The sequence below is a fragment of the Phyllobates terribilis genome, unplaced genomic scaffold (genome assembly GCF_046119375.1).
Source record: "Phyllobates terribilis strain yellow unplaced genomic scaffold, ASM4611937v1 Scaffold_8__6_contigs__length_399053987, whole genome shotgun sequence".
NCBI classification, from domain to species: domain Eukaryota; kingdom Metazoa; phylum Chordata; class Amphibia; order Anura; family Dendrobatidae; genus Phyllobates; species Phyllobates terribilis.
Window position 1 is genome coordinate 175,810,865 of NW_027362768.1, and position 57,035 is coordinate 175,867,899.

The window sequence follows — 57,035 nt, forward strand, 5'->3', positions numbered from 1 at the left end:
CCCTGTACACAGCCCCATCCTGCAGTATATCTCTCCTCTCAGGCCCCTATATAAAGCCCCATCCTGCAGTACATCTACTGGAGCTTACTGCAGTACAATATGGCATAATGCATAGGTGCACTTTTATTTATAGCTCTGCAGTTATCCAGAATCTACAACTCCCAACAGGAAGTCACGGGGTCATGCTGAGAGTTGTAGTTTTTTCTTAAGGGCCAGAAACAATTGCTCATAGCAACCCAATCGGCTTCCAGCTTTAATGTTAAGAAAATGAAAGCAGTGAGCTTATTGGTTACTAAGGGCAACAGCTGCCAACAACCAATCAGATTCTAGCTTTGTTATGAAAATGAAAGCAGTGAGATTATTGGTTGCTAAGGGCAACAGCAGCCAACAACCAATCAGATTGTAGCTTTAATGTTATGAAAATGAAAGCAGTGAGCTGATTGGTTGCTGTGGGTAACAGCAATACTCTCACGTCTACACATGCAGGAGGTGTGCGGACGTGATCCCGAGCAGTGGGCGGTGAGACGCCGCTCATTGGGCGGTGAGGAGGGCCGGGCTGCCCCGCACTGACAGCTCACACACCGGGCTCTGGTTGTCACTGGCTCCGGTCCCTCCCCGTGCACGGAGCGGCCTGTACATACACACTGAGGTCTCCAGGCTCCGGCGCTGCCTCGTCCTTCCAGGCACAATGGTGAACATTCAGGTGGTGAAGACCAAGGCTTACCCGGACCAGAAGCCGGGCACCAGCGGCCTCCGGAAGCGGGTCACCGTGTTCCAGAACAGCCCGAACTACGCTCAGAACTTCATCCAGAGCATCATCTCCTGCACCGAGCCCGGGGAGCGGCCGGACGGGGCGCTGGTGGTCGGGGGCGACGGCCGCTTCTACAACGCCGAGGCGATTCAGCTCATCATCCAGATCGCTGCTGCCAACGGGGTGAGTGGTCTGCAGAGAAGAGGGGGCGCGATGTGCTGCAGAAAGGGGGGGGGGGGGCGCGATGTGCTGCAGAAAAAGAGGAGGGGGGAACGATGTGCTGCAGAAAAAGAGAAGGGGGGAACGATGTGCTGCAGAAAGAGAGGAGGGGGGAGTGATGTGCTGCAGAAAGAGAGGAGGGGGGAGCGATGTGCTGCAGAAAAAGAGGAGGGGGGAGCGATGTGCTGCAGAAAAAGAGGAGGGGGGAGCGATGTGCTGCAGAAAAAGAGGAGGGGGGAGCGATGTGCTGCAGAAAGAGAGGAGGGGGGAGCGATGTGCTGCAGAAAGAGAGGAGGGGGGAGCGATGTGCTGCAGAAAGAGAGGAGGGGGGAGCGATGTGCTGCAGAAAGAGAGGAGGGGGGAGCGATGTGCTGCAGAAAGAGGAGGGGGGAGCGATGTGCTGCAGAAAGAGAGGAGGGGGGAGCGACGTGCTGCAGAAAGAGAGGAGGGGGGAGCGACGTGCTGCAGAAAGAGAGGAGGGGGGAGCGACGTGCTGCAGAAAGAGAGGAGGGGGGAGCGACGTGCTGCAGAAAGAGAGGAGGGGGGAGCGACGTGCTGCAGAAAGAGAGGAGGGGGGAGCGACGTGCTGCAGAAAGAGAGGAGGGGGGAGCGACGTGCTGCAGAAAGAGAGGAGGGGGGAGCGACGTGCTGCAGAAAGAGAGGAGGGGGGAGCGACGTGCTGCAGAAAGAGAGGAGGGGGGAGCGACGTGCTGCAGAAAGAGAGGAGGGGGGAGCGACGTGCTGCAGAAAGAGAGGAGGGGGGAGCGACGTGCTGCAGAAAGAGAGGAGGGGGGAGCGACGTGCTGCAGAAAGAGAGGAGGGGGGAGCGACGTGCTGCAGAAAGAGAGGAGGGGGGAGCGACGTGCTGCAGAAAGAGAGGAGGGGGGAGCGACGTGCTGCAGAAAGAGAGGAGGGGGGAGCGACGTGCTGCAGAAAGAGAGGAGGGGGGAGCGACGTGCTGCAGAAAGAGAGGAGGGGGGAGCGACGTGCTGCAGAAAGAGAGGAGGGGGGAGCGACGTGCTGCAGAAAGAGAGGAGGGGGGAGCGACGTGCTGCAGAAAGAGAGGAGGGGGGAGCGACGTGCTGCAGAAAGAGAGGAGGGGGGAGCGACGTGCTGCAGAAAGAGAGGAGGGGGGAGCGACGTGCTGCAGAAAGAGAGGAGGGGGGAGCGACGTGCTGCAGAAAGAGAGGAGGGGGGAGCGACGTGCTGCAGAAAGAGAGGAGGGGGGAGCGACGTGCTGCAGAAAGAGAGGAGGGGGGAGCGACGTGCTGCAGAAAGAGAGGAGGGGGGAGCGACGTGCTGCAGAAAGAGAGGAGGGGGGAGCGACGTGCTGCAGAAAGAGAGGAGGGGGGGCGCGACGTGCTGCAGAAAGAGAGGAGGGGGGGCGCGACGTGCTGCAGAAAGAGAGGAGGGGGGCGCGACGTGCTGCAGAAAGAGAGGAGGGGGGGCGCGACGTGCTGCAGAAAGAGAGGAGGGGGGGCGCGACGTGCTGCAGAAAGAGAGGAGGGGGGGCGCGACGTGCTGCAGAAAGAGAGGAGGGGGGGCGCGACGTGCTGCAGAAAGAGAGGAGGGGGGGCGCGACGTGCTGCAGAAAGAGAGGAGGGGGGGCGCGACGTGCTGCAGAAAGAGAGGAGGGGGGGCGCGACGTGCTGCAGAAAGAGAGGAGGGGGGGCGCGACGTGCTGCAGAAAGAGAGGAGGGGGGGCGCGACGTGCTGCAGAAAGAGAGGAGGGGGGGCGCGACGTGCTGCAGAAAGAGAGGAGGGGGGGCGCGACGTGCTGCAGAAAGAGAGGAGGGGGGGCGCGACGTGCTGCAGAAAGAGAGGAGGGGGGGCGCGACGTGCTGCAGAAAGAGAGGAGGGGGGGCGCGACGTGCTGCAGAAAGAGAGGAGGGGGGGCGCGACGTGCTGCAGAAAGAGGAGGGGGGGCGCGACGTGCTGCAGAAAGAGAGGAGGGGGGGCGCGACGTGCTGCAGAAAGAGAGGAGGGGGGGCGCGACGTGCTGCAGAAACGGACACAGGGGGGGGAGTGACATGCTGCATGTATACCATTAAAACGTGTAATGGGATACAGAGTCCTTCAGGCTCAGTGACATCAGGGGCGCAATGTGCTGCAGGTCAGCGGACACTGTATAGGCCATTGCCGGTCTATATTTGCTTCATTGCTGAGACCTGTAGTTCTCTGCATCCCTCCTGCCTGATGACTTTGGATCTGTCGCTGTATCTGCCCCTCCCGTCTTTACTGTACAGATCATTAAACCCTGGGAGGACAAACCACGGAGCCCATAGAGGAGCATCTGCTGCAGGGAACAGCTGACTCCTCACAGCAGCCACACAACATGATCTTGGTGTCACCTTGTGGACGGCATCATGTGACCTTTGACATTTAAAGTGACCTTGCAGGAATCCAGGCTGGAGTGTGCGCTTACAGCCGCCTGTGATTGTATGTCAGTGATAACCTCAGGCCCTTTAAATAGAAACCGCATGGGTGAGAAATGAATGAAACAAAGGCTGGAAGATAGAAATCGATCAGCTGTAACATTAAAACACCTAATATTGTGTAGGCTTCTCCTCCCTGAACCCATCAAGGTGTGGACGCCAGAAGCCCCCTCCCCTGAAGGTGTCCTGCGGCAGCAGATCCTGGTAAGACCCGGGCGTTGCTCGGTGCGGCCTCCATGGATCGGACTTCTTTTTCCAGCACATCCCTAATCGATAGGACTGGGGTCTGGAGATTTGGAGACAAGTCATCGATGCCCAGAGAGGTGCAGCATGCAAGGGGTTCTTGGTCTGTACAGTCTTTAGGTGGTACGTGTCACATCCACATGATGCCAGGGCCAATAATGTACCCTGTATAGACCAGAGCTAAGCAGCCATATTGACCTGGACCTCCTTGTTGGTGGGTGTCGGACCCTCACTTATCTGATATTGCAGACCTCATCAGTATCAAAGTCCTGGATAATCCCTTTCAGGCTGTGTGCCCACTATGCGTTTTTCAAGCGTTTTTGCTGCGAAATTTCTGCAGCGAAAACGCTTAAAAAAAACGCTTGGTAATACGTGCCCCATGGCCCCCGATGATAATCCGCATGTGCTGTGCACATGCTGCGGAAATTTCCGCTGCGGATTATCATTGCGGAAAAATCCGCAGCATGTCCATTAATTTTGTGGACACGCCGCGTAATTGCCGCCATTGACTTGCATTGAATCGCTTAATATCAGCATGACTACATGTGCACGTGCGGATATGAAGCGATTCAATGTGCGGGTGATACCCGGGTCTGGAGAAGAGGAGACTCATCCAGAACCGGGTACCATAGAACCAGTAAAGAAAAGAATTTAAAATAAAATAAAAAATATACATTATACTCCCCTTCCGATGGCCCCCGGTGTCCTGTATGATGCGTCCGGTCTATTGGGCAGCTCGTGATGGTCTAAAAGGACCTTTCATGAAGTCATTTAGTCATGTGACAGGTCACGCGACCGCATGTCTATTAATCAGGATGGGCGCCAGGGATGTCAGCTAGCAGGGCACTGGTCCGGTGGCCATGGACTATCGACGTGGGATCCCCAAGAGGCTGTTTTGGGCTGGAGACAGGGGTTGCATTAAGAAAAGAAGTCAAAACCTATAATTAATGTACAAGATAGTACATTTTTTGATTGAAAATGATAGAATAATGCAGTCAGCTTAATAAATCTGCAGTGACTGGAAAATGGACATAACAAAAAGGTAAATGGAGCCGGACTCCGGGCGGTTTGGGTTTCATTGATTTCAGTATAGTCCCCTATGCCAGGGGGCCTCATAGCCTTTCCCCATAAGCATAGTCTGTACAGCCACATAGTAACGATGTAGCAAGATTTCACCACAATGTAACAATGTGCAGTTGATGTCAGCGGGTGGGGATGTGACCGGCACTCGGGGAACTTCCTCCGTCCAGTAATGCACTTATTATATGGCCCCTATAACGGCTCTTCAGGATTATAGTCAATGTCCTTTTGCACACCAGCGATTCTCCACATGGTCCAATAACCTGAAATTAAGGAGGTTTAAGATCAACTTGTTCTGTCCCGTTTCCTGGATCAGAATAGTGTGAGCAATAGACGGCAGCTGTGATTGGCCTGATTTATCATACGGCCTGATAATGGCCGATCACAGGTTCATGAGCTGCAGACGCGAGGTGTCCTCACGCGTTTTGGTGCAAATGACGCAGCTGATTTCTAATGTGAACATTCTTTTGTACCCATTTTAGTTGGTCAGAAATGTGATGTCGGATCTTCAGATGTGCTGAAAATGTTCCTTGAGCTCAGTTCACCCTTGTACATCTGCATGACCCACACGGCCATATATCCTCTCATATGAGAGAATCGGGCCGATTATTCTAATGACACTCGGATCAAACTCTGATCAGAGTTTCATCAGTCTCAGTTTATTGTGATCCGATTAATCGCAGCACAGGTACGGAGAACTTAATATCTCCATTGTTTATGTCCTCCTATGTTTGACTGCACTCAGATGACATCCGAGTGCAGTCCAATGTTTTACACGCACCTATAGACTTGAATGGGTGTGTGATCTGATTTGCCATTCGCAGCTTGCTGTGACTTTTTCTCGTGTTGCATCGGCATTAGAAAAAAGTTTCAGATCTGCACTAACGTTGGTCCGAGTTCTATGCGATAAAACCTCACACTGTTCTCATCTGATGAATACGCTCTGTGAGAGGACGCTGGGGCTACACCGCGACTTGTCACTTGGATGAAATGTTTCTGAGAAGTTTCGCTCTATACATTTGTGTCGTGAACGTCGCTCACATGTTGCTTGTCCCTTGCATTGAAGTTTATGGCGAGTGAGCCGGGTGTGACCTGCAACCAGCGTCAAAATGTCTGACACACTTGGAAACACTTGTGACTCTGGGTTATGTCGCAGATCGCCGTGCGACACTATAAGACATCGCCACATCCAATGTCGCTACGATTTCAGTGTCATGCAACATGTCGCCGTGTCACCTAGACTTCACGTCAAAGAGGAGCACAATATGTCTGGACAGGGGCTTCTGATGTGCCGCCCCGTATACCCCCTGCTCGGTGCCTCTGTCTGGCACGAGGCCTCGGATTGTCCTCTGTTCGTTTTTGAAAAGAAACTTTCCTGAATGTCTCTGACGTCTCTTCCAAGAGGAGCGAGGAGCCGCGTCTACTGACCGTGCAGACTCCTACAGGAGGCCGCGCACAGACACTGCTATAAGAACCATCGGGGGTCTGACTGCTGGGATTATGGGGGTGTCTGGACCCGTTTTCTTCAGAGAGGTGGACATTTTTTAAGGGTATGTTCACGCGTAGCATTTTCTCTTTTACATGAAAACTCTGGCTTTGGTCAGAAAACCGCAGCACAAATTGCAAATTTTTGGTGATAACCCGTTTTGATCTCAATGGAGAGAAACGGCAGTAAAATCACTGGAGGAATTGACATGCCGAGTTTTAAAAGACAAAAAAAAACAAACAAATGAAAAACAAGTCAGAAACAGCAAGGGAAAAAAATGCAGCGTATTCCCATTGAGTGTATTGTATCTCCCACATAAAAAAAAAAAAATGCACTGTATGAATGAGCATTTTGGAAATCCTCTTCCTCCTTCTGCCGTTTAAAATTCTACGTTGTTTTTTTTTTTTTTTTTTTTTTTTGCATGAAAAAAATGCATCAAAAATGCTGTGTGTGAATAATCCCTAATGCCGACTGAGAGACCCGAGACAGGAAGCCTCTGGTCCCAGGATCTGTTCTCTCTATGGTTTATGCTACTGATCAGCTGATTGGATGGACTCGGCTTGAATGACAGCTGTCATCTCCTGTCTTGTAAGGCCGTAGTCCAGTGTTAGCAAATTCCTGTAAGTATTTTACAGTGGTAGTGTACAGGGCTACCCCAGAGGATGGCCAGGACTGATATATTGATGACCCTTCCCCAGCACAGGTCCTTCATATCAGGTGGGTGTCCAGCACTTGGCACCTGCACTGATCAGCTGTTTTCATTTCCCACTGTGGCGGGAATAGTCTGAACAGCACAGCTCCGTACACTGCTAGTGGCCATTGTCAGGTACTGCAGCTCAGATGTGTATGCTTCAATAAGAGCTGAGCTGCAGTACCTGAGAACAGCCACTAGCAGTGTATGGCACTGTGGAGTCCTGGCTCTGTGCACTGCACATCTGTCCTTGGTGGGATCTAGTATCAGCTGATTGGTGGTGGTGATAGTATGGGACCCCCACTGATCTGATATTGATGACCTGTCCTAAATGTAGGTCATTAATATATAATTCCTAGACAACCATTTTAAAGAGTTATTCTCTTCTTCTGTCTGTAGGGGCGCACCTCTCTGCTTCATGGGGGCGGTGTGCTCTCCATGATTGACATGTCACACCAGGCAGCATTGGAGAAGCACATCATTGATCCGGCTAGCCTCAGAGCAGCGCTGGCCAGCTTTGTAGCAACGAGTTTGCAAGCCTAGGAAACCGACCACTGCTGATAGACTGCAGAGGTGGTCAGTAACCAATGCAAAAAGCTGTAACCTGTAGAATTAAAAATCCCTCCGTTCTTGAGAACAGAATAGATTTTTAATAAGAGGTTAATTGAAAGCTGCTTGTTTTTACAAGAACTTTTTGCAATCTTCCTAATTTCTGAAGTCGAGACGACCCCTTTTATCTGACAGCAGGAAATGTTCTAAGATATTTCAGCGTTTCTTGCTCTGTCGACTGTTGCGGTGACGTGCCGTATATCCAGGTGACTGCTGGAGCCAATCCCCATTGTGTACAGCGCCTCGTAAGCGATGTGGCCTGTGGATGTAGACCAGCTGGGAAGTTGCTGAATCGAGCGGTGGTAGCAGTTTGGCATTTGTACAAGTGTCGCTGCCGCACCTTCATGTTCAGCTGGTGATTCACCGGGTGTGAACGCTTCACATGAATGGTTATAGAAAAAGTCCTACTCCGGGCCATGAAGACCCAGAGGATCGACGCCCTATCTTTCCATCGCTATCTGATCGTTGGCCGTAATGTGGCCACATTGTAGGGTCTATTCTGTCGCTTCCTCACTCTGACTTGATTACAACAGGGCAGAACCTCTGCAGAACCTCTTGCTTTCCTGGAATTACAGCCGTGTTTCGGGTATATGAACCAGGCGTTTCAGTAATGGAAGGAGTCCGGTTAATGAACCACTCTTTCCATTCTGGATAATAGAAGGAGGAGGAAATTGGGGGATCCCTGGGTGGGTAGTGAATATAAACTGGGAGTGTCCTAAAAGAGGCACCTTCCCCTATAATGCCACGGGTCGGCCCGTTTGTGTGCTCCGTACCATAACCTCTACATTGGCCCTCGTACTAATGGTTTAAAGGGGTTATCCATTTTTACGAAATAATTGTGCAACGGAGAGGGTAAGATTTTAACTTTATTATTATTTATTATTATAACGCCATTTATTCCATGGCGCTTTACATGTGAGAAAGGGGTATATATAGCAAAAACAATTACAATAATCTTGAACAAAACGTGACGACGACTGGTACAGGAGGAGAGAGGACCCTGCCCGCGAGGGCTCACAGTCTACAGGGGATGGGCGAGGATACAGTAGGTGAGGGTAGAGCTGGTCGTGCCGTGGTATGGTGGAGCGAGGGGTATGTACCGGGAGACTAGGTCACAGATGTATGGGGGAGACAGGTTGTGAATGGCTTTGTATGCCATGGTTAGGGTTTTGAACTGGAGTCTCTGGGCAATGGGGAGCCAGTGAAGAGATTAAACAGAGAGGAGAGGCTGGGGAATAGCGGGGGGACAGGTGGATTAGTCGGACAGCAGAGTTTAGGATAGATTGGAGGAGTGCGAGAGTGTTAGCAGGAAGGCCACAGAGCAGGAGGTTACAGTAGTCGAGGCGGGAGATGATGAGGGCGTGCACTAGTGTTTTTGCAGATTCGTGGTTGAGGAATGTGCGGATCCTGGAGATATTTTTGAGTTGGAGTCGGCAGGAAGTGGAAAGAGCTTGGATATGTGGTTTGAAGGTGAGATCAGAGTCCAGGGTTACACCGACGCAGCGAGCTTGTGGGACTGAGGAAAGTGGGCAGCCATTGACGTTGATAGATAGGTCAGTTGGGGGGGTTGGATGAGAGGGTGGAAAGATGATGAATTCTGTTTTATCCATGTTAAGTTTTTGAAATCTAGCAGAGAAGGATGAGATAGCGGACAGACATTGTGGGATTTTGGTTAGTAGGGAGGAGATATCTGGTCCGGAGAGGTAGATCTGTGTGTCGTCAGCATAGAGGTGATAATGAAAGCCGTGAGACTCTATGAGCTGTCGCAGGCCTAAGGTGTACATGGAGAAGAGCAGGGGTCCTAGAACTGAACCTTGGGGGACACCAACAGATAGGGGGCGAGATGAGGAGGTGGTGCGTGAGTGGGAGACACTGAATGTCCGGTCTGTTAGGTGTGAGGAGATTCAGGATAGAGCCAAGTCTGTGATGCCAAGAGATGAGAGAATCTGTAGTAAGAGGGAATGGTCCACTATGTCAAAGGCAGATGATAGGTCTAGGAGGAGGAGGACAGAGTAGTGTCGCTTGGATTTGGCGGTTAGTAGGTCTTTGGTGACTTTGGTCAGGGCAGTTTCAGTCGAGTGATGCGGTTTGAGGCGGTCGAAGAGGGAACACGAGGAGAGGTGGGAGGACAGTTCAAGGTGGACGTGTTGTTCCAGTAGTTTTGAGGCATAGGGGATATGGGGCGATGGCTAGTCAGAGAGGATGGGTCAAGGGAGGGCTTGCTGATTGTTGGCATTCTGATCCCAATATCTCGGCTCTGCCAGCCAGGAGCCGGGCCCTGCAGAGCGCGGCCTTGATCGGATCGCATGCTTCTCTGACGGCCCCATATGCAGGGAATGGACCCGAGGTCGAGCATGGGCACCTCCGCTCCATTCAATGGGGCTCCGCAGAGCCTGATTCCTGGGTTACAGAGCCCCATTCTCGGGATCTCGGGGGTCCATGGATAGAAGATAACTTACTATTTTAGTCTAACCCTTTAATATAACCTATTAAATCCCCCATTACAGCGCTTACGCTCCCTACTGTTCTTTATGGCTTAAGTTGTGATGTTTCATCTTATAAATGTGACCGCTGCAGCCAATCACTGACCTTGGCAGTCTTGTACAATCTATCTTGATATCACTTCTGAGCATTGTGATTGGCTGCAGCGGTCACGTGTTGTAGATGTGACTTCATCACTGTAACCCTACGTACGGCATGGCATAGAAGCGGCGCTGGAGCAACAGGGGCCTCAGTAGGAAAGTAGCAGTTCTGTATTTTCACTATTTACCGGTCTGCTCCCAATTTTTAATTTTGGTAAGAAAAACAAAGGACCCCTTTAACGTGGCCCTTTCACAGATGTTGGCAGATGAAAAATGGACAACCCCTTTAAATGGCCCTCCTGTCACAGAAGTTGGCAGGCCCAAGTTTATTGGCAAGTTCTGCAGTTCCTCTATATCCCGCGTCCCGATTCTTCAGCATTTTTACAATTTCCGGTTGCTTTTCGTGAATAGAAACATTCAGCGGTTACAGCCGTGCAGACCAACATGGAGAACGTTGTATCCATTATGGTCGGAACAGTCCAGACTGATGCATTGTAGCAAACTATCAGGAAAGGAAAGAGATTTGTGCCCTGTGTAGGTAGGATTGTCAAGGCTGGATACACTGTCACAAACCCTCAGCTGTGAGACATATTAGCTGTGTACTGTGTATAAGTCTCTGAATCTAAAAAAAAAAAAAAAGTTTGTGTTTCCTGACAGCAAGCAGAGATCCTGAGAATCGTGAAAAATTGAAACACAAAGTTTGTTAGAAAGTTTCAGAACGTATTATATAATGATTAAAGGGGATTTCTGCAGCTTTAAAAGTGATGGTCGAACCTTTGATATTCGCTCAGTTTGGGGGGCACAGTACGAGCTAGCTTCCAACTATGGAGCTGCGCCTAGTATGTCACTGCAGAGCATCTCATACATTTCCTGCAGACGTGCCATAAATGTATAGCAGATGCAGACCCCATCAATGTAGGGGGTCCCAGTGGTGGGGTCTGTATCTGCCATAAGTGTGCGAATGGGACTGGGATGCAATTCTGGGTATTACAACTAGCAAATATATGGAGCAATGTCCCCAGTAAATAATTGGGGACAGGCCGGTTAAAGGGTTATTCTCAAAGTCACTTCTCCCCTATATATCAGGGATCTACCATAAATGTGCCAATGGGCTGAGCTGCAATTTTGGGCACGGCTGCAACCAAATCTATGAAGGGGACAGGGCTCTTGGCGCAGCGTCGTGGCATCTTTAAACAGCAGATGGGGGGATGCTAGGAGTCGGTCCCCTCACCATCTGTAGGGGCAGGCAATCACCACTTTAACATTATTTTTTTTTATTTTTGTAAACCATCCATAAAGCCTTGCAGCATTTTCTATTTTACATCTGACGTGGTGACAATGTGCACTGCTTCAGCTCTTTCGGGTGACCTTGCTCATGACGTTAATAATTGTGGCCGGACTTGGTCGATCCCATTACCTTTCTGAAAATATCCTAATTTATCTAGACATCGAATTCTCCTGCATAGAAGAAAAAATGTTGGCAGACGGTAAACTAAACTAGTCTTTCTGCTGACTATACCAGTGACCAGCGGGGGGCCCTCTCTCCACAGACCTATTAGTCCCCCTCCATGTTTCTAAAGGGGGACATAAGTTTGTAAGCTAAAGCCCCTGATTGTCTGCGGTAATACTGGACATAAGAGCAGAGGTGACGGCTAGTTCTGGCCTTGGGTATAAAACGCCACGTCCTGATCAAAGGTTGCAGAGGTTTTACAAACAAATGTCCATCTGTCTTTCTATTTCCACAGTGACCGTACAATCATCTACATGGCCCATAGCCGTGTCTAGCACATGAGCGTACATTTATATGGTAGGAAAATACAAAACTAGCAATTCCTAAGTATCTATCCAATTGCGCAACATGAGGGAAATTGTATTATAGGAGTTACCGAAGACCGCGAAGGAATAAAATAGCAGATAAATGACTCCTCCCTGGTAGAGCTCCCCGCTCCTCCAGTCATTGTGTGCTGTCTGTTTGACTGCTGCAGCCAATCACTGGGCTCAACGATGTTCTGCAGCGTCACAGGGGACACCCGCTGAGCCCTCAACCTGCAGCGTCACAGGGGACACCCACTGAGCGCTCGGCCTGCAGCGTCACAGGGAACGCCCACTGAGCGCTCAGCCGGCCTGCAGCGTCACAGGGAACACCCACTGAGTGCTTAGCCTGCAGCGTCACAGGGAAGACCCGCTGGGCGCTCGGCCTGCAGCTTGTCATCTAGTTGTGTCATAGAAAACAGCAGAGCAGATATTTACCAACAGATTTTATCTTTAATCTTATCCAACCCTCTTTAACACCCTCCTGAATTATCATGTGCATGTATGAGGTAGGAAGGGTCTCCTTGCTTCACCTCAATGTATTTAAGGTGATGTGAACAAGCGCTGAAGGCCAGCAGTGATTGACAACTGCCCTCCAGCGCTAATGTCCGGCATCGGAGACCATTCTGAGCCCATCGTGATTTATGCAGAACATTGCTGAAAAACCAACTGTCGGCTCCCATTGTTGTCCCAGCATTGCAGTTACCAGGGCTGGTTGTGGCCTGAGTATAAGAAGGCTCTCCAGAGCTGTCTAGTGTAAGCTTGTTTTAGGGCGTACCTTTAATATATCTAATAGACCTATGTGGATTTTACATACCCAGCCTCCAATATAATGTCCTATATAGTGAGACTAGACAAAATGCGCTTGCAAAAAAGGATGTGTGAAAAAATTGCATTTATAGTAATGATTTTGTGGTAAAAAATATTTACATTTCAGGTGTACAGGTGACACGTGGAATAACGTTACTTTAATAATAGTTTCATTGATGTAATTCCTCACTGCCACCACTAGGGGGACTATTTGTTGAAAAACTATAAGGTGCTAAAAACTCTTTATGCCCTGGGAGACTTACTATTATATTTATTATTATTGTTTGTTAAATTATTTTTCGTGGTAGATATTTGCAGAGGATTGTCTCAGAATTGAGATTTTGAAAAAGTTGATAAAATTGTGGGGATTTTCAGCGATCTGATTTAGAGATCTATAAAGCAGCTGAAATCTCTTACAAGCCGTCCGTAGCCTGTGGCTTGTTATAGTGAATGTACAAGGCACAGGTAGCCTCCCGGCATATAAATCTACTACTTGACTCTCCGGAGTGGTGAATGGCCCTAGATTTGATTGTTTTTGTGGCTCCCTCTTGTGGCGCTCCTGGGCGGTGCGCTCCTATTTACAGTCACTAATGGGCAGATTCTTGTTCCTGTGACCTTAATGAAATTAGAAAGGATTAGGTTACCGGACTTGGGAACTAAATACCAGACCGTGTCCACCTATCCCCAACTTGTGGACTGAGCAAAGGTCAGCGAGGAGGGAAGAGAAACAGGTGTTGGGGTCGGGTCCGGTTACATAGGAGCTTCTTTGGCCACAGACGTTACCTCCGACAAATTCCGGGCGGAAAAGGATTCTGGGCAGATAACTCAATTTATAATGTGCATAAATATATGAGAGAGCAAAATGAAGGAGAGGAGCGCATTTCTCCTGGTTATAATGGCACGAGCACTGGAAGCTGCAGTATCACATAGTGTGCATATGTCCCAATGCATCGTCTGCAGGAAAGACGCTAGAGAGCAGGATGTCACCTGGGATCCCTGCGGGAGAGAGACGCTAGAGAGCAGGACGTCACCTGGGATCCCTGCGGGGGAGAGACGCCTAGAGAGCGGGGCGTCACCCGGGATCCCTGCGGGGGAGAGACGCCTAGAGAGCGGGGCGTCACCCGGGATCCCTGCGGGGGAGAGACGCCTAGAGAGCGGGGCGTCACCCGGGATCCCTGCGGGGGAGAGACGCCTAGAGAGCGGGGCGTCACCCGGGATCCCTGCGGGGGAGAGACGCCTAGAGAGCGGGGCGTCACCCGGGATCCCTGCGGGGGAGAGACGCCTAGAGAGCGGGGCGTCACCCGGGATCCCTGCGGGGGAGAGACGCCTAGAGAGCGGGGCGTCACCCGGGATCCCTGCGGGGGAGAGACGCCTAGAGAGCGGGGCGTCACCCGGGATCCCTGCGGGGGAGAGACGCCTAGAGAGCGGGGCGTCACCCGGGATCCCTGCGGGGGAGAGACGCCTAGAGAGCGGGGCAGTGCGAAGGATTTTTGGTCTTTTTTGCAGAGTGACAGAATCTAAAATGACCCCAGGCAGTGTATATAATCTTAGGGCCGTGTATATAATCTTAGGGCCGTGTATATAATCTTAGGGTTCTATATCATGTGGATACATCTCATGTGCTTTTGCATTAACTGTCGATGCTTAATCCTAAACCTGATCCAGGGTGATGATCCGCGCAGGCGGAGACCCCGCTCTTATGCATTTGTCACTCTTGAGCGGTCTCTGCCCGGCGTTGGCACCGGACCAGGGCTTCTGTGAGAATCCAGGAGTGCTGCTCATTCTCTACCCACCTGCTCGCCCACCATGCCTGCACTGGGAGCCCTTCTGGTCTTCTCCCAACATGCATGAGATCCCTCAGCGATCCCTCCTGCCCGGTGGATGATCCTGCTAAGGTGTATAGTATAAAATCCATGTATATGTTTAAATATTCCCTCCTGTGACATTGACGGCTACAGACATGTGTACGCCGCGTTCTTCAGTTACACTTAGAAACCGCATCGTCCTCGCATCCCGGGAGCTATTTTTGGCCTCTCCTCGTTGAGTGTCTTGCTGTTGGATTTGACATTGCTGCTCCTTAAATCCGTTTCCTGCATTCGGCCTCTTTCTCTTTTCATTTTTTTTGTACATTTTTGGCCTCTATGAATTAATGCGATGGATGACGGCCCGATCCCGCTACTGACATTGCCCACGGCGCCGTACTCTGACCAGAGACCGGGGACTAGTGGACTGAGAAAGAAGACTTATTATTTTGAGACCAAGATCAGCTACCTGCAGAATTTTATCCAAAGCATTTTTTTTTCCGTCGATCTCCGAGATCGTCAGGGATCTACGATGGTCGTCGGCGGAGATGGCCGATATTTTAATAAATCTGCTATTGAAGCGATCGTTCAGATGGCTGCTGCAAATGGGGTAGGTGTGATCAACCCGGGATATTCCTAGAATAGCTTCTACTATGTGATGCATTTATTTATTTATTTTAAATGTATTATATAAATCTAAAAAAAAATATATATATATTTATTTTTGTTCCTGAAAGTGATATTTACATTAATTTTTTCCAGTTTGTGATATAAATATTGAAGAAAAATTAATTGTATAATATATTTTTTAATTTAGTTCTTATTTTTTCTTCTCTTTTTATGCCGCTCCTCGTTCCTTCCGTCACATATTGTAGCGGAAGCTTTTCGGATTCCATGAATGAGTGAGATTTGACATATGACAAGTGGCATGAATGACTGAGATCTCATACCCAGCATTTTCTTTGTTGCTTCGCTGGAAAATTTTAGTGTTGTGCATTTACCAATGTGAGCCATTTCTATATTTTTTTTTTTTGTATAATATGTGCAGTGATTATAGATTTATAATATTTTATATTTTTATAACTTTAATATAAATTAACAATAGAAATAACGTGCTGTCTAGTCTAGTCTGACCTTTTTTTTCTTTTTTTTTTCTTGCATGTGAACTACTTGAATATTTTTTTTAATTGTGTTTTTAGCACCCACTTATTTTGTGATCTGAACCACGTATTCCCATTTATAAAATTGAGTCTTTTTTTTTATTTTTATTATTATTAAAGAAGTATTCCCATCTTCAAGATCCTATCCCAATATGTAGATATTATTATTATTATTATTATTATTATTATTATTATTACACCTACTATATAATAATAATTTATTATTATTATTATTATTATTATTATTATTATTATTATTCCATTCCAAAAGACAAGTACAATAGTTTGAACAAAAACGAGTGGGTGACTGGTACAGGAGGAGCGAGGACCCTGCCCACGAGGGCTTACAGTCTACAGGGGATGGGTGAGGATACAGTAGGTGAGGGTAGAGCTGGTCGTGCAGCGGTGTGGTGGAGCGAGGGTTACTGCAGGTTGTAGGCTTGTCGGAAGAGGTGGGTCTTCAGGTTCCTTTTGAAGGTTTCCACGGTCGGCGAGAGTCTGATGTGTTGGGGTAGAGAGTTCCAGAGTAGGGGGGATGCACGGGAGAAATCTTGTATACGATTGTGGGAAGAGGAGATAAGAGGGGAGTAGAGCAGGAGATCTTGTGAGGATCGGAGGTTGCGTGCGGGTATGTACCGGGAGACTAGGTCAGAGATATATGGAGGAGACAAGTTGTGAATGGCTTTGTATGCCAGGGTTAGGGTTTTGAACTGGAGTCTCTGGGCAATGGAGAGCCAGTGAAGAGATTGACAGAGAGGAGAGGCCGGGGAATAGCGGGGGGACAGGTGGATTAGTCGGGCTTTATATGCCAGGGTTAGGGTCTTGAACTGGAGTCTCTGGGCAATACATATTGAGATAGGATGTTGGAGATGGGAATACCCCTTTATGTTAAAGAAAAAGAAAATTTAAATTTAGCCCTCAAAGGTGAATTCTTTTTATTCTGGTGAATATTCGGTGACCTCTGTGAATGGCCAGTGTGAGGTCATGTGTTTGCTGGCAGCAGCAAATTAAATTGGGGGAGTCGTCTTTAGTAGCCAATCACGTCAGTGCTTTTATTGTATAAAGTTGAGGTGGAATCTGATTGGCTTATTGTTGCCTCATATGTCGTGTGTGCAGTTTAATTTGGTTTTATTTTATTTATTTTTTTTGTTTATTTCTAGATTCCCGTTTTATCAGGGAACTTAGACGACCTCGTTACTTAAAGGGGCAGCTCATGGATACAAAAACATGCCTGCTTTTTATTTATTTTATCTATTTTTGGCGACACACGACTGACATTTTTCATTATTGGAAACCACATGTGACCACTCTGCTAATCCGGCAATAGTCTGATTCCAGATTGGCAGGAATTGCTTTGAGGGGCTGCGATTAGGATGCATTGGTAACATGAAATTTGAGTCTCCTTCATCAAATCTTAAAGGGGTATTACCATCATATAAAGTGTTGCCATATCACTAGGCTGAGCCATCGCTTTATAATCGACATTTAGGACGGCGGCCGGGGCGGCGCAGCAGAGGAAGAGACCGAAGACAGTTAATGCAGCCCCTTTATTCTCAGGAGCTTTGGGGGTCACAGACCCCTTCTGACCATTCCAAAGGTTGAAACCTGCGCTGTGTGAATGAGGGCTGCTCTGCTTTTCAGTAACGTCCCCACATCTGTGCTTTCAGATCGGCCGTCTGGTGATCGGGCAGAACGGCATCTTATCCACTCCGGCCGTGTCCTGCATCATCCGCAAGATCAAGGCCATTGGCGGAATAATATTGACGGCCAGTCACAACCCCGGAGGCCCCAACGGAGACTTTGGCATTAAGTTTAACACTTCCAATGGAGGTAAGAGGAAGAAAAAATAGAGTTCTCTATGGTCAGTTAAGGGGGTTTTCTCATCATCTTAAAGGGAATGTGTCAGTAGGGTCAACCCTCCTGAGCCGTCTATATGGGCATGTAGGTAATAGGAAACCGAATAAAATGATACCTTCATATCTGCGATCCGATGTCCTATTCCAGAGAAATCCACGTTTTTCTTAATATGTAAATGATCTCAGGGAGATCTATGTCCGGCCCAGAGATCTTAATGGCTCATTTACATATAAAAAAAAACAAAAACAAAAACATGGATTTCTCGGGAGTAGGACATTGGATCAGAGATATGAAGGTATCATTTTATTCAGCTTTCTATGAACTACATGCCCATATAATACGAGTAAATTGTGATGAAGGTGTGATTATTTTTATTATCCAAAACAGTGTCCATTAAATTATAACGTTTCAGTCCTACAGGGACCTTCAGCAGATAAGTAGGGACTGTGTCAGGGAAGAAAGTTCTATCCTTCGCAGCGCTGGTGTAGAGCGGCGGTGTCACTATCTGGAATGGCGCCATTTTCTTAACTTTCTTCCCATACTTATCCGATGAAGGTCTGAGCAGGACGGAAACGCTATAATGTAACGGACACAGTTTAGGATAGTAATAATATAATGACGTCTTCATCACGTCTCCCTCCGAGTGCCGCGTTTTACTCGTATTATTTACTACGGATTGTAACGCTGCTCTGGCGCCTCTCGTGCCGTAGAGATTTCATCTATCTTCCCATATAGACGGCGTAGGAGGTTTCATCCTAATGACAGAATCCCTTTAAATGGGTAAAATTGCAAAGTGTTTGTAAAAAAAAAAAAAAGAAAACAAAAATGTATTTTTGACCTTTTATTAAAAATCCTCTCTGTTCTCAAGAACTGAGGGATTTTGATTCTTTTGTGTACTGATGTCTAAATTACCGTCCACCTCTGCAGTCTACCAGCGGTGGCCGGTTTCCTAGGCGAGGTGAAGCTAGCCAGATCCAGGAGAGACTTATGTACTTGAGGATATTCTACACTGAGTGCAATTGTAACAAACCCTCAGCTGTGCGAAGTTTCAAGGTTTTTTTTCACCCTGTGGATGTTTCCATTCACTTACAGAAAGCGAAGTTGATATTTTCATACATTTCCCAGGTTGTCAGATGCCGGAGTAATTTTGCTGTTTTTGTAGAGTTGTCGCCCGGGTGGGGGGAGAGACTCGTAGGTGGAGGCTGTCGGGTCAGATTAGGTCTTGGCAGGTACTGTATATAGAGGGGTCACTCCGTGATAACCGCTCTCATATTTCCTCCAGGCCCCGCACCCGAAGCCATCACTGACAAGATCTTCCAGCTCAGTAAGACCATCGAGGAATACGCCATCTGCCCCGACCTGAAAGTCGACTTATCCACCATCGGGAAGCAGCAGTTCGATCTGGAGAATAAGTTTAAGCCATTTACAGGTGAGTCTGCCCCCTACTGGCGTCCTGGTCGCTTTGCTCGAAGTCTTGGACCAGTAGGGCTGCGGTCTGCGCTGTTCTCGCAGTCAGATCTGACGACGGCTCGGAGTGTGAATATACAGATTGCGGCTGTTACTACATCAAACTTTTTAACATTTTCATCTACAAAAGTTTTGTGGTCCGATCTCTACGGGAAGTGTAAGCCGCCCCTCGCTGACAAGTGTACTGGGGCAGCGCCGATGATGTCTCTCCTGCATCCTCTGCAGGCTTTCGGGTCTCTGCACCCCAGATCAGGGTAGATCATCATTTGATTTTTCAGAAAGAAAGAAATCCGAGACCCTTTTCTGAGACTTATCCACACTGTCACATTACTGGGGGCTACTTCCCCCACTATGCCAGCTGGTCATCAAATAGGGGGACAAGGGACCTGGAGAAAGATTATCAGCCCCTTGTGGTCACACCATTAATCACGTTCCAACGCAAACAGGAAAGCCAGTACCTGACCAGGTGACTGCAGGGGGCTAGTGGCCCCTCCAGCTATGTGATCAGGGAAAGATTGGCACGTGTGCACACTGTAAGACTAGTGGCCCATTGAGACGAGCCAGTAATCGACTATCAGCCCTTCTAAACAGGTCGGCAGTCATTGAACAAGCAAAGAACTAGTTCTTCAAGTGTGATGAATTTTATAAATCCTTGTTCTCGGCAGCACATCACCCCGTGTAAACAGCACATGTGCTGCCGATAACCTGATATTTTATGTACTCAGAACAATCATATTAACCATAATTCTCCGCTCTTTGAATGTTCGTCGTCCTGTCGTCACCGGCCAGAAAACCCACCTCCGATCTGCTGGCATAGAGCCGATCACCGGTCATTTAACTGTCCAGATCGGCCGATCTAGAGGCGCCATATGCCAGGAAGTGAACCAGCACCTTGGTCAGATCACAGGCGGTGTCTCAGGATTTATATACATTAAATTGTTAACTTTTATACTTTTTTTTTCCTTTTATGCAGCCTGATAGCCCCTTTAATACATCATCATTAGATTTCACATCTTGATCTGACGTCGTCTCACATCTTGGTCTCTTGCAGTGGAGATCGTGGACTCTGTGGAGGCGTACGGTAACATGCTGCGGAACATCTTTGACTTCAGTGCCTTAAAGGAGCTACTCTCAGGACAGAACAGACTTAAGATCCGGATTGATGCCATGCACGGAGGTAACGCGCCCGCCATGAGACAGCAAAATTTAATTTATGCCATAAACCCATAAGATATGTTCGATTCCTATATGGTATTAAAATGATAAAACCAAGTCTGAAGTAGGGGCCCCGGAGTAAATAGGTCTAGGTCCCCTTTAAATTATAAGAGAGGGCTTTGCTCTGTCTCTTTATTGGAAGTAGGAAAGGGTCTTTGTGTCTCAGCTCCTGCTCTCCTATCTCTCAAACAGACTTGCGGTTAAGAACAGGCAAGATATTGGATAATGCATGCTGGGAATTGAATGAAAGAGAGATCTCGCACCTATAGTGCTGGCAGGATGCTAATGAAGGACCACCGATGCAAAAAGCGTGGCTGGCAAGTTAGAGAGTAGTAGTGTCAGGAGAATTCCTGAATTTATTAGACTGGTATGTGCACCACAAGCAACTTTATTTTGTTGTGGGGGCTGAGGGCAGGTTTTGTTTGTACAGACAAGTGCACTGCAAGTCCTGACCGGCTTCTGATATTACAATCTACTACATCAGAGTTTACCTCTCTGCCCTTGAACAGTTGTTGGACCTTACGTGAAAAAAATCCTTTGCGAGGAGCTCGGCGCCCCTGCTAACTCTGCAGTAAACTGCATCCCGCTGGAGGATTTCGGGGGTCACCATCCTGATCCAAATTTGACCTACGCATCAGAATTGGTAGACACCATGAAGACTGGAGAACACGACTTTGGCGCGGCCTTTGATGGAGATGGGGTAGGTTAGATCACGTGGGGTGGGGGTTGTCATTGTAGAGGACGTCCAGGAGGAGGGTTCAGGCAGTGACCGGATGACAAAAGCGGCATGCCCATTGAGGGTTAATATGGCTGACCATGCTGACTGGCAGATATCTACTTCCTGCCCAGTGACCATGCTGACCGGCAGATAGCCACCTCCTGCCCGGTGACCATGCTGACCAGCAGATAGCTACTTCCTGCCCGGTGACCATGCTGACCGGCAGATAGCTACTTCCTGCCCAGTGACCATTCTGACCGGCAGATGGCTACTTCCTGCCCAGTGACCATTCTGACTGGCAGATAGCTACTTCCTGCCCAGTGACCATGCTGACTGGCAGATAGCTACTTCCTGCCCAGTGACCATGCTGACTGGCAGATAGCTACTTCCTGCCCAGTGACCATGCTGACTGGCAGATAGCTACTTCCTGCCCAGTGACCATGCTGACTGGCAGATAGCTACTTCCTGCCCAGTGACCATGCTGACCGGCAGCCCCACTAGAGTTAATGGCGGTGGTATCGGGCAGTAATCTGTGTGCGGTACGAACAGCGGAGCAGAGGACTCGGAGGCAGAGTCTGGTCTCTGTTACTTCTATGTTAGGTTGCCTTTTCTCTTATTTACACTGGGATCTTCCTCTTCTCGTCCTCAGGACCGCAACATGATTCTCGGCAAAAATGGCTTCTTTGTTAACCCCTCGGACTCCGTGGCTGTGATTGCAGCCAATATCTTCAGTATTCCTTACTTCCAGCAGACGGGTGTTCGTGGATTGGCAAGAAGCATGCCCACCAGCGGAGCGCTCGACAGGTACGAAAAGTGTCGCAGTTCACATTGCAACCATCCCCTCCCCCAATGGTAGAGACAGGATCCTCTGATTATAGAGGACACCGTGGCTGGGATGAAAGAGAATGAAAAAAAAAAGTTTGTTTATTTTATCTGATTTTTACGGAGGGCGTGATTTTTATCTATCCATCTATCCATCCACAGTTGTGCTCAAAAAATTACATACCCCAGCAGAATTTTTCCTTTCTTGGCCTTGTTTCAGAGAATATGAATGATAACAAAAAACTTTTTCTCCACTCATGGTTATTGGTTGGGTGAAGCCATTTATTGTCAAACTACTGTGTTTTTTCTTTTTAAATCTTAATGACAACTAAAAACATCCAAATGACCCTGATCAAAAGTTCACATACCCTGGTGATTTTGGCCTGATAACAAGCACAGAATTTGACTCAAATGGGTTTGAATAGCTACTAAAGGTAACATCCTCATCTGTGACCTGTTTGCTTGTAATCAGTGAATGTGCATAAAAGCTGAGTGATTTTCTGGGATCCAGACAGACTCTTGCATCCTTCATCCAGCCACTGACGTTTCTGGATTCTGAGTCATGGGAAAAGCAAAAGAATTGTCAACGGATCTACGAGGAAAAGGTAGTTGAACTGTATAACACAGGAAAGGGATACAAAAAGATATCCAAGGAATTGATAATGCCAGTCAGCAGCGTTCAAACTGTGATTAACAAATGGAGAATCAGGGGCTCTGTAAAAACGATACCACGGTCAGGTAGACCAACAGAAATTTCGGCTAGAAAAACCCACAAATAATCTCAGCTGAAATTCAGGACTCTCTGAAAACTAGCGGTGTGGCTGTTTCAAGATGCACAGTAAGGAGGCACTTGAAGAAAAATGTTCTGCATGGTCGAGTCGCCAGAAGAAAGCCATTACTGCGCAAATGCCACAAAGTATCTCACCTACAATACGCCAAACAGCACAGAGACGAGCCTCAAAACTTCTGGAACTAGGTAATTTGGAGTGATGAGAATAAAACTGAACTTTTTGGCCACAACCATAAACGTTACATTTGGAGAGAGGTCAACAAGGCCTATGATGAAAGGAACACCATTCCTACAGTAAAGCACGGAGGAGGATCGCTGATGCTTTGGGGATGTGTGCGCTACAAAGGCACAGGAAACTTGGTGAAAGTTGAAGGAAAGATAAATGCAGCACGTTATCAGCAAATACTGGAGGCAAATTTTCACTCATCAGCCCGGAAGCTGCGCTTGGGACGTACTTGGACGTTCCAACATTACAGCGATCCAAAACACAAGGCCAAGTCGAGCTGTCATTGACTACAGCAGAACAAAGTGAAGGTTCTGGAGTGGCCATCTCAGTCTCCTGACCTCAATATCATTGAGCCACTCTGGGGAGATCTCAAGCACGCAGTTCATGCTAGACAGCCCAGGAATTTACAGGAACTGGAGGCTTTTTGCCAAGAAGAATGGGCAGCTTTACCATCTGATACAGATATTATACAGCTATAGATATTATACAGCTATAGATAATATAATATTTTTATATATGTATGTATGATGATGCTGTACTGAGAATGTACGACCACTGCTGTAGGAGCGGTGGTCGCACATGCTCACTACGTCTTTTATTCACCCGGAACTTCTTTGAATCTCAGTTCTTATGACTGGCATCGGTCCCTCTGTGGAGAGATGATATTTTTTGTCTATGGGACAGTCCCTTTAATGACCTGTGACTTATACATATGGGCTCCACAGGTTGGGTGCAGATACATGCTCAGCAGCTGTAGTGTAGATAGAGAAAAAAAAATATTTTATTTATTTTTTCTCCTTCCCCCATGACGGCACCACGGAGAGAGGGGATCCGCCCTTCAAGGACGGGAAACCTACAGATAAAAAGGGCGGTACCTCTCTCCCGCATGAGTTGGTTTCCTGTCCTTGACGGGACCCTACAGTCCGGAGGAGGCATACCTGCGGGTGCCAAAAGATGGACGTCGTGGGATGCCAGGCCCGGCCAGTCCGATCCAGGCAGCGGGGGTCCCCCTGCCTCGGCTGGTGCGGTGTCCTGAAGCGCCACCGCTGAGGTCAGTGGGCCTTTAGGGTGTGCGGAGGGGGGGTCTAGACGAAGAGGAGCGAGGATGGTGCTAGACCCCCCTGGTTGCGGAGGTGTGAACGCGCGCGGCCCGACTACATGTATTTATGCTTCCGGGTTCACCGCGCATGCGCCGCAAAGCATGACTGGGTAATCCAGTCTGCGCAGGCGCGGGCGTCCTCCCCCGCACGCACGTGCAGGGGCGCCCCCGGATGACGCGGCGCCGCAATGCATGACTGGGTAACCGGTCTGTGCAGGCGCGGGCGTCCCCCCACGGGGGAGGAAGAGGGGGTGGCCAGGTCACTACAGGCACTATGGGAGGGACTCCCAGTGCCTTAAAACACAGCTGAGAACGCCAGTATTTTCTCTTCTGGGCTCTGGCACGCTGTGGAAAAAAAAAAAAAAATTCTTACACTGTAACAATGAGTGACCAGGACCTACCTGAGGAGCAGCGGCTACGTCCTCAGTCACCACCGCCAACCCAACGGAAAAAGGGACCGGAAGGCCAGGACCGGAGTGGAAGCGGGCGCTCTGGCAGATCGTCGCAGCGCAGTAAGGACTCCACTTCGGCATCTTCCAGGAGGACTCCGGCTACAAAGATGGCTCCACCTCCTGAACCGGTACCTGCTCTTCCGTCTGGTTGGTAAGTGAACTTCTTGAAAGTCCACTTTGTAACTAGGGGCCCTTGCTCTTTCTCTTTTGTCTCCCTTAGGGAAAAAAGAGGAAAGGGAAAACAAAAAATAGGACTTGTACATTATGCACTGAGGACTTTCCCACTACTTGGGGAAAGAGACTCTGCAGCTCCTGCATTGAGCAGACCATATGCGAGGGAACCTCGAGATTTGCCTCTGATCTTAGAGACCTAATTAAGTCACAAGTGGAAAACACTATTAAATCTTTTCAGGGCAAAAGAGTAAAGAAAACTAAAAACAATATCCCCCGAGTCCACGTCTAGTAGTTCTGAGGATGACGGGGATTCAGACACTTCAACCTCTTCCTCGTCTACAGTTAGAGGAGGTCGGAGCTGTTTCCCCGTTGAGGAAACAGCCTCATCAAGGCAGTCAGGTCTACCATGGGTCTAACAGATCCCCGGCCAAAAAAATCCATACAAGACTTGATGTTTAGCGGCCTAGAACAGAAAAAGAGGAGATTTTTTTCCACTCAATGAACATGTTCATTCGCTGATTATGAAAGAGTGGAAAAGACCGGAGAGGAAGGGCTTCCTTTCCCCTAAACGAAAGTACCCATTTGAGGACCCCGTATGCTCCTTTTGGGAGAAAGCATCGGAACTGGATGTCGCCAAAGCCTCAAAAAAATACTCCCTTCCATTTGAGGACATGGGTGCCTTGAAAGACCCCATAGATAAAAAGGCAGACACCTTCTTAAAGGGTTCCTAGGAAGCTGCAGGGGGGGGTTAAAACCGGCGATAGCTGCCATGTGTACGGCCAGATCCCTAATGGTCTGGCTGGACCCGCTAGAATCTCAACTGAAGCAGAAGACATCCAGAGACTCAATCCTTGAAGCCATCCCGATAATGAAAGGGGCAGCAGCCTTCTTGGCAGACGCCTCAGCGGACTCCGTCAGGTTAAGTGCTAGAGCGGCGGGGCTTGCCAACGCGGCTAGATGAGCCCTCTGGCTCAAATGTTGGCCCGGGGACCTACAAACTAAATCCAGATTGTGCTCCATCCCCTGTGAGGGTGAGTTTCTATTTGGACCTGCCCTTGATGACATCCTGGATAAAGCAGGGGATAATAAGAAACTTTTTCCTGTCCCGTCTAATACTGCTTACAGGAAACCTTTTCGGAGTAGACGATTTATGCGTAGGAAACCCCCTAAAGAGCAGGATAGGTGGGAAGACAGGAGAAGGAGGACCAAGGGATTCCTATTTAACAAGCCCTCCAGTGATAACAGAAAGGCCCCCCAATGAAGATTTGCCCCGGGTGGGGGGAAGGCTATCAAGTTTTCTCCCGGCCTGGGAGCTAATAGCCAGCAGCTCATGGATTCTGACCCTAATTCAATCGGGCCTGAAACTTCAGTTCTACAAAGTCCCTCAGAGAAACTTCATTATAACCCCCGAAAGATCCTCAAACGAGGAGCAACTGGCCTTGGAGCAGGAAATCCAGGGACTAGTAGGGAAAGCAGTCCTCCAGGAGGTCCCGGGGGAGGAGAAAGGCATGGGCTTCTATTCTCCACTATTCCTGAGAAAAAAAACAGATGGGACATACAGGACGATTGTGAATCTGAAAAAGCTGAACAAGCTGTTGAAGATGGAAGCCTTCAAAATGGAAACAATAAAATCTTCAATAAAAATGCAGTTTCCTGGTTGTTTCATGGCCGTCCTGGACTTAAAAGACGCTTATTATCACGTCCCGATACACAAGGACTACCAGAAGTTCCTCAGAGTAGCAGTTCCTATGGGTGGAGTGGTCAAGCACTACCAATATACAGCCCTCCCATTCGGCATCGCCATAGCCCCAAGGGTCTTCACCAAAATGGTTGCAGAGGTGATGGCTCATCTAATTGAGCAGAACACCCTGGTCGTCCCATATCTGGACGACTTCCTGGTAATAGGCAGCTCCTTCCTAGACTGCAAATCCCATCTGGAAAAGGTCATTGATTCCTTGACTCGCTTAGGATGGCTTTTGAGTCTGGAAAAGTCCAAGACAGAACCATGCCAGATACAGGAGTACCTAGGCGTCATACTGGACTCAAAAATTCAGGAGTGTCGTCTCCCCTCAGGGAAAATTCAAAAAATCTTAAACCTGATATCACGGGCAAAATCCCACCCGTCTATGTCCCTTCGGAAGGCCATGTCCCTGCTAGGTTCCCTGACAGCGTGCTTTCCGGCCGTTCAATGGGCTCAAATACATACCAGGACCCTTCAGTGGGAAATCCTAGAGGCAGAAAAAGCCCTAAAAGGGCGTTTAGAAGGGCGGTTAACGCTATCTGTAAAAAACACACTTTCCCTAGAGTGGTGGGGGAACATACACAATCTGGCCCGGGGGATTCCTTGGACAATCCCGACACCGCAAGTCCTGACCACAGATGCAAGCCCCGGGGGCTGGGGGGCTCACCTCAACAACCTGGTAGCTCAGGGGGTCTGGACAGAACGCGTGAAACTAATGTCCTCAAACATGAAGGAGCTCCTAGCAGTAGAGTGGGCCCTCCGGGAATTCATGCACACACTACAAGGACATCACGTGAGGATCTTCTCCGACAACCGAGTATTAGTGGCGTACCTGAACCACCAGGGGGGTACACGGTCCCATTCCCTAATGCAGACGACAGAGGTCATCTTTCGCTTAGCCAAGGAGAACTTGAAATCCCTATCCACTCTACACGTAAAAGGGGTAGAAAACCGCACCGCAGACTTTCTGAGTCGGACTCAATTGAAGCAGGGCGAGTGGGAATTAAGTCAGGCGGTTTTTCAGCAGATTGTACAAAGGTGGGGCCGTCCCTCCATAGATCTGTTTGCCAGCAATCAGAACAAAAAAACACACTCTTTTTGCTCCCTAGATCCCAAAGGGAACCCGGTAGCCGTGGATGCCTTTGTGATCCCTTGGAATTACCCTCTAGCTTACACTTTTCCTCTGACCGCTCTGATTCCAGCTGTTCTGAGGAAAGTCAGAGAAGAGGAAGCGAGGGTAATCTTGATAGCGCCCTTTTGGCCAAAGAGAGCATGGTTTTCATGGCTGAGGAGGTTGTCAATCTCCGATCCATGGGTTCTCCCGGAGCTCCTGGACCTTCTTTCTTAGGGTCCGGTCCTCCATCCTCAGGTGTCAAGCTTACACTTGACAGCCTGGAATTTGAGAGGGCTCTTCTGAAGGACAAAGGGTTCTCCCCAAATTTGATCACCCCGCTACTTCAAAGTAGAAAACCAGTCACCACCAAACTATACGGGAAAACCTGGAAGAAACTCCTTTCAGTCTCTGGTTCTAGGTTGGGTGGGGAGGTTCCGTTGACAGCTATCCTGGAATTTTTATAGAGGGGCTTGGAGCAGGGCCTGGCCACAAGTACCTTAAAAGTTCAAGTTGCGGCCCTGGGAGCACGCTATAATTTTGACCTAGCCAGGGATAGATGGGTATCTAGATTTATTAAGGCATCAGCTAGATCCCGCCCTATCCCATCCCGAAATACTACACCCTGGGATTTGAACTTGGTCCTTTCAGCTCTAACTGAGGCATCTTTTGAACCCCTGTCAGAAGCATCTCTAAAAACGGCACTCTTGGTAGCTCTCACATCCGCACGTAGGGTTAGTGATATTCAGGCCCTATCGGCAGGCCCCCCTTAACACAAATCTTGGAGGATAGGGTTATTCTGAAAACTGACCCTGCCTATCTACCAAAAGTGGCGTCAAGATTTCACAGGTCCCAGGAAATCACCCTCCCGTCTTGCATACACTAGACGTCAGAAGGTGCCTAATCCGATACCTAGAGGCGACACAAGAGTGTAGGCAGGATAGTTCTCTTTGCTTTCAGGGTCCTCGTAAGGGGAAGAAAGCTTCTAAGGGCACGCTGGCCAGATGGATAAGGGAGGCCATCATACTATCGTACTCCTCACGCGGGGAAGCTGCCCTGGAGAAACTGAAGGCCCACTCAACAAGAGCGGTGGCAGCCTCCTGGGCGGAGAAGGCCGGGGCTACGATAGAGCAGATATGTAGAGTGGCAACCTGGTCTCCCCCTCTACCTTCTTTTATTACTACCGGCTAGACTTAACCTCTTCTTCAGACCTCACTTTCGGGAGAAGGGTTCTGGAAGCTGTGATTCCCCCCCCCCCCCCTAATGAGTCACTTCTCTGTAATTCTGTCCGTGGTGCCGTCATGGGGGAAGGAGAAAGACGTAGTTACTTACCGGTAACGGGATTTCTCCGAGCCCATGACGGCACCCGTACATTCCCTCTCTTCACGTGTGGGTGCGCACGCTTATTAGTTAATTATTGTAGCCACGTGGTGTGTCTAGCGAGGTCTTAAATTGTAAAATTTTGTGTTACTAACCTGGTGGTCCTCTCATGCTCTGTAAACAACTGATGCAGGAGAGAGGTACCCCCCTTTTATCTGTAGGTTTCCTGTCCTTGAAGGGCGGATCCCCTCTCTCCGTGGTGCCGTCATGGGCTCTGAGAAATCCCGTTACCGGTAAGTAACTACGTCTTTTCCATTTATTTCTCACTCCTCTATGGGACTTGATCCTGCGATCATTTGATTTGTTATCCTTTTACACTACAACACTACAGCTGCTGAGCCCACTGCATACATCTGCACCCAACCTGTGGAGCGCATATGTAGAAGTCACAGGTCATTAAAGGGACTGTCCCATAGACAAAAAATATCACCTCTCCACGGAGGGACCGATGCCAGTCAGAAGAACTGAGATTCCGGGTGAATAAAAGACGTAGTGAGCATGTGCGACCACCGCTCCTACTGCAGTGGTCGCACATGCTCAGTACAGCATCATTCACACAGAGCACTTTGGTCCCTCCATACTCGGGATCTATGGGAGTCTTGGCAGCTGGGCCTCCTACAATTATACATTCATCACCTTTCCTGCGTATAGATAATAAGTGTTTGAGACACCACTGCATCCGGTCCCAAAAAAGTGTCTTCAGTAGTGCAGCCTCAGGCATTGGGCCTGTAACATCAAGTGATTGTATCTCAGGAGAGAAGTAACAGTTTTCACTTTTTTAATCTACATTATAGTCTTCTATAGCCCCCCACCCCGTCAGTGTATGGCCACTTAAGGGCAGAGGATTGATCATCGTCTCATATCCTGAAGCACGGGTCGACCCCCGTTTTAATGATCCACTTTCCGCGCCATGAAAAACATGTCAGATTGTGACATTTAATAAATACTAACGCCAAGATTAAAAAGTATGTGACAAACCAAACACGGCACGTCCTTGTATTCCGCCTCCGTCCCATGACGACGGGGAAAATAAGAGTTGTGAGAAAGCCGAGGCCGGGATTTGTAAGTCCATAAAACTTTAAAAACTGCCCGTGTTTATTACATGTCGTGTCGGCTCATGAAGCCTTCTCTTTCATTAAAAAAATATATGAAGTAAAAACACTTCGCAAAGTGAAATATAAAGAAAAAAAATGAGAAAACCCGAAGCTTAATTAGAGCGAGCGACTCCACCACGGAGAGCGGAGCTGTGAAAGCCGTAATCCAGTCTTTTCATTCTATTTATTATTATTTTTTAGAGTGGCAAAAGCTACAAAGATCGCATTATACGAGACCCCGACCGGGTGGAAATTCTTTGGAAATTTAATGGATGCAAATAAACTCTCGCTGTGCGGAGAGGAAAGCTTCGGAACCGGTGAGACGCCGTCGTGACATCTGTGCAAGGTGGTGTTAGAGGGGTCGCCGAACAGGGGGACGAGCGGCCTGTGCAGAGGAAAAGCCATCAGATTGGGGGTCTCACTGCTCCGCTAACCAAAAGGGGCGCAGGAGTCCGTTCAAGTCAGCTAATCACCCATGGTACCAAGGATCAGACACCCCCCAAGAATAAGTAATGTATGTACACAGTGACTGCACCAGCAGAATAGTGAGTGCAGCTCTGGAGTATAATACAGGATGTAACTCAGGATCAGTAATGTAATGTATGTACACAGTGACTGCACCAGCAGAATAGTGAGTGCAGCTCTGGAGTGTAATACAGGATGTAACTCAGGATCAGTACAGGATCAGTAATGTAATGTATGTACACAGTGACTCCACCAGCAGAATAGTGAGTGCAGCTCTGGAGTATAATACAGGATGTAACTCAGGATCAGTGCAGGATCAGTAATGTAATGTATGTACACAGTGACTGCACCAGCAGAATAGTGAGTACAGCTCTGGAGTATAATACAGGATGTAACTCAGGATCAGTACAGGATAAGTAATGTAATGTATGGACACAGTGACTACACCAGCAGAATAGTGAGTGCAGCTCTGGAGTATAATACAGGAGGTAACTCAGAATCAGTAATGTATGTACACAGTGACTGCACTAGCAGAATAGTGAGTGCAGCTCTGGGGTATAATACAGGATGTAACTCAGGATCAGTAATGTAATGTATGTACACAGTGACTGCACCAGCTGAATAGTGAGTGCAGCTCTGGAGTATAATACAGGAGGTAACTCAGGATCAGTAATGTAATGTATGTACACAGTGACTGCACCAGCTGAATAGTGAGTGCAGCTCTGGAGTATAATACAGGATGTAACTCAGGATCAGTACAGGATAAGTAATGTAATGTATGGACACAGTGACTACACCAGCAGAATAGTGAGTGCAGCTCTGGAGTATAATACAGGAGGTAACTCAGGATCAGTAATGTAATGTATGTACACAGTGAATGCACCAGCAGAATAGTGAGTGCAGCTCTGGAGTATAATACATGATGTAACTCAGGATCAGTAATGTAATGTATATACACAGTGACTGCACCAGTAGAATAGTGAGTGCAGCTCTGGGGTATAATACAGGATGTAACTCAGGATAAGTAATGTAATGTATGTACACAGTGACTGCACCAGCAGAATAGTGAGTGCAGCTCTGGAGGATAATACAGGAGGTAACTCGGGATCAGTAATGTATGTACACAGTGAATGCACCAGCTGAATAGTGAGTGCAGCTCTGGAGTATAATACAGGAGGTAACTCAGGATCAGTAATGTAATGTATGTACACAGTGAATGCACCAGCTGAATAGTGAGTGCAGCTCTGGAGTATAATACAGGATGTAACTCAGGATCAGTAATGTAATGTATGTACACAGTGACTGCACCAGCAGAATAGTGAGTGCATTTCTGGAGTATAATACAGGAGGTAACTCAGGATCAGTACAGGATCAGTAATGTAATGTATGTACACAGTGAATGCACCAGCTGAATAGTGAGTGCAGCTCTGGAGTATAATACAGGAGGTAACTCAGGATCAGTAATGTAATGTATGTACACAGTGAATGCACCAGCTGAATAGTGAGTGCAGCTCTGAAGTATAATACAGGATGTAACTCAGGATCAGTAATGTAATGTATGTACACAGTGACTGCACCAGTAGAATAGTGAGTGCAGCTCTGGAGTATTATACAGGATGTAACTCAGGATCAGTAATGTATGTACACAGTGACTGCACCAGCAGAATAGTGAGTGCAGCTCTGGAGTATAATACAGGATGTAACTCCGGATCAGTAATGTAATGTATGTACACAGTGACTGCACCAGCAGAATAGTGAGTCCAGCTCTGGAGTATAATACAGGAGGTAACTCAGGATTAGTAATGTAATGTATGTACACAGTGAATGCACCAGCTGAATAGTGAGTGCAGCTCTGGAGTATAATACAGGATGTAACTCAGGATCAGTAATGTAATGTATGTACACAGTGACTGCACCAGTAGAATAGTGAGTGCAGCTCTGGAGTATTATACAGGATGTAACTCAGGATCAGTAATGTATGTACACAGTGACTGCACCAGCAGAATAGTGAGTGCAGCTCTGGAGTATAATACAGGATGTAACTCAGGATCAGTAATGTAATGTATGTACACAGTGACTGCACCAGCAGAATAGTGAGTGCAGTTCTGGAGTATAATACAGGAGGTAACTCAGGATCAGTAATGTAATGTATGTACACAGTGAATGCACCAGCTGAATAGTGAGTGCAGCTCTGGAGTATAATACAGGATGTAACTCAGGATCAGTAATGTAATGTATGTACACAGTGACTGCACCAGCAGAATAGTGAGTGCAGCTCTGGGGTATAATACAGGATGTAACTCAGGATCAGTAATGTAATGTATGTACACAGTGACTGCACCAGCTGAATAGTGAGTGCAGCTCTGGGGTATAATACAGGAGGTAACTCAGGATCAGTAATGTAATGTATGTACACAGTGATTGCACCAGCAGAATAGTGAGTGCAGCTCTGGACTATAATACAGGATGTAACTCAGGATTAGTAATGTAATGTATATACACAGTGACTGCACCAGCAGAATAGTGAGTGCAGCTCTGGAGTATAATACAGGATGTAACTCAGGATCAGTAATGTAATGTATATACACAGTGACTGCACCAGCAGAATAGTGAGTGCAGCTCTGGAGTATAATACATGATGTAACTCAGGATCAGTACAGGATCAGTAATGTAATGTATGTACACAGTGACTGCACCAGCAGAATAGTGAGTGCAGCTCTGGAGTATAATACAGGATGTAACTCAGGATCAGTACAGGATCAGTAATGTAATGTATGTACACAGTGACTGCACCAGCAGAATAGTGAGTTCAGCTCTGGAGTATAATACAGGATGTAACTCAGGATCAGTAATGTAATGTATGTACACAGTGACTGCACCAGCATAATAGTGAGTGCAGCTCTGGAGTATAATACAGGATGTAACTCAGGATCAGTAATGTAATGTATGTACACAGTGACTGCACCAGCAGAATAGTGAGTGCAGCTCTGGGGTATAATACAGGATGTAACTCAGGATCAGTAATGTAATGTATGTACACAGTGACTGCACCAGCTGAATAGTGAGTGCAGCTCTGGAGTATAATACAGGAGGTAACTCAGGATCAGTAATGTAATGTATGTACACAGTGAACGCACCAGTTGAATAGTGAGTGCAGCTCTGGAGTATAATACAGGATGTAACTCGGGATCAGTAATGTAATGTATGTACACAGTGACTGCACCAGCAGAATAGTGAGTGCAGCTCTGGAGTATAATACAGGATGTAACTCAGGATCAGTAATGTAATGTATATACACAGTGACTGCACCAGCAGAATAGTGAGTGCAGCTCTGGGGTATAATACAGCATGTAACTCAGGATCAGTACAGGATCAGTAATGTAATGTATATACACAGTGACTGCACCAGCAGAATAGTGAGTGTAGCTCTGGAGTATAATACAGGATGTAACTCAGGATCAGTAATGTATGTACACAGTGACTGCACCAGCAGAATTGTGAGTGCAGCTCTGGAGTATAATACAGGATGTAACTCAGGATCAGTACAGGATCAGTAATGTAATGTATTTACACAGTGACTGCACCAGCAGAATAGTGAGTGCAGCTCTGGAGTATAATACAGGAGGTTACTCTGTTTGTCTGTAAATCTCCTCGGCGGTTCTCCTTTCTGTAGTTTTGGAGCAGATCCCGTGCGTCGTCCTGCGGTCAGAGGTTGATTGGTTCTGGGTATAACGAGGTCCTCGGCACAGGCGGCCTCAGCTTCCCTTCCGGGCCGAGACCTTTTGTACATAAACATTTGATTTGGCCGCCGCTGCTTTGTGGGTTTTGTTTTTTTTTTTTTGTCTTTTTTATTATTTTATAAATGTACAAATTAAATTCAGCGTTTTATATGGAAATGTGTCGAAGCCAAAAGCTGCAGATGACCGGTCCGCGCCGCTGTGGTGCACGGAGGAGTAATTAAGTTATTATTGGAGCTAAGTTGAGGTCTATTTTTAGCGAGGCAGCAGCCTCCGTTCTCCCCGCGGCCTCTATCCAGATGTCTAGGGTGTCATTACCCCCAGCGACCACTTGGGGGAGAAGTATTAACTATAAGTAAATACATTCAGTCATTGAAAAGATAAAAATGATTTGCTCTCCTGAAATACTCTGTGCTGCTGAGACGGCTCCTTGCATTATGTAATACTCCGGCTAAGACCTTTTCATCTCATTATAAGGTTACATGGGGAAAGTTCATAAGTCGCATCACAGGTGGACAGGTCGTAATAATCAGTGCACCTGAAATACTCTGTACTGCTGGTCCTGTCACACGTAGACGGGTCAGTCCTCGACACTAGAGACCCTGGCCTTAACCCAAACCACAGACTCGCAGCAGTAGGAAGTAACTGCAGTCGGCCGGAGCCCCCTGTAATGTAGAGGTGGTCCGACATAAACTGCTCATTATCATGTAGGCTGGCGGCTGACGGACGTCTCATTGTGCAGTGATTTCATATGAAGTGTCTGAACATTTGCAGCGAACGTCCCTCTATAATCTGTGACTACAAGTGACCACTGCTCCTACCGACAGGATCGGATCACATCAGGGAAAAGGACGGGCTGTGGGCCGTACTCGCCTGGTTATCCATCATCGCCACCCGCAGGCAGAGCGTAGAAGACATCCTGAAAGATCACTGGCAGCAATACGGACGCAACTTCTTCACCCGGTAAGTGCAAATCCAGCTCTATACTTGTCCAATATTATACTCCAGAGCTGCAATCACTATTCTGCTGGTGCAGTCATTGTGTATAATACAGGATGTAACTCAGGATCAGTAATGTAATGTATGTACACAGTGACTGCACCAGCAGAATAGTGAGTGCAGCTCTGGAGTATAATACAGGATGTAACTCTGGATCAGTACAGGGTCAGTAATGTAATGTATGTACACAGTGACTGCACCAGCAGAATAGTGAGTACAGCTCTGGAGTATAATACAGGATGTAACTCAGGATCAGTACAGGATAAGTAATGTAATGTATGTACACAGTGACTGCACCAGCAGAATAGTGAGTACAGCTCTGGGGTATAATACAGGATGTAACTCAGGATCAGTACAGGATAAGTAATGTAATGTATGTACACAGTGACTGCACCAGCAGAATAGTGAGTGCAGCTCTGGAGTATAATACAGGATGCAACTCAGGATCAATACAGGATGCAACTCAGGATCAGTACAGGATCAGTAATGTAATGTATGTACACAGTGACTGCACCAGCAGAATAGTGAGTACAGCTCTGGAGTATAATACAGGATGTAACTCAGGATCAGTACAGGATCAGTAATGTAATGTATGTACACAGTGACTGCACCAGCAGAATAGTGAGTACAGCTCTGGGGTATAATACAGGATGTAACACAGGATCAGTAATGTAATGTATATACACAGTGACTGCACCAGCAGAATAGTGAGTGCAGCTCTGGAGTATAACACAGGGTGTAACCTAATTTTTTAAGAATAAATTGCATTTCTTATCCTGTACTGATTTGATCTAGAGTTACTTTGCACATTACATTTAAAGTGGTCGGGGTCTGTAATATTTTGTATTTGAGGCCTTAACAATCATTGTATTCCTTTCCCCCCCTGCAGATACGACTATGAAGAGGTCGATTCTGAAGGAGCCAACAAAATGATGAAAGACCTGGAGACGCTGATGTTTGACCGCTCGTTTTCGGGGCAGAAGTTCTCTGTGGGGGAGAAAGTTTACACTGTGGAGAAGGCGGACAATTTTGAATATAGCGACTCGGTGGATGGAAGTATTTCCAGGAACCAGGTGTGTGCCATGTGGTCGAGTATCCAGGTACGGCTCACACACCGGCCTCCTGCGGGCAGCGGAGGATGGGAGTCGTAGTTTTGTAACATCTGCAGAGTTATACTTTTACGCCCGATGCTATGAAGTCCGGATTTTCTCTTTTCTCTGTAGGAAGAGTGATTTGTTGCCTCCTCTCATGTCGTCGTATTAAACATTTTGCTAATCTCTGTCATTAGGGATTAAGGATTATCTTCACCGATGGCTCCCGGATCATCTTCAGACTGAGCGGTACCGGCAGCGCCGGTGCAACTGTACGGTTATACATAGATAGCTACGAGAAGGATGCCCCCAAAATATACGAGGACCCTCAGGTGGGTACAGTATTGTGCTCTATGAGCCACTCCAGAGCTGCACTCACACTTCTGCTGCTCTTAAGTCTGTTTTCTGGTATTAATGAGGCCTCGTTCAGGGGAACGTATTTTTGGATCCCGTGCTCCAAAGAAGACGTTGACCACCATGCAAAAGTCCTGACATAATCCCCCTCTCTGTATTCAGTGCCAGCCCCACAGGGGTGCAGCGCCTCCATGGTGGCGTCCCTATCCCTGCCCTCTGGTGTCCGGCCCGCGGGGGCACAATCACCTGCAGATCCCTCACTTATTGCTCGTGAATGCAGCAGTAATGAATTGGCCGACCCTTCAGCTCCTCCGGTTACTGCACCTGTGCTTCTCCCGCGCCAAAGAATCGTTTCCCGCTTGAAAAGCGACGTCACTTAATTTAATATTTTACAATGTGATTGACATTTTAATCAACTTTCCTCTTTACCTGGCGGATTAAGCACAATTAACCTTTTGTAAACCCCGGCCGTCCCTCGTACGCCGCACTCCATTGTTGCGCCGGCATCGACCCTCTTATCGAGTCCTTAATTCCTCATGTCTTCTGCTCCCGGGACGCGTCTCTCCCCGCTCGCTGCCAAGATGGAATTCCTTCCTGTTCTCCGCTGTGGTTTTTGGCTGCCGCCGCGTTTCCTGTCGTTTTAAGGCAGCTCTGACACATGGCGGCCCTCGTATAATAAAATGAAGGGGGGGTGGGTAGGGAAATATATGCAGTTTTTACTTTACTTTTTTTTTATATCATTATAGTTACAAATCGGAAAATCCAGCAATGTCAAGCGCCATAAAGGACGCAAGTGTGGGGGGGAGTAGTTAGATTACAGACTGGTCATTTTTGGGTTTGGGGACCTTGCGTTGTGCCCTCCCATAATAGTCCACAGCAATTTTCTTTCTTTGTAATCTTTTGCAAAAGTTTCGGAGAACTGCTCCGAATCAACGGCCACCGCAGGAAGCGGAATGATTGTTATATGGCCGTCATTCACATGGATGACTCGAGTCTGCCGCTCTCATACAGGACCCCCAACATGGGCCTTCATAGAGCATACTAATGGGGGCTGGCTCTGTAAGACCCCTCATAATGGTGTACTGTTCTTATCTTTACTAATCCGTCTCCTTCTTTCTAAACTCTCCCCTCTCCAATCCGTCCTTAACGCAGCAGCCAGGACCGTATTCCTCACCAACCGCTACACCGATGCCTCTTCCCTGTGCCAGTCATTGCATTGGTTACCCATCCAATATAGAGTTCAATATAAACTTATCACTCTTACCCACAAAGCGCTCCATGCTTCAGCACCCCCCTACATCTCCTCCCTTGTCTCAGTCTACCACCCTACACGTGCCCTCCGTTCTGCCAATGACTTCAAACTAAAATCTTTAATCTGGACCTCCCACTCCCGTCTCCAAGATTTCTCGCGTGCTGCGCCAATTCTTTGGAATGCACTACCCAGGACAGTTCGATTAATTCCCAATACCCACAGCTTTAAGCATGCCCTAAAAACCCATTTCTTTAGACTGGCGTATCGCCTTAACACACTTATCTAACTGTCCCAGTTTGGCCCATATCAAAATTTTCTTCAAAATCTTGTTCATCCCATCCATGCACTGATTAGCCTCTGTCTGTACTGTGCACACACTGGCTGGCGACCCGTTAATGTAGTGCTATGTACTTACCCTATTTAGTATATTAAGACTGTATTATACAATATATGTACATCTTAGCTTTTGTGTCTCCCCCATTTCCTCATAGACTGTAAGCTCGCGAGCAGGACCCTCACTCCTATTACTATCTGAGTTATGCTTTTTCTGTAATGTCTTTTTGTCTATTCAAGCCCCCCCTAAAATTGTAAAGTGCTGCTGAATATGTTGGCGCTATAAAAATTATTATTATTATTATTATTATTATTATTATTATTAATGAAGCCTGCAATGCCAGTGCATGTTGCTCGTCTCCATGTGTTCACCTCTTCTCTCCTTCTCTTCCCCGCAGGTCATGTTGGCTCCTCTCGTCACAATTGCATTGAAGCTCTCCAAATTACAAGAGCGGACGGGCCGCACAGCCCCGACGGTCATCACATAGAGCCCCCCCGCTCCATCTCGCCCTCAGAAGTGTATTTTTGTGTAGATGCCTATAAATGTCCTCGTTGTCCACTTGTCCCCCTGCGTCATGTCCGTCACACACATGTATATGATCCAGAGATGGAAGAGTAAAGGTGATTGGAAATGGAGATTTGTGCCTTGTTGTTATCATAGATGCCTATAATGGCCCGTGATTAGGGCTGCGGGCTCATGTCCTGCTCGACACCGATGGGGGACGCTGCATGAAGGGGGGACCTTACATGAAGGTATCGGCACTGTTGGGCAGAGATTTTACTCTGAAGATGTCACATTTGGTCGAAACCTTCTTGCCGTACAGTTGTCAATGGGCGCTCCATTCCCCTGAATAGTCAGGTGCCTGGGCGTGAAAACAAAGAATTAATGGGCAATCAGGCCCGGACGTGCCCGCCCTCTGTGCGCACCCTCGCGGGGCCCGCCCTCTGTGCGCACCCTCGCGGGACCCGCTCTCTGTGCTCGCCCTCGCGGGACCCGCTCTCTGTGCTCGCCCTCGCGGGACCCGCTGTCTGTGCTCGCCCTCGCGGGGCCCGCTGTCTGTGCTCGCCCTCGCGGGGCCCGCTGTCTGTGCTCGCCCTCGCGGGGCCCGCTGTCTGTGCTCGCCCTCGCGGGGCCCGCTGTCTGTGCTCGCCCTCGCGGGGCCCGCTGTCTGTGCTCGCCCTCGCGGGGCCCGCTGTCTGTGCTCGCCCTTGCGGGGCCCGCTGTCTGTGCTCGCCCTCGCGGGGCCCGCTGTCTGTGCTCGCCCTCGCGGGGCCCGCTCTCTGTGCTCGCCCTCGCGGGGGCGGCATGGGGCCGCTCATTGTCCATCTGTACCTGTAACCTCAGCTGCCAGAATCTTCTCCATTTACAAACTGTCCCTGGCTGCAGAATGATCACTGACCACTAGGTGTCACCGTTTTCACAAAAATTCCCCCAAAAGAACACTTTGAAATTGGTCTGATGCCTCCAAAAAGATCATTTAACCCTTCTGGCTCCCGCTCAATTATTTATTAAGATGATATGATACGTGAATCGTCTCTCTTTAAAGTTTACATACTTTCGGGATCGTGTTTCACGAGCACAAAACAACCCAATTTTCTGCGGTAGACACTGGGCTGAAAAGCGCTGGCCCCGCTCCAAGCAGTAATGAAAGCTCTTCTCCTAAACCTAACCCCCTTCTTAATGACATCATGCGTGCATGTAACAGTGCCGCACTGTAATACCGCAGAGCCGAGTCATTTAAAATGTCATGTACGGAGAAAAAAAAAAAAGTCTCCTTACATTTCGGCCTCCAGTGAAAGATTATTAAACAAGGTTCCTATTTAGTGATGGAGAGAGGCCACCTTGTGAAGACATTGGCCTAATCTGCCCTCTCGGCTTCCATCAGCGCTGTAGGGACCTGGAGTCAAATATCGCCGTTTTTTTTTTTTTTTTTTACCCCATTAAGAATTAGCGGCCGTGAAAGACTCGACTATTAATAGAGCCTTAAAGTTTCCTCCCTCGAAGAAAAAAGAAAGTTTCCCGAGTTTTCTTGCATCCGGAGGAGACTATGTGCTTGACTGTAAGGGTTAAATATTAGTTATATTAAGGACTGTCCTCATTTACTACAGCGTTCTCCATGCTGTGACTCTCCATCCGTTACGAAACTACAACTCCCAGCATTCCCTGACAGCCAACACAAATATGGGTGTGTATGCTTCTTTATATACAGTATATGATAAGTCCTGATAATGGGAGCAGAGATCGTGCTGCACATCCTTCCATTCATGTTATTGGGGGATGCCACAGTCAACTGGCTGATAACAGAGAGCAATGAGCACAGCTGCACTGATTAGGGTGGAGTGACTTCGTATCTCTAGAGGATCGGAACATTTAAAGAATGTTTGTTTGTTTTTTCTGTTTCTAGTTCTGAATGAATATTGCCAACTTCGAATTATGGTATTCTAGGAGGTGGGAGATTATTATTTATCCTTATGACCTCGTTCTGTGGTCTTGTAAATTTGCAAAGGAATATAACTACTAGAATATCACCCCCTATGTATAATAATATAGTAGTTCTGATAATGCCCACTATGTACAAGAATATAACTACTATAATACTGCCCCTATATACAAGAATATACCTACTATAATACTGCCCCCTATGTACAAGAATATAACTACTATAATACTGCCCCCATGTACAAGAATATAACTACTATAATACTGCCCCCTATGTACAAGAATATAACTACTATAATACTGCCCCCTATGTACAAGAATATAACTACTATAATACTGCCCCCATGTACAAGAATAGAACTACTATAATACTGCCCCCTATGTACAAGAATATAACTACTATAATACTGCCCCTATGTACAAGAATATAACTACTATAATACTGCCCCTATGTACAAGAATATAACTACTATACTGCCCCCTATGTACAAGAATATAACTACTATAATACTGCCCCCATGTACAAGAATATAACTACTATAATACTGCCTCTATGTACAAGAATATAAATACTATAATACTGCCCCCTATGTACAAGAATAGAACTACTATAATACTGCCCCCTATGTACAAGAATAGAACTACTATAATACTGCCCCCATGTACAAGAATATAACTACTATAATACTGCTCCTATGTACAAGAATATAAATACTATAATACTGCTCCTATGTACAAGAATATAACTACTATAATACTGCCCCCTATGTACAAGAATAGAACTACTATAATACTGCCCCCTATGTACAAGAATAGAACTACTATAATACTGCTCCTATGTACAAGAATATAAATACTATAATACTGCTCCTATGTACAAGAATATAACTTCTATAATACTGCCCCCTATGTACAAGAATAGAACTACTATAATACTGCCCCCTATGTACAAGAATAGAACTACTATAATACTGCCCCCTATGTACAAGAATAGAACTACTATAATACTGCTCCTATGTACAAGAATATAACTACTATAATACTGCCTCCTATGTACAAGAATACAACTACTATAATACTGCTCCTATGTACAAGAATACAACTACTATAATATTGCTCCTATGTACAAGAATACAACTACTATAATACTGCTCCTATGTACAAGAATATAACTACTATAATACTGCTCCTATGTACAAGAATATAACTACTATAGTACTGCTCCTATGTACAAGAATATAACTACTATAGTACTGCTCCTATGTACAAGAATATAGCAACTATAATACTGCCCCCTATGTACAAGAACATAACTACTATAGTACTGCCCCCTATGTACAAGAATATAACTACTATAATACTGCCCCCTATGTACAAGAATATAACTACTATAATACTGCCCCCTATGTACAAGAATATAACTACTATAATACTGCCCCCTATGTACAAGAATATAACTACTATAATACTGCTCCTATGTACAGGAATATAACTACTATATTACTGCTCCTGTGTACAAGAATATAACTACTATAATACTGCTCCTATGTACAAGAATATAACTACTATAATACTGCCCCTATGTACAAGAATATAACTACTATACTGCCCCCTATGTACAAGAATATAACTACTATAATACTGCTCCTATGTACAGGAATATAACTACTATAATACTGCCCCCTATGTACAAGAATATAACTACTATAATACTGCCCCCTATGTACAAGAATATAACTACTATAATACTGCCCCCTATGTACAAGAATATAACTACTATAATACTGCTCCTATGTACAGGAATATAACTACTATATTACTGCTCCTGTGTACAAGAATATAACTACTATAATACTGCTCCTATGTACAAGAATATAACTACTATAATACTGCTCCTATGTACAAGAATATAACTACTATAATACTGCCCCTATGTACAAGAATATAACTACTATACTGCCCCCTATGTACAAGAATATAACTACTATAATACTGCTCCTATGTACAGGAATATAACTACTATAATACTGCTCCTATGTACAGGAATATAACTACTATAATACTGCTCCTATGTACAAGAATATAACTACTATAATACTGCTCCTATGTACAAGAATATAACTACTATAGTACTGCTCCTATGTACAAGAATATAACTACTATAGTACTGCTCCTATGTACAAGAATATAGCAACTATAATACTGCCCCCTATGTACAAGAACATAACTACTATAATACTGCCCCCTATGTACAAGAATATAACTACTATAATACTGCCCCCTATGTACAAGAATATAACTACTATAATACTGCCCCCTATGTACAAGAATATAACTACTATAATACTGCTCCTATGTACAGGAATATAACTACTATAATACTGCTCCTATGTACAGGAATATAACTACTATATTACTGCTCCTGTGTACAAGAATATAACTACTATATTACTGCTCCTGTGTACAAGAATATAACTACTATAATACTGCTCCTATGTACAAGAATATAACTACTATAATACTGCTCCTATGTACAAGAATATAACTACTATAGTACTGCTCCTATGTACAAGAACATAGCAACTATAATACTGCCCCCTATGTACAAGAACATAACTACTATAATACTGCCCCCTATGTACAAGAATATAACTACTATAATACTGCCCCCTATGTACAAGAATATAACTACTATAATACTGCCCCCTATGTACAAGAATATAACTACTATAATACTGCCCCCTATGTACAAGAATATAACTACTATAATACTGCTCCTATGTACAGGAATATAACTACTATAATACTGCTCCTATGTACAGGAATATAACTACTATATTACTGCTCCCTATGTACAAGAATATAACTACTATATTACTGCTCCTGTGTACAAGAATATAACTACTATAATACTGCTCCTATGTACAAGAATATAACTACTATAATACTGCCCCTATGTACAAGAATATAACTACTATACTGCCCCCTATGTACAGGAATATAACTACTATAATACTGCTCCTATGTACAGGAATATAACTACTATAATACTGCCCCTATGTACAAGAATATAACTACTATACTGCCCCCTATGTACAAGAATATAACTACTATAATACTGCCCCCATGTACAAGAATATAACTACTATAATACTGCTCCTATGTACAGGAATATAACTACTATATTACTGCTCCTGTGTACAAGAATATAACTACTATAATACTGCCCCTATGTACAAGAATATAACTACTATAATACTGCTCCTATGTACAAGAATATAACTACTATAATACTGCTCCCTATATGCAGTGAGTGAAATAAGTGTCACCAATTTGCTAAGAAAATCTGTTTATAAAGGTGCTATTGACATGAAATTCTCACCAGATGTCGGTAACAACCCATTCAATCCATACTGATAAGGAAATCACACCATAGCTATCCATAATTTAAGTTGTGTAATAATGATAAATGACACAGGGAAATAGTATTGAACACATGAAGAAAGAAAGGAGTAAAAAGCCTTGGAAAGTCCTGACACCAGCTGAAATCTTTCAGTAGTTAAAAAAAGCAATCCTGCCACCTAGTGAAAAATAATATCTGATTATTCATCTGATGGCCTATAAAAAGGTCTCACTACCAAGCTGCCACACACAAGAAACATCTCCTAATGGGTAAAACCAGTGAGCTGTCTCAAGACCTTTGCAACCTTATTGTTGCAAAACATACCGATGGCATTGACAGAAGAATTTCTAAACTACTGAAGATTCTAGTGAGCGCTGTTGAGGCCATATTCCAGAAATGGAAAGAACATAATTTCACCATAAACCGGCCACAACTGATTCTTTTCACTTCTCTGGCTGAAATCTTAAAGAGCCAATGACCAACTGTGGAGAGCTACAGAAGACCTGGAATCAGCAGATACAATTGTTTCAAAGAAAATTATAAGTAATGCACTCAACCTCCATGGCCTGAATGCACGCTCACCACGCAAGACTCCATTGCTGAACAAAAAGCATGATCAAGAGCATTTAAAGTTTGCTCAACAACATTTAGACGAGCCTGTGAAATACTGGGAGAAAATAGTCTGGTCAGATGAAACCAATATTGAACTCTTTGGAGTCCATAACACACACCATGTTTAAAGGCGAAAAGGCTCTGCTTGTCACTCCAAAAACTCCATACCTACAGTGAAGTGTGGTGGTGGGAACATCATGGTGTGGGCTGTTTTTCAGCATACGGCACTGGAAGAAACCTGCATATCATTGAAGGAAGAATAAATGGACAAATGTACCGAGACATTCTTGATAAAATCTGCTGCCATGTACCAGGATGATGAAGATGAAACGAGGGTGGACATTTCAATAAGACAATGATCCCAAACACCCAGCCAAGGAAACTCTCAATTGGTTTCAGAGAGAGAAAATAAAGCTGCTAGAATGGCCGAGCCGATCACCGGACCCAAATCCATACAAAATGTATGGTAGGAACTAAAGCTCAGAGAAGGAGCCACGGGACCTTCAGGATGAGACGAGTGTTTGTGTGGAAGAATGGGCCAAAATTACACCTGAGCAATGCCTGCGACTAGTTTCTCCATACAGGAGGCGTCTGGAAGCTTCATCACCAACAAAGGCTTTTCTACGTAGTATTAAATAAGTTTCAGTAAGCGTGTTCAATACTTTTTCCCTATGTCGCTTCTCATTATTACACATAATTTATGGACATCTATTGTGATATCTTTGCCTGTGTGCATTGGATGGGTTGTTACCGACATCCGGGGAGAATTTCATGTCTATTGCACCTTTTAGAAATATATTTACTTAGAAAATTAATGACGTGTTCAATACTTATTTCACCCGCTGTAGGAGAATGTTCTTTTCTGACTGTAGTCGCAGGTGATATATTAGCTCGGTGTACTGATGTATATACAGTCTGATCCTCTTGTATTTGGGGGTTTCTCGTTGTGCGATTATTTTGTGGTGTCTCATAATCTGGGCCGATTATCCCGGCTCTTCGCAGGCTAATACTCGCACATTGTGTCGGTGACATGAAAGCTCTGGAGCGCGGTATAATTATTAGTCTGGCGGAGGATGCGGCTGATACTTTATAACATTTAATATTCTTATGATTCATTTCTGTAAGGATCATTATTACGGGTAATTATATCAAATATTCTCGTAAGACGCTGTATTGTAAAGAATAGAATGTGGGGGTTTTCTCAGGTGCTGATCACAATGGGGCTCTGACATCTTCAGGGGGCGAGCATTTTAATGGAAGATGACCTGTATGTGGCTCCTTTTTTGTTGTTTTTATCCAACATCTTATGGATTTGACCAGTGTTAGTTTGGGGTACCTTGACCTCACTGGAGAAGACCTTGGTACTTTGCTGGGCCATACTGATCCTGTTTGCTGAGGCTGTAGATCAATTGCAGTCGGACATAGAATGGGGCTTGTCCAAAAATTCGGGGCACTAGGCAAGAAGTCCGTGCACTGCCCCAGATCTTGAGCACTAACTATGCCACTTCATAGGGGTGTAAAATTACAAAAGAAACCAAAAATGTTTGCTTTATTTTTCTTTTGAAATTTTGCGCCTAGTACAATCTCCATTTTGACCCTCCATATTTTACATTATTGCCCAAGGGTGATTTCCATCAAATCTTCCTGGCAGAAGATGTTAAGAGTCCGCGCCAAAATCAGGCTTTAGGGTCTGTATCACATGGGTTTAAGTGATCCAAATTTTTCTTTTTTTGGGGGGGGGGTATAGTGGGGTGGCAGAGCTCACTGTTATAGCCGGTCCTATGTCGTCTCCCCTCCCCCAACCCCGGGTGTCACTTTCCTTCCCATACAATGCCCTGCATTACTTTAGTGAAGTCCTCACACTTTGATGTTTGCTTGTTAATTATGTATAATTTGGCCTCAATGTCAGGAGGGCAGGAGAAAGCTCCTCAAATAATATCGTTCTCCACATTGTGTAGTATTTACCCGGCTCCGGCAGGAGGCTTGGACCCACAGCAGGGCTTGTGTGCTCACCTGAGGCCTCCCAGGAGCTGGGTACACAGGGGTCTGCCCTCAGCTGAGAGTCTCTACATTGTTCCAGTGTGTACGCTGCACGGGTGTGAACAGAGCCACTCCAGGCTGGGGCTACACAGTCACTAAAAAAAACATTGGGGACAAAAACTATCAATTTATTCTAGTGTTTGCTGCAATTTTTAGGGAATTATTGAAAGGATCAGTAAGTGGTTCTAAATTTGTCTGAAAGCACCTTATCTTTTATTTATATTTTTATTTTGACCTTTCATCTATGACCCAAAACGAAAAGACACTGACACAGAGCAGCCCTCACTGGAGGACCCAGCCCGTTGATGTGCTATGTATTTGAATGGGTGACATGTAATACCGCCTGCTTCCTCTAGAGGCTGCTGTTTGGTAAATGAATGGCTTGCTGCAGTTGATCCAGGCGATCAATGAGCGATCTGAAGCCGGATTGATGAGTGAGATGAGACGAGACGGGTTGTCATCTAGAACTACAAAATAAGAAATTTTTCAAAACCAGTAATTTTTACAAAATGTCAACTTTTTGCAGAATTAATTATCTTTTAGTGTCTGAGCACTTTCTATGCTGTAAAACAATTAACCCTTAACGTGCCCCTCCTTTTAGCGTTTTCTTTTCTTGCCGACAATTGATGGGAATCTTTGATGTTAAAAGAAGACAAAAATTCTAAAAAAAAAACTTTACGACTTAACACCTACTTAGTGTTTCGATGACCATTTTCACAATCTCTGCTTGCTGTCAGTGAGTGGGAATGTTGTAAAAAGCCTGAAAACCTGCACAGATCTAATAATCGTCTGTGAGCGGAGCACGTCAGCAGCGCAAATCTCTCCTCTGTCCTGATGGTTTGTTCCAATGTATCGGCTGGTTGGATGGATAATGGATGGTGGTTGGTCATGCACAGCGCCACACATCTGGTAGTGGCTGTGCCTGGTACTGCAGCCTAGTGATGGGGTCTGGAGTACAGGTACAATCACATGTGCAGGGGGTGCAGCACTCGCTGGAGCCCTGTGGTCCCTTATATTAGCAGACTTGTCAGGGGTCCCCAGAGATCAGATATTGATGACTTACCCTAAGAATAGGCCATCGATTAATAACCTTTTTTCATTTATATGGTTATAACATATTCCGCAGCACTTTACAATTCAGAGAATATTATAGTCCCAGTAAACCCCTTTTAAGGGACAGTGCTAGTGTTCTGCAGTCCCATGTAAAAGTACCAAAAACACACGACATTATGACTACAATACTGTAATATAATAAGCTCAACTCTTACATTGATCATATACAGTCATGGCCAAAAGTATTGAGAATGAGACAAATAGTAATTTTTCCAAAGTTTACTGCTTCATTTTTTGTAATGGCAATTTGCATATACTCCTGAATGTCAAAGAGTGATCAGCTTAACAGCAATTACTGTACTTGCAAAGTCAATATTTGCCCAGAAAATGAACTTTAACCCCCAAAACACATTTCAACATCATTGCAGTCCTGCCTTAAAAGGAGCAGCTAACATCGTTTTAGTGATTGATCCATTAACACAGGTGTGGGTGTTGATGAGGACAGGGCTGGCGATCAATCAGTCATGATTAAGTAAGAATGACATCACTGGACACTTTAAAAGGAGGCTGGTTCTTGGTATCATTGTTTCTCTTCAGTTAACCATGGTTATCTCTAAAGAAACACGTGCAGCCATCATTGCACTGCACAAAAATGGCCTAACAGGGAAGAGTATGGCAGCTACAAAGATTGCACCTCAGTCAACAATCTATCGCATCATCAAGAACTTCAAGGAGAGAGCTTCCATTGTTGTCAAAAAGGCTCCAGGGCGCCCAAGAAAGACCAGCAAGCGCCAGGACCGTATCTTAAAACTGTTTCAGCTGCGGGATCGGACTACCAGCAGTGCCGAGCTTGCTCAGGAATGGCAGCAGGCTGGTGTGAGTGCTTCTGCACGCACTGTGAGGCGGAGACTCTTTGAGCAAGGGCTGGTTTCAAGGAGGGCAGCAAAGAAGCCACTTCTCTCCAGAAAAAACATCAGGGACCGACTGATATTCTGCAAAAGGTACAGGGAGTGGACTGCTGAGGACTGGGGCAAAGTCATTTTCTCTGATGAATCCTCTTTTCGATTGTTTGGGACATCTGGAAAACAGCTTATTCGGAGAAGAAGAGGTGAGCGCTACCACCAGTCTTGTCTCATGCCAACTGTAAAGCATCCTGAAACCATTCATGTGTGGGGTTGCTTCTCAGCCAAGGGAATCGGCTCACTCACAGTCTAGCCTAAAAACACAGCCATGAATAAAGAATGGTACCAGAATGTCCTCCAAGAGCAACTTCTCCCAACCGTCCAAGAGCAGTTTGGCGCCCAACAATGCCTTTTCCAGCATGATGGAGCACCTTGCCATAAAGCAAAGGTGATAACTAAATGGCTCATGGAACAAAACATAGAGATTTTGGGTCCATGGCCTGGAAACTCCCCAGATCTTAATCCCATTGAGAACTTGTGGTCAATCATCAAGAGACGGGTGGACAAACAAAAACCAACAAATTCTGGCAAAATGCAAGCATTGATTATGCAAGAATGGACTGCTATCAGTCAGGATTTGGTCCAAAAGTTGATTGAGAGCATGCCAGGGAGAATTACAGAGGTCTTGAAGAAGAAGGGGCAACACTGCAAATATTGACTTGCTGCATTAACTCATTCTAACTGTCAATATAACCTATTGGTACTCATAATATGATTGCAATTATATTTCTGTATGTGATATAAACATCAGACAAACACTAATAAAAACCAGAGGCCAGCAGATCATGGGAAAATATAATTTTGGTGTCATTCTCAAAACTTTTGGCCATGACTGTATATATAATTTCCCCAGGTGAACTGTCCAATCACAGCCCCTTCTGACCGCTGCGGCCGGGAACCATCTGTGTTTTCTCCTCGGCTTTGGACAAACGATCTGATCAATTATTTATCTTTACCTAAAGTCTTAGAGGCGTCTTGTGCTGAGCTTTCTGTGTTCTGGGACAGCAGTCGGCCAGATGGACGAGGTCGCTCTGAACTTCTCCATGTCCCACCGCTGCCCAACAATCCGGAATATGGAATTTAGGGCGGAGATTTGATGTGAATTGAATCTGATGGGAAGAGGTTAAAAAAAATAAATAATCTCATCCCTCCCCATCCCTGTCCCGCTGCTGCTCCTTTTCCTTCTGATCGCCTTGTCGCCTCTCTTGATCTTCTGGAGGAGCTGCTGCTAACTAAGCACCAAGCAGTAACGTGGGGGGCGACCCACAAAATCTACGTTAAAAGATGTGCGCTGCTCCGCACGCGGTCACATGCAAACTAAACCTAATACCCCGACAGTGGCGGCTCCAAAAGAAGATTGAGGAGAAAGAAGGCCAAAGAGGAGCTGCAGTGCTTCTTCTTTTTTTTTTTTTCTATAAACCCCTTCCCGGCCCTCAGAATCCAGTTAAATGGTGACTGGCTAGTGAATGAAATCTTACTGATCCTGAGTTACATCCATTATTATACTCCAGAGCTGCACTCACTATTCTGCTGGTGCAGTCACTGTGTACATACATTACATTACTGATCCTGTACTGATCCTGAGTTACATCCTGTATTATACTCCAGAGCTGCACTCACTATTCTGCTGGTGCAGTCACTGTGTACATACATTACATTACTGATCCTGAGTTACATCCTGTATTATACTCCAGAGCTGCACTCACTATTCTGCTGGTGAAGTCACTGAGTACATACATTACATTACTGATACTGAGTTACATCCATTATTATACTCCAGAGCTGGACTCACTATTCTGCAGGAGCAGTCACTGTGTACATATATTACATTACTGATCCTGAGTTACATCCATTATTATACTCCTGAGCTGCACTCACTATTCTGCTGGTGCAGTCACTGTGTACATACATTACATTACTGATCCTGAGTTACATCCTGTATTATACTCCTGAGCTGCACTCACTATTCTGCAGGTGCAGTCACTGTGTACATACATTACATTACTGATCCTGAGTTACATCCTGCATTATACCCCAGAGCTGCACTCACTATTCTGCTGGTGCAGTCACTGTGTACATACATTACATTACTGATCCTGAGTTACATCCTGTATTATGCTCCAGAGCTGCACTCACTATTCTTCTGGTGCAGTCACTGTGTACATACATTTCTGATCCTGAGTTACATCCTGTATTATACTCCAGAGCTGCACTCACTATTCTGCTGGTGCAGTCACTGTGTACATACATTACATTACTGATCCTGAGTTACATCCTGTATTATACTTCAGAGCTGCACTCAGTATTCTGCTGGTGCAGTCACTGTGTACATACATTACATTACTGATCCTGAGTTACATCCTGTATTATACTCCAGAGCTGCACTCACTATTCTGCTGGTGCAGTCACTGTGTACATACATTACATTACTGACCCTGAGTTACATCCTGTATTATACTCCAGAGCTGCACTCACTATTCTGCTGGTGCAGTCACTGTGTACATACATTACATTACTGATCCTGAGTTACATTCTGCATTATACCCCAGAGCTGCACTCACTATTCTGCTGGTGCAGTCACTGTGTACATACATTACATTACTGATCCTGAGTTACATCCTGTATTATACTCCAGAGCTGCACTCACTATTCTTCTGGTGCAGTCACTGTGTACATACATTACTGATCCTGAGTTACATCCTGTATTATACTCCAGAGCTTTACTCACTATTCTGCTGGTGCAGTCACTGTGTACATACATTACATTACTGATCCTGTACTGATCCTGAGCTACATCCTGTATTATACTCCAGAGCTGCACTCACTATTCTGCTGGTGCAGTCACTGTGTACATACATTACATTACTTATCCTGTACTGATCCTGAGTTACATCCTGTATTATACTCCAGTGCTGCACTCACTATTCTGCTGGTGCAGTCACTGTGTACATACATTACTGATCCTGAGTTACATCCTGTAATATACTCCAGAGCTGCACTCACTATTCTGCTGGTGCAGTCACTGTGTACATACATTACTGATCATGAGTAACATCCTGTATTATACTCCAGAGCTGCACTCACTATTCTTCTGGTGCAGTCACTGTGTACATACATTACTGATCCTGAGTTACATCCTGTATTATACTCCAGAGCTGCACTCACTATTCTGCTGGTGCAGTCACTGTGTACATACATTACATTACTGATCCTGTACTGATCCTGAGCTACATCCTGTATTATACTCCAGTGCTGCACTCACTATTCTGCTGGTGTAGTTACTGTGTACATACATTACATTACTGATCCTGTACTGATCCTGAGTTACATCCTGTATTATACTCCAGAGCTGCACTCACTATTCTGCTGGTGCAGTCACTGTGTACATACATTACATTACTGACCCTGAGTTACATCCTGTATTATACTCCAGAGCAGCACTCACTATTCTGCTGGTGCAGTCACTGTGTACATACATTACATTACTGATCCTGAGTTACATCTTGTATTATACTCCAGAGCTGCAGTTGCTATTCTGCTGGTGCAGTCACTGTGTACATACATTACATTACTGATCCTGAGTTACATCCTGTATTATACCCCAGAGCTGCACTCACTATTCTGCTGGTGCAGTCACTGTGTACATACATTACATTACTGATCCTGTACTGATCCTGAGTTACATCCATTATTATACTCCAGAGCTGCACTCACTATTCTGCAGGTGCAGTCACTGTGTACATATATTACATTACTGATCCTGTACTGATCCTGAGTTACATCCATTATTATACTCCAGAGCTGCACTCACTATTCTGCAGGTGCAGTCACTGTGTACATACATTACATTACTGATCCTGAGTTACATCCTGTATTATACTCCAGAGCTGCACTCACTATTCTGCTGGTGCAGTCACTGTGTACATACATTACATTACTGACCCTGAGTTACATCCTGTATTATACTCCAGAGCTGCACTCACTATTCTCCTGGTGCAGTCACTGTGTACATACATTACATTACTGATCCTGAGTTACATCCTGTATTATACTTCAGAGCTGCACTCAGTATTCTGCTGGTGGAGTCACTGTGTACATACATTACATTACTGATCCTGAGTTACATCCTGTATTATACTCCAGAGCTACACTCACTATTCTGCTGGTGCCATCACTGTGTACATACATTACATTACTGATCCTGAGTTACATCCTGCATTATACCCCAGAGCTGCGCTCACTATTCTGCTGGTGCAGTCACTGTGTACATACATTACATTACTGATCCTGAGTTACATCCTGTATTATACTCCAGATCTGCACTCACTATTCTGCTGGTGCTGTCACTGTGTACATACATTACTGATCCTGTACTGATCCTGAGCTACATCCTGTATTATACTCCAGAGCTGCACTCACTATTCTGCTGGTGCAGTCACTGTGTACATACATTACATTACTGATCCTGAGTTACATCCTGTATTATACTCCAGAGCTGCACTCACTATTCTGCTGGTGCAGTCACTGTGTACATAGATTACTGATCTTGAGTTACATCCTGTATTATACTCCAGAGCTGCACTCACTATTCTGCTGGTGCAGTCATTGTGTACATACATTACATTACTGATCCTGAGCTACATCCTGTATTATACTCCAGAGCTGCACTCACTATTCTGCTGGTGCAGTCACTGTGTACATACATTACATTACTTATCCTGTACTGATCCTGAGTTACATCCTGTATTATACTCCAGTGCTGCACTCACTATTCTGCTGGTACAGTCACTGTGTACATACATTACTGATCCTGTACTGATCCTGAGTTACATCCTGTATTATACTCCAGAGCTGCACTCTTTATTCTGCTGGTGCAGTCACTGTGTATATACATTACATTACTGATCCAGTACTGATCCTGAGTTACATCCTGTATTATACTGCAGAGCTGCACTCACTATTCTGCTGGTGCAGTCACTGTGTACATACATTACATTACTGACCCTGAGTTACATCCTGTATTATACTCCAGAGCTGCACTCACTATTCTGCTGGTGCAGTCACTGTGTACATACATTACATTACTGATCCTGAGTTACATCCCGTATTACACTCCAGAGCTGCACTCACTATTCTGCTGGTGCAGTCACTGTGTACATACATTACATTACTGACCCTGAGTTACATCGTGTATTATACTCCAGAGCTGCACTCACTATTCTGCTGGTGCAGTCACTGTGTACATACATTACATTACTGATCCTGAGTTACATCCTGTATTATACTCCAGAGCTGCACTCACTATTCTGCTGGTGCAGTCACTGTGTATATACATTACATTACTGATCCTGTACTGATCCTGAGTTACCTCCTGTATTATACTCCAGAGCTGCACTCACTATTCTGCTGGTGCAGTCACTGTGTACATACATTACATTACTGATCCTGTACTGATCCTGAGTTACATCCCGTATTACACTCCAGAGCTGCACTCACTATTCTGCTGGTGCAGTCACTGTGTACATACATTACATTACTGACCCTGAGTTACATCCTGTATTATACTCCAGAGCTGCACTCACTATTCTGCTGGTGCAGTCACTGTGTACATACATTACATTACTGATCCTGAGTTACATCCTGTATTATACTCCAGAGCTGCACTCACTATTATGCTGGTGCAGTCACTGTGTACATACATTACTGATCCTGTATTGATCCTGAGTTACATCCTGTATTATACTCCAGAGCTGCACTCACTATTCTGCTGGTGCAGTCACTGTGTACATACATTACATTACTGATCCTGAGTTACATCTTGTATTATACTCCAGAGCTGCACTCACTATTCTGCTGGTGCAGTCACTGTGTACATACATTACATTACTGATCCTGAGTTACATCCTTTATTATACTCCAGAGCTGCACTCACTATTCTGCTGGTGCAGTCACTGTGTACATACATTACATTACTGATCCTGAATTATATCCTGTATTATACTCCAGAGCTGCACTCACTATTCTGCTGGTGCAGTCACAGTGTACATACATTACATTACTGATCCTGAGTTACATCCTGTATTATACTCCAGAGCTGCACTCACTATTCAGCTGGTGCAGTCACTGTGTACATACATTACATTACTGATCCTGAGTTACATCCTGTATTATACTCCAGAGCTGCACTCACTATTCAGCTGGTGCAGTCACAGTGTAGATAAGTTACATCCTTTATTAGAGCCGGGGCAGACAGACAGAAGATGGCTCCTGCGATAGAGCAGTATTCAGGTTCTTTGCAGCCGAATAATAATAATACACCCTTTCATGTACAGCTTTAGAGGTGTCATTGGCCCCCTGACCTCTTGGGCCCGGTGCGGTTGCACTAGTAGTATGTCTTCTCTAGCTCCAGAGCTGCGGTCACTGTACCAGTTAATCTTTCCCATTCCAGACTTGTTATATTTCACCTGGACTGATACAAATGTAACAAACCAGGAGGAGCAGAGTTGTGTTGCTGATGTGTTTTGCTCACATATTCTCTACAGGATACAAATGTAACAAACCCTCAGCTGTGATCTGCATTCTGTGTATTGTTCCAGGCTCTGAATAGAAACAAGAATATTTCTATTCCCTGAAAACAAGCTGAGATCTTGAAAATAGTGAGAAATGAAAATAGAAAGTTTTCTTAAAACTAAAACTTTTCATTAAACGTTAATTCCACTTTATTTACATAAATCATAGTATTGACTTTCGCTCCGTGGTCGTCATTCTTCTTTTTTTACATTAAGAAACCCGCCATCGCAGCCTATAAACTACAATCCTGGGGGTCGGTAATTCCCGGCTCTCCAGAACATATGTTTTCCCTCCACGTAATGAAAAGAAAACAAAAACTCCCCTTAACATAAGTTATGTTTTTTCTTTAAAAAAAAAAAAGTTTTTAATTTTTCTTTCCTGGTGTTATGTCATTCCCAGCGCTTTTCTGAACGGTCCGGGGAGCAAATATTCCGCGGTCCTGCGTCGGGTGTTAATAGGGGCCGGGGCATCGTCACAATAAGTGTATTTCAAATCGGGAAAATTAAATTCATTTTTCCCTGTGATCGATGGCTGCTCACGTTATTAAAAGCTGCAGGACAGGATTAAGGGCCTTCAATTGTTTTCACATGATGCAACATTAAATCCATCTTTTGAACTGTATAGAGTTTCCTTCTCGTTCCCATAAAACTTCAGAACGTTTCAGCGATCTCACGTTACAGACTGTGACCCGGCGAGTTTGCACTTTTCCCCCCTTTACCAGTCTACAGAACTAGAATAATCAAACCCAGAACCTTGCAGCGCAGCGCACATGAAATCCCTGAGGCGGCGAAGAAGGAACTGGAGCAAAAAAAAAAAATAGCAAAAAATACGATGGAAATAAAATAATCTGTCTGAGAAGTGACTTCATCTTGGTTATCAGATCTCGGGAAGTTCCTCTCTTCTGGGTCTGATCAACGAAAATAAGGGGCAACTGGTGGGGGAAGGGAGGCGCGACATTAGAGGGATGATAATGTCATTGATGAGTGATGCTCAGAAATTTCGTTTTTAGGGGCGTAAAAAAATATAGATTCAGCTATTTATTATATGATGAAGGATGTTAGTCTTAGATCAAGATATATAGAAGGATGGATTGGTTAGATATGAAATGGATGAATAGACAGATGTGAGATAAATATTAAGAAAGATAAATATATACATAGATGGATATTTAGATAGATAAGACACTTTCAAAGTCCAATGAAACTTTTATTAAAGAGTCCAATGAAACTTTTATTAAAGAAGTTGTCCAGTACTTTATATTACCCCCCCCCCCCCAATGTATCCCCCCGGGGCCCCTAAGGATTTTTGTAATTAGCTTACTTGCAGATACTGCCTGTGAGCGGCGCTATCCTTGGCCGCTCACAGGCATCACGTGACCCCGCGCTGACGTCATGACAAGTGAGGCGTGACTCAGCGCTGGGGTCCCAGCAGTGGCTGCTGGGTTGTGGGCAGGGTTACCCCCCACGTCACACCCGCGCGCTTTCCCAATGAATGGGGAGAGGCAGAGCATGCTGTTGATGCCGGGTGTGAAGCGGGGGGGGTTAATCCCACCCACAGCCTGGCATCCACCTGGAACACGGAAGACAAAGACCCCCGGCTGCTGCCAGCACTTGTTGTGACGTCAGCGAATGTCAGAGACAGCTGCAGCCGGGGGTAACGTGATGCCTGTGAGCGGCTAGCGATAGCGCCGCTCACAGGCATTATCTGTAACATAAGGTATTTACAAAAAGTCTTAGAGGCCCCGGGGGGATACATTGGGGGGGTAATATAAAGTAGTGTACAGCCCCTTTAAGCCAAATGTACCAAAAATTCTCTGAGAGAGAGAATGTTTTAAGGCAATTTTATTACTTACTGTAAAGTCAAAAGTTTACATACACTCAGATTACTATGCCTTTAAA

At 45.8% G+C, this 57,035-nt stretch overlaps 1 protein-coding gene across 2 annotated transcripts; it reads left to right on the plus strand.

The window, feature by feature from the left end:
- The first annotated feature begins 515 nt into the window (after positions 1–515).
- On the plus strand, positions 516–38,693 carry PGM1 (phosphoglucomutase 1). Of its 2 annotated transcripts, none has more exons than XM_073643814.1 (11): positions 516–934; positions 17,348–17,510; positions 18,820–18,966; positions 20,056–20,181; positions 20,729–20,919; positions 21,587–21,741; positions 30,028–30,143; positions 34,856–34,991; positions 35,917–36,100; positions 36,316–36,450; positions 38,456–38,693. In XM_073643814.1, the coding sequence occupies exons 1-11, from the start codon at positions 689–691 to the stop codon at positions 38,543–38,545; spliced, it is 1,689 nt and encodes a 562-aa protein (XP_073499915.1). In that variant the 5' UTR covers positions 516–688; the 3' UTR covers positions 38,546–38,693. The 2 variants fall into 2 exon arrangements, with proteins under 2 accessions (XP_073499915.1, XP_073499914.1); XM_073643813.1 differs by lacking the exon at positions 516–934 and adding an exon at positions 14,807–15,130.
- Positions 38,694–57,035: the final 18,342 nt, after the last annotated feature.

Bases quoted from the DNA above. Each gene is read 5' to 3' on its own strand.
- PGM1 (XM_073643813.1), top strand. From the start codon at position 14,873: ATGGATGACGGCCCGATCCCGCTACTGACATTGCCCACGGCGCCGTAC. The intron at 17,511-18,819 runs GTAAGAGGAAGA...TATTTCCTCCAG, and splicing joins GTTTAACACTTCCAATGGAG to GCCCCGCACCCGAAGCCATC. The intron at 20,920-21,586 runs GTAGGTTAGATC...TCTCGTCCTCAG, and splicing joins CGGCCTTTGATGGAGATGGG to GACCGCAACATGATTCTCGG.